The sequence below is a fragment of the Calliphora vicina genome, chromosome 4, assembly GCF_958450345.1.
Source record: "Calliphora vicina chromosome 4, idCalVici1.1, whole genome shotgun sequence".
NCBI classification, from domain to species: Eukaryota; Metazoa; Arthropoda; class Insecta; order Diptera; family Calliphoridae; genus Calliphora; species Calliphora vicina.
In genome coordinates, this window is record NC_088783.1 from 66,660,757 (window position 1) to 66,732,845 (window position 72,089).

Sequence of the window (72,089 nt, forward strand, 5' to 3'; positions counted from 1 at the left end):
CCTAATAGAAGTCGATTCATGATTATGTCTAATATTAAGGCTAGATTTGTAGTAAAAATAGACCCACTATTAAGGCTATAGATCCACGATCAAGGCTAAATTTTGAGTAAAAGTAGATCAACTATAAAGACTTAATTTGTATTAAAAAAAAGATCCACGATTAATTCTAAGTTTGGAGTCAAAATAGATCCACGACTAAGACTTAATTTGGAGTAAAAATAGATCCACGATTAAGGCTAAATTTCGAATAAGAATTGATTCACGATTAGAACCAAATTTGTAGCAAAAATAATTCCATTAATAAGGTCCGCTATTTAGATTAAATTTTAACTTAATATAGATCCACGATTAGTGATCTATATTTATACGATTTTCAGGAATACTTTTTTAGTGGACCCTCTCTTATTAGTGTGAGAACTAACGACATGTTGAAGGAAAATATGAAATATTTTGTTAAATAATGGGAGTCATATTGTGAGGAGGACTAGGTTTTTTTATATAAAAAATAATTAGCCTAATTATATATGCCATCTTTTCAACTTTGTTACCAGTTTGAAAATTGGGTCATTTGCATAAAAAGTAAAAACTCTTTTCGATTTTTTTTTTTTATTTTAATTTACATTTTATTTATAATAAATAATTAATTTATAATACAAATGAGTATGATTAACATAATATTTATAATAATGTTGGTTTTGTTTTTTTTATAATATTTGTTTATTTTTAATTTCATAAAAATATTCTACAAATTCCCTTAAGGATTAATATGTCTATTTATTATTAATTTATAACAATTATTTCATTAAATGTAAACTCGTGAGATTTACACAACTAATAAAGTATAAATTGGAAAATATTATACACACATCTATAAAAAAGGGAAATTTTTTAACGTTTGGATGGTTTCGTTAGAAGTTTTTTGTTTTTTCTTTATGGCAACTTTCAAATAGAAAAAAAGTACAAGTGCGGTTTCTTTCAAAATTTGAAACAAATATTGTAATTAAATACTAAAATAAAATGCTTTACTTAAATAATAACGACATAAAATGAGAAAATAAATAAAATTACTAGGTAGTTAATTTAAAATAATGAGCTTAAATTAGGGGCAAATTAAAATGGAATAAATAAGAAATGGTTTTGAAACGAAAATAATAGAATAATAACTAGAACAGCAAGTAAATAGTGACTGAAGAGAGTCTAATACTCTCTTTTGCTTGTTATTGTAATTACATTCTCTTTACCATTAACTTGACATTTAATGTCTAGCTTCGTTTTCCTCCTTGACCACTATGGGCTTAATTTCCTTCACATCGGCGGGTGTCTCTAATGTTTGCTCCTCATCCGGATGTACTTTTACTTCGACATGCTTAGATTCTTGGGCAGCTACACCAGGTTCGTTCTCATCCTCCGCCTCTATGGGATCTTCGTGAATATCAATATCTGATCTGCTTTCAGCTTTGTGGTTGGCAGGCAAAGGCTGATGTTGTTTCTGAGGTTGTTCTACAGCATTGAGAATGGTTTGTAAAAGACCAGCAGATAGAATTTCTTCATGGTTAGCTGATTGTTCGTTATTACCACCAAATTGTACTTGATAGGTATTGCCATTGCTGGTGGTTTCTTGAGAGCTAAAATGTATGGCCTGGGATTTCTGGGCGGAGAGTACATTGAGACCATCTAAACCGGGCAAACCCTCGGGGTTGGTGCCATCAGGCAAGGCAGTAACTTGAGATTTTTCCGAGGCATAACCAATATGATCAAGTTCATTGCCTCCTGATGGTGGTGGTCCATAGCTGGAGGCTGGTCCTGAAATGAATTGTGTATGTTGTTCAGCTACGGGTATGCTTTGGGCAATGGAAGTACTAGAGCCACTTGAGTATTGTTCTTGATGATGTTGTTGTTGGTGTTGCTGTTGTTGTTGGTAGTTAAAGCTTGCACCACCACCAACTAGATTGGGACCGTGACCGCAATCGTGGAAACGTGGTTGCTCTTGTTGCAAAGGTAAAGCCTGGGCATGTAAAACTTCATGATTGTATTGGGAGGCAGCAAAGGCTGAATTGTCAAAAGTAGCTGAGGCACTTGAGGTATATGAGGCACCACCATTAAATTGTTGTTGCTGAGGTCCAGTGGGTGGCAAGTATTGCTGTTGCAATTGTGCTGGTGGTGGGGGAGGTAGATATTGGGGTTGTTGAGGAGGTGGAGGCACGCCATATTCGGCATGAGCATTACCGAATTGTTGTTGTTGTTGCTGTTGGTGATGATGATGTTGTTGTTGCTGCTGTTGATGGTGTCGGTATTCTTGTTGCTGTTGGTTATGTTGTTGCTGTTGCTGTTCAATTTGTATGAAAACTTGAGCTGGCTGTTGTTGAGGCAATTGCTGTTCAATAATATTCTGAGGTATTTGTTGTTGCTGCTGTGGCACACCATATTCAATATTCAAATTTCCAGGGCCAGTTTGTGCAATTTCATTAGCTGCTGGAGGTATATACGTGGGTGCTTGTACATGAGGTTTAACACCAAACTGATCTAAATGCTGTACGGTGTTACCAATTGTTTCGAAAAGTCCTTGGGGCACAGGGGGTCTAAAGGACACAGGTTTGCTAGGTGGAGCACCGCCATGGGGAGGGAAAGGAGCCAAATTACCAGATTGTTTGCCATACTGAATACCTAAACCGGCTTCAGCATGATGATGAACAAAAGCGGCAGCATCTTGACCAGAAGATGGTGGAGGTCCATAGTTGCCAGTGGGTGGTGGTGGAGGAGGGCCATAGTTACCGCTGGGTGGTGGAGGTGGTCCATAGTTTCCTTTGGGTGGTGGAGGAGGTCCATAGTTACCGTTGGGTGGTGGTGGTGGAGGTCCATAGTTGCCATTGGGTGGTGGAGGAGGTCCGTATTTGTTATTGCGTGGTGGTGGAGGTCCAAAGTTACCACCGGGTCCGCTAATGCCAAAACTGCTGTGAGAACTGGACTGTTGACTGTTGAATTTGTGTGAGTACTTAGAACCAGGAGCATAAGAATCAGATGGGGGTTTGTTGTAGGAATCATCAATGGAACCCAAGGAAAGCTGAATTAAGAAATAATTAAATTCTGATAATTTATTAGAAAAAACTGATACCTACCTGCAAAGCTTCAGCTTCAATTGAATTCAAACCATGTTGATTAAAATCTCCAGCTGGTCCTGAGCCCGGCAAAACATCTTGTTGTTGCACTAAGTTGTCACCCTCAAAACTGCCCGATTGCAAAGCTACAGCTACCAATTGTTCATCAGTTAAACCATCAATGATATTGCTGCCGCCAGCACCAGAACCGCCAGAAAGCAAAATTGTAGAGCCAGAACCAGTAGCACCAATGCCAGTACTACCACCAGCACTGGCACCGCCACTGTATTGTGTGGTAGAGAAGGATGAAGCACTACCATGATGAGACCCTTGAGCAACTTGACTGTAACCAGATTGAGTTTCGATATGATTGTTTTCAATATAGGAACCGGCAGGAGCTGGTATGGGTTTCCAACCATCACAGGCAGTATGGAAAGGAGCTTGAGATCCAGCCACAGAATGTGTGTGTCCAGAGGCATCGATTTGTATTTGCACTTGTTGTTGTTGTTGGTTTTGATTTTGATGATGGTGACTTTGCTGATGATGATGCTGACCTTGGGAGTTTTGTCCCCCGGTCAATATAACAGTGGTTTCCGGAACACGATTGAAATTAGGCAATGGTGGAGGACCATAGTTTGGTGGTGGTGGGCCATAAATTTGCTTGGGTGGTATATTCAAGGGTCCCGAAGGTGGTGGTCCATAAGAGGTGGCCGGTTGATGTTGGGGCTTGAATTGTGGAGCAGGTTGGAACAAAGGCAAAGCTTGTGGTGGTGGTGGACCATACTGAGGCTTAGGTGGACCGTATGAGGGAGCTGGTTTGTGTTGCAACTTTTGTGGAGGTGGTCCATAATTGCCGCCTGGTTTTGGTGGTGGTGGACCATACTGTTGGGTGGGTGGAGGACCATATTGCTGTTGAGGCTTATGAGGAGGGCCATAGAAGGGCTTGGGGGCACCATAATGATTTTTAATTTGTTCATGTAGACCCGAAGAAGAGCCGCCACCGCCAATGAAGTTCAATTTGGGAGGTCCATATTTCAGAGCAGGAGGTCCATATTCACGAAAAGGCATTTGCTGGGGTACGCCATATTCACGATGGGGTAGACGTTGTGGTGGTGGTCCATAAGAAGGTTTGATTTGTATGGCATGCGTTGAGCACGCCAACAATACTGTTAGCAGCGAGAAGCGAAAGAACATCTAGAGAGAGAAAATAAAGAAAGCGAGAGAGATAGAGAAGAAAGTAAGTAAAGTAGGCTTTTTAAGGTAGAATAGTAAGGAGAGCATAAGGCATGACAAAGAATTATTAAAATTAAGTATAAGAAAGTAAAATTGTTAAAATCATAGAATTGGTATTAATAATAAAATATGAAGATACTTTAAGAATTTTAATTTGAAATAGCCATAATTGTGGAAACAAATTTTAATGCCGCAATCTATTTCAAGGAAATCGCTTTTCAAATTAATTTTAATATGAATGCTACAATTTGTTATTATTTCTTTAAATTTTTCAAGATTATTTTAATCCTTAAACTCGTTATGCAACATATTTCACATATTATGAAACCTTTACATGTACTGCTGTATATGTGTGTTTTATTTTTTAATATTTTTGTTCAATATTATTCTAACATGTCATGTTACCATTAAGCTGCTTGCCATGTTACTTAAACCAAACAATGTCAAACTGATATATTCACATACCCATAAACGGATGTAAATATATACATACGTGGATGTATGTATGTATGTATGTATATAATACGATGTAAAAACCTGCGGGCTTAAATTCATTTTCATACCTTAACACCCCTACAACTCCTACCATTTATGACATGTCTATGAAGGCATATTCCTAGACTGCACCATGCCACTACTATAACTATGGCTGCCAAAACAACTACTACTGCCACCACTCTTGTACCTCTTGTGGAACAACATTCTTGTATGGCAACTTGTTTAAACAAATAAGCCCGCATCTCATCAGTTTGTATCATCCATGGTTTTACACAGTGACATTGAGGAAGACAAGGCAGAATTTTATCTTTTATTAGTGTGTTTATTGCTTCAGAAATATTTTGTATAGTGATTTTATACCTTGTGTTTGTTATTTGACGGACTTATGGATCCGAGATATTTCAAAGTATATATATGATTTAGGGTATTAAAAAAAAAAAAAACCGCTAAACGTTTTGCTTGTCTGCAGATACACCCAGAGTCTGGGAATCGAAACCGCAACCTCAAGATTGATAGTCAACCACACTACCGCCTAGGTATCGGGGTACCCTGTATCTTTAGTGTCAATCGAAATCTAATTCGATTGAGCCATGTCCGTCTGTATGTCTCTGTAAAACAAGCTCACGTCCAAAATACGCAAACAAAATTGGTAGACTTGGAAAACATATGTTTATTGTTGTCCTAAGCAGTTTAGTATGGAAAATCAGCAAAATCGGTTTAGTAGAACCAGAGCTATGAACCAAAATGTGAGACAACCTAAAAAAAAAATTTACAATTTTCACATATTTTTGGTTATTTGTGTAAATATATTGCAGATAATACCATAAAACTTTTCACACGTTATTTTTATAATAAAAATACTAACTCTGGTGAAAATTATAAGAATCGGTTCATGATTTCTCCTAGCCCCCATACAAATTTCTTCCCGAAATATAGTTCTATGGTCTATAAATGCCTTCAGATTTGCAGTATCCATACAAAATTCAGCAAAAATAAGTTTCGTGATAAAAGTAATCACAACACTAATGAAAATTAGTCTTAAAGTTATTCTAAATATGTCGAGTAAATAAAACAGCACAATAGAAATTTATTATTTTAACAAAAATCTTTGTTTTGGCGTAAAAAATAGTAAAAAACAAAAATATTTAAGGGACAAAGTGATTTTGATTAGAGTACCTAGACACGTTCAGATTGCATTGATATGTTCACAAGAGTTGTTCAGATTTACCGTAGCTACAACTTTGCCAAATATTGTTAATGAAAAATTAGAAGTCCCTGGAAGTTATTCTGAAAAAAGTGAACAAAATTTTTTTCTTCCAAAATTTTTTCTACAAAAGTGCACGAAAAAGCTATTTTTTGGGAAAAAATTTTAACAAAATTTATTTGGCGGTTTCTTAGCTATATTATTGCTATATAAATTTAAGCCGTATCGCAAAGTCTGAATTAGCTGTTAGCCAAAAACTGATGACACCTTATTTAGAGGCCGCACTGATTTTCAGAAATATTGGGGGCCCATAAAAAAAAATTGGTCACCAAAATGGACAAACTGAGTATAAGGTTTTACTACCCTTTGGTAGTAGAGTCGAACCTATACTGTCATGATCTTGTGTTTTTCCAAAGGTCTTCATTTGTTGCATAGTGTAATTGGTTATATCTCCCATATATATCAACCTAAAAAATATGTATGCAGGTGGAGGGTATTTAAGATTCGGCAATGACGAATATACAGTTCTAACTTGTTTTTCTTCTGGCTCCTGTTATGGAGAACTCATACGATAATTATGGGTCTCCTAATTAATCTTATCGCTTTCCTCTTGGAATTTCCCTTTGATTGGCTGTCCAATAGAAACAGTATGGGTTGTCTCAAATAGATTTGTAAAATAAAAAAAAAACTTTTCGTCGCAGGAACGAAGGCTTTAAAACTGGGTCAAGTGTTCAACGACTATAGGAGAGACAGATAGGAAGACTATACCGCCAATGTACGGCATAAGCTAACAAGAAGTACAGCGTCAGATGTCTCTCAAAACTGGAAGTGTTATCGAGGATGAATCTCAGATCCATCTACCTATTCATATGAGAATCTACTTGATTTTATATGGAAATAACATGCATCAATTGATCGAGCCATTTTTTGCTGTTTTTATTTTGATTATACTATTAAGGGCCTTATTCGAAAACTCTATTTTGAAATTATAAAAATAACTCAGTTTCTAAAAATTTGGTGGATGTTTTTCATACTAAATTATAAAATAGGTTTTTGGTCGTGTTTCTTAATGAAGATGCCGAACTAAAATCGCAAAATGTAGCAGAAAGATTATTATCATATCACGGGAGTGAGTATTATATGAGATTGATACTCAAAAAATATAAAATTTTGAAGGGAAGGAAGAACAAATTAAGCGAATCTTACATGATTCAATAGGAATTATCATAGATAATAATACTACTCCTACATTCAACTGGATTACATTCTTTGTAGGAACAGGCTGATAGTGAGCTTGTAAATAAAATAAAAGCAAAATAATGTTTGCCTTTGAAAATCTAGAGGGAAGGGAACTGACATATTGAATGATTCTTCGGATCCTGGGACATAGTGATCCATTTTTTCTAACCTTAAACTTATACAATTCCGTCGTGAGAAAATAAGTCTAATTGCTTCTTTTATCACAGAACACTGCATAATTGGAACACATGCTAGAAGAATGGTCTTACTATTTAATGATTAATGCTGTCGAAACGAAAAAAAGGAGGAGGGAACGTATCCTTCCTCTCGTATTTAGATGAGTTATCAAGGATGAATCTGAGACGCATCCATTCATTCATCAGAGAATCTGGTTAGAATCAACGGAAGTACTACAAATATTCAGCTGTTTACTTATTAAGTATCACAATGGGATAAGTTTTGAATGGACCCAAAAGAGCTGCTTGATAAGTGGCTGCCCATCGAACCTAATCAAACCTACTGCCCAAATGATGGAAATATAAATTATCTATTCATTGGGTTTCAAATATTGTTATTATTCTTAATATAATATATTTCAATAATATGCACTTCCTCTATAAGTCCAGTAGCAATGGAAAAATGCTAATTTCTATTAAAATAAAAAAGAGAATGTTAGTAGCCACATTTGGAAAATTGAAGGCGTGGCATAAATTTGAGACTTTAGGTATATTTACAGAATATCCCTGCGGAAAATTTGAGTCAGTGATATCGTGACTTGTAATGTTTTCCAATAATATACAAAATAAAACAATTTCGGTAGGATTTTCATAATATTTCGGAATTTTCGTTAAAGAAATCTTTCTTAAACATTAAGAAAACTGTTTTGATACTGAGTTATTACAGTATTGTTAAATGAGTGCGATATGTTAAAATGATGGACATCCTTCATTTTGTTACGAAGTTGCTTTAATGATTTGAATTTAAAGACTGTAACAGCTGCTTACGACATTCAGCATGTTTATAAATATTTTCAGTGCTCGAAACTTCTACTAACCAACTATGTCGATAACACGCTGTCATTAACATTGTTTTTAAGTATACAAATATTATATCGTAAAAGCTGCTAACACTAACATAGCTGATAGAAAGCTCTAGAAATAGAACATTCTATTTTTGTTTGTTAGATGCTAATTCATGAAACTACTAGAAAATGACACTGCCTATATAAATAGTAACAGAAAATTGCAGTCAGTCAGTTTGTCACAGACGCATTACCAGTGTATTCTTATATATTTTAAAGTGTGTAAATTAAGTGTGTGTATTCGTGTGAATTATTAACGTGTATTTGTATAAAATCACAGAGTGACTGTTTAAACATTTGTTGTGTAAATTTGAATAATTAAAGAGTTGTCACAATTTTAAACTACTAAACTGCATTTGTTTGCAGTTTAAAGGAAATAAACCACCGTTTTTAATAGGTAAAAACCTAACAATATGAGAGCTACAATATATCACTACCACCCAAAAACTAATCACGTGACCAGTTTTGTTAGTTAGGCATTTAATTACACTGTCCAATAAATTGAGACTTTTTCATTGGAACAGAATATCGACCCTATAATTCTAAAAGGGAATGTTGAGTAGATCATTTTTCTAGAATTAACTTATAGTCCAGCTGGTCTGATTATAACCTACACCACCATAGTGGGGAGGGTATAATGCGTTTGTGCAGATGTCTGTAACGCCCAAAAATATTGGTCTAACCCCACCTAAAAGTATACCGATCGACTTAGAATCACTTTCTGAGTCGATTAAACGATGTCCGTCTGGCTGGCTGGACAGAGTACAGGTCGCAGTTTTGAAGATATTTCGATCAAATTTGGTACATAGTATTTTTTCGGCCCAAGGACAAAGCCTAGTGAAACTGGATGAAATCAGTCCAGTATTTCGCCTAGCCCCCATACAAATGTCCTCTCGAAATTGGACTTTATCGGTCATAAATGTTTAATTTATACATGTATCTACACAAGTTTCGCTCCAAATAAGTTTCATATATACAAAATTCATATCACCAAATTTTGTTACGATCGGTCCATAATTAGTCATAGCTCCCATATAGACCCGCTTCCGAAAATCACTTAAACGTGCATAAATCTCCTTAAAATGTTGGTATATACCCAAAATTCAACATAAATAACTTTCATTAAGACATAAATCACACTACCAAATTTCAAGGTGATCCGTCCATAATTGGTCATAGCTCCCGTATAAGGCCCACTTCCGAAAAAAAATGTAACTTAATGTCTGAGAGAATTCTTACTGTCAGAGACACATTGTGGAATCATTTTTGTGGAAGATCTTAACACTCTACCTCCACTCTTTAGGGGTAAATTTGACCCTTTTTTCGAGAAAATCAAAAAAGTCCTTTCAAAAAGGACATTTAAGGATTAAAATATTCTACCAAAATTTTTGCCTGAAAATTTCAGTGGGGGTCATAAAAGATACAAAAGTTGTGAATAAAGCTCTTTATGATTAATTAGCAAAATTACACATTACATGGGGCTCACATTTTTAAAAAAAAATCTCCAAAAATCCAATTATTATCCGAATGAGCTGAAATTTAAAATATAAATAATCCTTAAGGAGATCTACAAAAATATGCATACTTATGTAAGAGATTTCAAGTGATATTTATTGATTTAGTTTTTTAAATTCTGCTCGATCTTTTTTTGGTTTTTTAGATATGTGGTTTAAACAATCCCCCTTATTTCATTGGGCACAAAATATTCGTTAGAGCCGAATATATATTTGGAAACGTTTAGCATATGTTGCATGTACGTATGTGGAGTAGTCTTTATGATAAACTATACAGCAGGAGTATGTAACAAATACACGGTTTCGATTTTTTTTTCATAATTTTCGGTAAGGTTTTAAGTTGTCAAGCGTCACTCTTAACGCTTATGCAGAACAATTTGGTAATCAAACCGCACCCACTGAAACTCCCCCAAAAGAGGAACATGCCAGCAGACAAATAAACCCATATACATACATATCAGTCAAAGTATCTGTATATCACTAGAAATCATGTATAGTATAACAGTAATTCTTAATGTCACATAGTCAAAAAAATTCATATCAAACTCTTCTCATAATAACAGACAATAACAGCAAATATATATATTTGTACGCTACAATATTTTCTATAAAAACAAACATACAACAACAAAAAATGAAACAAATGACAACAATGACAATAACACCAGCTAAAAATACAAAAAAAAAAAAACAACAATAACATGAGCGTCGTAACTCATAGATACTTTAACAACTTTATTAAAATTCAAAATGTGTTCGCAAAATTCAACTCATAAGCTGTAACATAAGGTGTTTATATGTTAAGTTGCCCTCAGTGCGTTTCCGTTTAATGTGCCATAAACAAACACCCACATAACGTTGGAGATACTCGAAATACGTGAAGTACCCGTACAAATGTAACACCGTACAACAAAAACAATAAGTATCTATATAAGTAGTATAAATATATAAACAATGTTATGATATCTTGTCGCGTATATTAACCAAACGTAAACGAGTACATACGTACATACATATTTACTGTACAATATGTAGACGATAATTGTAGCATGTATCTTGTAACATGGCTAAAGGTGTCGAATACAAAATATGTTTTTATTTTTACATGTTTTTTATTAAATATTTGAGAATTGTTAAGACAAGTGCAACAAAAATATTAAAGTTGTCTTTTATAAAGGGTAAATTGTAAAAAAATAACACAAAAAAGTAAATTTTAATTAAAAAATCAATATATGACATTTACATTTGAAAATTATTTCGGGCATATGGCCGCGGTGGCTGTTCTGGACGAAGCGAATTCTGGGAGTTAAATTTTGGATCACATTTTCGAGCATTGCCGGCCGTATGTCACGAATACGACGAATAATCTTGGACTCCAAGGCGTCAATTGTTGCGGGATTATCATCATAAACCAGTGAATTCACGTCGCCCCACAGGGAATTTTTGAGAAGTGTCAATCGGTGGTTGTGGTCGCCATATGATATGTAGTGCTGAAACCAAATATCGCCAGGATCAATGTCATATATTTATTAGGGTGGGTCAATTTGTTCGGGTGAGAAAAAACGTGACTGGCGTATAGCAAAATTGGAATCTAAACAAAATTCTAATAAAATTACCAAAAGAAAGTATGGGTCTTAAATTAAAACCAAGCTCCCGCCGAGAGACATAAAGATTTAATTTTGTAACTGTGTATTTTGAGTTTCTCAGCGGGAGCTTTGTTTTGATTTAAGACCTATAGATTCTCCGTGAAATTTTCTTAGAATTGTTCATAGAATACGTTTTCGCTACACGTCTGTTGACCAAAAAAATGTACATACCCTAATATTTATACTTTATACTCGCGAATGGGAAATGAAATTCACGGTGAGGGGTATAATTATTAATGGATTTACCAATAGTGATACCATTGCTTTACAAACATTATAAATTTCTAAAATTTTTGCACACATATTTTCCATTTTATCAAACTGAAGCAAGTGTGATACAATTTGTTTTGTAAACCATTTCTAATATTGCTACATTTTAGTCACCTGTTTCTTTGCTTAAAAATATTAATTCGAACGTGTTCCTACAATCTAAACTTTGTGAACATTTTTAATTTTAAACTAAAAACAAATTTATGGTATTTCTTTCCTGGAATAATGTGCATAGATATAAATTAAAATCTCACCTTTTTGAAAATGTTTGATTTTTAAATTAGAAATATAATTATACTTCTTTGCTAGTAGTATATACGTGTCAAATAACCAATTTATTAGGAAATTACAGTGGCATGGCATAATGTCCATAGATATGGCATAGTATCTATAAACGATGTTCACGAGCAGAGTATCAAAAAGTCCTATTTTCGATTACTATCTCCAGCATTTCTGACCGAATATCGCGAATTATGCGAGTAATGATCGTCTGCACTTTCACTCTCCATTACATCCACAATATTCTGCTCAATACATGCTGTTTGTAGTATAATTGGTCACGTATCATTCAATAACGTACACTGAAACCAAAGATATATACAGACGGTTGTCAGATCTTACAATATTGTCAGAAACATTTTCAGAAAATATCTAACGAACGAATGCATTGTCAGTACATTGTAAGACAATAATATTGTCAGGCATCTAAAAATCTTGTGAACACATTAAGTTCCTATTGTCAGATTATTGTAAAATAATTGTTAGGCACTTTTTATTGTCAGATATGCAAAGTTTATGCATCTTGCAATGACACCTTTATCAGATCATTTAAAAAGAAATAAAAAATTGTATTAACCCTCTAATGCTTAAGCATGCCTCAAGGTACTCATCGAAAAATGCCAATAACTAAATGCAAATATTACTGATATTTCATTTCAAAAACTTTGAAAACTTTTTAAAATAATTTAAGTGCGTTTTTCGGCAACTGTTACATGAGTTTTTAAAATGCAAAAGCAGTTATATTTGCATATTATGCAAAAATGGATAGCGACATTTCAATTACTGAAACCTGCATTATAGATTGCAGCGTAAAAAATCAAGGCCCAAAAAAAAATACTACCGAAAATTATTACTATTATTAAACTTATCGAGAAAGGTGAATCAGGGCGATGTTTATGATATGGAATGTTTTATGGCAGCTCAATTGCAATTTGGAAAAATTCAGAAGTAACAATATCCTACACTAAGTAAATGAGCAAAAATATTGTTTGCTTTTCAAAATTTCAGTAATTTATTTTAGTGAATAATTTTCGGAAGAGGGTCTTATATGGGGGCTATGATTAATTATGAACCGATTATCATAAAATTAGGTGACATGAATTCCGTATATATAGAACTTATTTGGAGCGAAATTTGTGTAGATACCTATATGAATTAATAATTTATCACAGATAAAGTCGGGAGGACATTTGTATGGGAGCTAGGTGAAATAATGAACCGATGTCAGCTACGTCTGTAGGCGGAAATAATTGTTTGTACCAATTTTTATCGAAATATCTGCAAAATTGCGACCTGTATTTTGCGCACAACGGTTTACAAGGACAGCCAGCCAGACGGACATCGTTTAATAGATTCAGAGTGTGATTCTGAGTCGATCGGTAAGGTGGGTGTTATTATTTTAATAATAACAATATTTTTTGGCGTTACAAACATCTGCACAACCGCATAATACCCTTCCCAATATTGTGGTGTAGTTTATAAATAGGCCAAAAATCGAGGTTGTCCCGGTTTTGCCTTATATATTAGCAATTTGTAGGCAGATTTTCTCGACTTTCAATAACAACAGAGCCGGAAGAATTCCCGGTATATTGATGTATCAATCATGTTTTTAAAATATTTGGGGGCTACGGAAAGTTGGTTTTAATATACAGACGGACATGTCTATATCAACTTCGCTATCTATAACGATCCAGAATATATATACTTTGTGGGGTCGCACTCCCTGCCACATGAATAGGATCCCCTAACACAATTTTTTCAAAAGGTTATAGCTTCTACAAAAAAAATGTTACGAACTTAATTTTTATTTCTGTTTAAAGGTAATTTAGATGTTATTGAGCACGACAAAAATTGGTTCAATATATGCACTGGTTTTGTTTTTATAAAAAGTTTTGTAAACCAAGTAAAACAAATGCCATCAAATTTTGCGTCACATAGGATTCTACTATAAAAAAATAGTTTATGCATAGTTTACTATAAAAATTTTTAATTTTATGAAACTTTGTACCGTAGGTTAACATAGAGACGAGACGTAATTGTCAAAAACCTAAGTCTGTTGTCAAAAACCTAACTCTTGCAACAACAAAATACATGCTAGTCAATGTATTTTGTTGTTGTCTCAAACATATGATTTGTTGCATTTTTGTTTGACAAATCGGAGTGTCTCGTCTCTATGTTTTATTCTCTATGGTTTGTACATTTTAAAGCCTTTTCAATAATGCGTAGAGCATCAATTTTTACAGGTTGTTTCGTAAATTCTATTGGGTATAGAATCATACAATGATTTTATGTAATCGAGCGAAATGATCGACCAAACCCTTTTTAGTTCCTCTTTGGTAATATACTGCTTTCCAGAAGCATACACTTTACGAGCTAGCCATCCCAAAACATTTTCATTTTAAGGTCCGGCGAGTAAGGGGGTCAATCGAGCACATTAACATTTTGATCGCGTAGCCAATACTTTAACACCCCGGTAGTATGAATTGGGGCATTGTCATGCAGGAATGTCCACTGTAAGCTTCCAAAAATGTTCTGAAAGTGAGAAAACGCTTCTTGCAGCACTCCAATATAACACTTAGCGTTCATAGTGCTGGTCAAAAATTTCAGCTCTCAGGTACCATAATAGGATATGACTCCCCACACCATAAACCCTTCCCACTCTGCCATCAGGGCCTTTAAAATTAAATTTTTTCATTTGAAAAAGGACACGGTGCCACTCGTTATTCCACGTCATGAGAGTTCGACAAAAACCCAAGCGCATATTTTTTCGAGCATCGTTAAGTGGTGGTTTTTTCTTATGTTTTAATCACTTCAGATGTTCAGCCGACACCAGTTTTAGCTGTAATTTGTGCAGACGAGTCGTCAGAATTTGATGATGCTTTGAGAATATCATGTTTATCAGTTGCCGAAAGTACACTTTTAGTGCGGCTTTTCATATTTATCAAGTAGTTTGACTCATTCCGTTAAAAATTAGATACCACATATCAGCTTCTTTTGATTCGTTCAGCAATTTTGGGGATGTAATATGGACAATCATATTACTTTTAAATTTTAATTTTTTCAGCGTCTGTTAAGGTTTTCATCCACCCATTTAAAAATGTTGTTTATTAAAATAACACTGAACACTTGTTCACTTGGTTACGAAAACTGTAGGTAATACGGGGGGGGGGGGGTGGGTTTTGTGTGTCCTAATAAAGTGACGCAAAAAATATAGACAATTTTGGTCAATCCAAAAACAAAATATAAAAAAAAAATTATAACGAGACTTTTCCAGAACACACCATTGATCTCAGAGCAAGTAAACATAGACACCTTTAAAACACAAAACAAACCACCGATACATGTTTGCAAATATCGGAAAAAATTGCAGTTGCACAAAGTACAAGGGGGGGTCCTATTCATGTGGCAGGGAGTGTATATAGAAATTACAAATGGAATGACAAATTTATTTATAACCTTGCCACTCATGGTGAAGGGTATCAAAAAGACCCTTGAGTGGTTTACAAACAATAATGTCAATTTTGTACCAACGGGATGTGGAAAGCTATTGGGCTCTTGTAAAAAAAGGATTAAAGAACATAGGAAAGGTATCTCAGGACATGTATGATTTTAAGCGTAGGTCGAAAACCTCTTTAATGGGAGGATTTCCGGACAAAGTGGATAAATTTATAAATACTTTAATATTATTTATAAATACTTTTATGAATTTGTAAAATAGTTAAATAAATTTACGTATTCTTGAGAACTTTTATCTTGAATGGTTTAAGTTTTATTCAAATTAATACAAGTATAAGTTTTTTCTGGTTCACCCTTTACATATTGTGCAGTTTATATTTATAAAACTGTCTCTGTGGTTTCTGATCTGTAATGAAACCAATACTTTGAAATAATAACTTTGTAAGTAAGTAGGTTTTTGCATTGGTCTTTATGCCATTTCTACGAATTTTTCTATTAAATTCTCTACACAAATATAATTTGTTACAATTTCAAAATGTGTGTCAAACTTGTGCACAAATCTATATATATGTATATATAGTTCATTATACATATAAATGTACTTCATAATGTATTTATGTGTACTTGCCTATACATGTATTTTGTGGTTTACTTATACATATCAAACTTTCACTTGTGGTTTTTATTTCAAATTTAATTAATTATTTTTAATTAGTAACTAATTTTACATTTGTTGTTACCTTTCAATTTCATTTTCATTTCATTGTACTCCTATTGTTTGTAATAAAGAGAGGTCATGCAACTTGTTTTATGCTGTACATACAAGTTGCTGGTGTTTTACCCTTTCCCTGGCATAAGTCGTATGTTGCACAAAAAATATGTAAGTTTTTTTTTATATTATTGCTGTTGTTTGTTTGTAGTTATTTTATGGATGTACTTTAATATGCCCGCATTATAAATATGCAAAAGGTACCCTGAGAAAATGTAGGTGAACAGGTGGAGAGAAAAATAGACAGACATAGATAGTTGTACATATGTAAAAGGTAAATTGAAATTTAAGAAGAAAATGTTTATTAGTTTATTAGTTTTTGGAAAATTACATATTTACATATTAATGCTGGAGTTTACTACAATATTAGCAAGCAGTTTAGGTTTGAAAATAGTAGGCCAGCATTTAATGAACTAAATTGACTCTTTACTTTTGTGAATCATTTTAAGGGGCATTTTCAAATGCAAATTACACAATGAAGTAAGTAATTTATATTCAATCACCATAGTTTGGCATATTTTTAGTCATTTAATTAATTTCTCCAAGTGCATTTGTATAAATGCTGTTTTGTATGCTGGAGTAAGAGGAGTATGTATTTTGCATCTGTCGTATTAAGTAACTTGACATTATTAAACTGCTGCTGCTGTGGTATGCAAAACACGAACGCCCCTATTTTTGATGTGCCACACTTACATAAATTTCTCATTTTAAATGTTTAAAATACACATATCTTTAAATTAAACATAAAAGCTAAACAAAAAACCTTTTGTGTGTAAGCAATAAATGGCAATACAAAACAACTAATACGGAAACATTCACAATAAGCCAATTTTTATCTATAAAATAGCTTTAATTGTTTTCCTCAAAAAAACAAAAACGGTTTTTGAATAATTTTACAAAAAATGGGTGGCTTAAAAAAGTTTATAAATAATTTATGTTTTTTTTTTATTTTTGTTCGTGATTGTTTAAAAATTTAAAAATAGCTATTTGTTTATTTAGCCTATAAATTATGTAATAATATAATAAATAACCAAAATAAATATCTATTGATAAACAATTGATGTTTTGTTTAAAATTTTAAATCATTTGTTTAAACAAAATTTACATATTTATTTAATAATTTATTAACTTAAAACAAATATGCATGGCTTTGGCAGGGTTTAAATTAATAATAATTTACTATGAGGTGAAAACAAAAATACTAATGTGAAGACTAGGGTGATCATTAATTTGGATCCTACCGAGGTCTAAAGAAAATTGTTTTCCGTCATCTAAAAACCAAATGCTAAAAATGTTTGCAAAATTGGATAACGTTTAAATGGTGCAAAATTTTTTTTTAAGTTTCCAGATTTGCGTTGGACCCAAATCTTTTTTCAAAATATTTAAAAAAAAATTAAATATTGAACCAGAAACAGTGTGTTTTCGGCTTAGCCGAAACTTATATATCCACTACCAATATATTGGTGTATGACATAAAAATGTGGGATTTGCAATAGATGGCGTATCTGTTGAACACGGTTTTTATTTTTAATAACTTATATGTCATAATAAAGGCTAGATATCTGTCATTTATTATCACTTAGTTATTAAACATTATAGTGTAAACAACAAAGTTTTTTTTCTGCTTCGAAAATGTCGAATTTTATGCCAACAAGGCGTCATATACGATTCTTTAATTTGTAAAAAAAAGTCTCGTTGAAGCATACTGATTGCTCACCGAAGCTCATGGTGAATGTGTTTCATCGGTTTCAATGATGATTTGAGCGAGAGATGATTCGTGTGATTCTGAAATTGTGATTTTGACACGAAAAACAAAGATCACCCAGGCCAACCTAAAAATTTTGAAGATCAAGACTTGGAGGCACTATTCCTTGAAAATTGTTGCCAAACTCAACATGAATCATTGGAAGCTACTCAATCAGCTATTTCAAAACATTTGTGAGCATCATTGAGTACCATGAGAATTGAAATAGCCATTGCACAGTGGGGCAGAATCGAAATTGTTTGGAAATAAATCTGTCATTTCTAAACGCCTGGTCCGATCGGGATAAAATTTTGGGCGTAGCACACTGTGGTAAATCACAAATCTAGCTGGACAAAATTAAAAAGTAAATGTCTGGCAACATTCCTTCTGATCATTTAATGAGCTTCTCAATACAATAGGAAACTATAATTCATGTTTTGTTTTTTTGGTTTTTAGCTCCGATTAGGAAAAACTAAGCTTTAAAGTCAGTTGTTGTCAACAGGTACATTAAGATTTCAAAGAGAAGTGTATTTTTTGTGTGACTTTGGTTTATGATTAAAAAGGCTACGGTGATTTTATTGGCATAATTTTTTTATATTATTATTAAGCTCTATTTTAAGGAAATATGCAACAATTTTCATTTAATTATTTCCATTGTAACTATTAAAAAAAACTATTTTTTGTGAGAAGATCAGAAATTGGAAAAAATAAAATATTTCCTTTTTTCAAGTAGAGTTAAAGCTGTTTATTCCGCATAGTTCCGCTGTAAAACTACATTTGGGTTAATCTGTCAAGTGTTCACTTTAAGGTAAATCAAAAACATCTTGCGCATTTTTGCTACCGCCCTACATTTTTTTCACTTTTCCAGTATGACCTACACAAAGAAAAAATAAAATATTTCCTTTTTTCAAGTAGAGTTAAAGCTGTTTATTCCGGATAGTTCCGGTGTAAAACTATATTTGAGTTAATATTTCAAGTGTTCACTTCAAGATAAATCAAAAACATCTTATATTTTTGGAAAGCGCTCGGATAGATCTTGAAAAAACATGCTAGTTATAGGCATTTCAAAATTGAAATTTTAAAATTTTGTCATACCTTGGTCCGCTTTTTTAAAAATATAGGGCGCACTTTTGGACCGAATGGACTCGAGTTTTTTTTGTTAATTAGACAACTAAATTACCAACAACATACAAAAGATTTCAGAGCAATGTCAATTACGAATCCAAAAATAAGATTTTCAATTTAAAAATTCAAAAAATATTATATTTTTGCTGTTTTTTGGACAAAAAGGTGACTTAACTCTTTTTTTATTAAAAAACAACTTTCTTTAAGAACGTATAACAATTTTATGTTTTTCTATAAAGTTTCTTTATGGAGAATATTTTGGTATAAAAAACATGTCCTATTTTTAGAACATGTCGGCCCTACGCCCTTTAGAAATTGACCAATTTTTTATCAAAATTTCAACTTTGGGCCACATGTTCTAAAATCCCAAAGCTGGGATCAGAAAATGGAAAGCAGCTTTGGAAACCCTGATGTGTTCCCTATTTAACCTTAAAGTATTTTCCCAGCCCCGAAGGAAATGTGGACCCTATAGGCAAAATTGTAGAAAATACAATTTCTGGGATATTTGCTCCAATTTTTAGGAATTGCGGGATTCCCTTTGACCTTTTGACAAGTTTTTATACACTTTGTTATTTAGAATGACAAACTTAAAAAACTCTGATAATTTCATTGAGTTTCGTTAATAAATAAAGATTTTATTATATATTACATATTCATTGAGTTTCTGAAACTAAAATTTATATCAAATTTTTAATAGGATTGCAAATATTAGGAACAATTTGATCCACATTCATTCCGAGCTATATTTTTTTGTTTAGATAAGTTAATTTTTGGTCTTACAAAAAAAAATTAAAGTCAATATCTCAATTAGATTCAAAAATATGCCACTTTAAAACTCCGTCCTTCAAAAAAATTGCACTTTTTCATACTAAAAAATTTTTATAAATTTTCTTAATTCAAGTCACTGGTTCTGACTCAGTCACATTAAGAAAATTTATACATCAAAACAATTTAGAATGAAGTGGTTGGGAACTTTTGCCTCACGCGCCTTATAGTCCACAGCTTACCCCGACCAACTACTATTTGTTTCGATCGATGCACAACGCTGTCTCTAGGATACGCTTCACTTCATAACATAGTATTCTAAATTGGCTTGATTTTGGTTCGCACTGAGAGAAATAATATAGTATGTTTACCATAACCATTTCAAAATTTTGTTAACAATATTATGGTCAATGCAATTATATAAATGATTCATCATGAACATGATTGCCATAAACATATGCATAAATATTTACCACAACCATATATATTATATTATGGTTACCGCAATCATATACATAATTACAGTGACCATAATATTGTTAAAAACTTTTAAAACATTTTAAATGGTTATGGTAAACATGTACAACCATTATTTTTCTCTGCGTGCGGAATCCATATTGCCATGGTTAGAATGATGGAAATACGTTATAGATAACAATAGCCAATACTATGAATACATTTATATTGTACAAATGTTTCAAAATAAAGGCTAAACATCTTAGAAAAATTTTTAGATGCTTTCAGAGCTTTTGAAATCTAAAATAAGCATATTTTCAGAAACTACAAGACTTGAACTGCTAATGAGCATAAATTCTTACTTACATTAGATGTAATCTTTGTAAAATAACTTTTTGAACATACCTGTAAATAAAGAAAGAAATATTTTTTATTAGACAAAAGTTTTGAAAAATAATACTTGTTAAATAGAATATAATTTAAGAGTTAAACAACAAAATATTAATTTAGTTTGAAATTGCATTTCCCATTAATGCAAATTAAGACTGATGAAATATTTTGTTTAATTAACAAGTGATAATTTATACATATATCTGAATTTTTGGTAACACAAGTTCGGAAAAGCACTGGGTTTAGGTTATATGGAAAAGCGAGGATCTATTGTAAGATTTGTTAAATTTTTCTCTGACAAATTTACACCAGGAGAATTTGAGAACTATACACAGACAATACCTAAGTAGTTTAAGCTTCGATTTAAAGATTTTCAATACCATCCGTTGAATGATATATCAAAACCCTTTACATATCAATAACTACCATATCTAGTTTAAACAGTCTCAGCTAAAACCTGGAAATTACTAGCAATTACTGAATATTTCAATGACTACTGCAAAACGTCTTCATTACTTAAAATAAGTGTAATAATATCTTATTTATACCCTACACCACCATAGTGGGGAGGGTATAATGCGTTTATGCAGATGTTTGTAACGCCCAAAAATATTAGTATAACAGCCACCTTAAAGTATACGGATCGACTTAGAATCAGTTTCTGAGTCGATTAAACGATGTCCGTCCGTCCGTCTGGTTGGCTGACTGGCTGTCCATGTAAACATTGTGCGCAGAGTACAGGTCGCAATTTTGAAGATATTTCGATCGAATTTGGTACATATTATTTTTTCGGCCCAAGGACCAAGCCTATTGAAACTGGGTCCATTATTTCACCTAGCCCCCATATAAATGTCCTTCCGAAATTGGACTTTATCGGTCATAAATGTTTAATTTATAAATGTATTTTCTTCTTTTTTTTTAAATGAAAGAGAAGTAAGACTCAGGCAATTAATATGCCTATATATAATTGTGTTACTTTCTTTGGAAAGGGATAGAGAGTAGAAGAAAAGGTGGTGAAAGGAGAAGAAAAGCTTTTTTAATTGACAACGCTGCAATTGCGCGTTATGTTTGTTATTAGTGCAGGTTGCAGCGCCTGTGGTGGTGAGATGGCGCATTAGTCAAGCCAACAACCTTTGTTTAATTATTTTACTTCGGTGGCGTTTTAGTGTTAGGGCGCTGTGATAAATATTAGTTATTAGTAAACTAATAATTATTATAAACTGATGTTGTTGATTGTTGAGCGGCTGGGAATCGAACCCAGGTCACAAATACCATATCATGCTTAATGATCAAACGCGCTAACCAATTAAGCCACAGCACCCTCAACTCTCCACAAATTGCGCTCTGAATAAGTTTTATATATACGAAATTCATGTCACCAAATTTTGTTATGATCGGTTCATAATTAGTCATAGCTCCCATATAGACCCGCTTCCGAAAATCACTTTAATGTGCATAAATCGCTTAAAAATGTTGGTATACTCACAAAATTCAACATAGTAAAAAATTCATATAGACATTAATCACACGACCTAATTTCATGGTGATCGGTCCATAACTGGTCATAGCTCCCATATAAGGCCCACTTGCGAAAATCACTCACGAATATAAATGATTGAAATTTTAAAAGAAAAATGTTTTTGCTCTTTTACATAGTGTAGGGTATTATATGGTCGGGCTTGACCGACCATACTTTCTTACTTGTTGGGTGATACAGGAGTAATAATTTAACACGTTTCATAATAGAAATCAATATAATTCTCATTTAGTAAAATATATTTTATGTAAACTTCTAACCCCCAGTAACACGATGTCTGGTTATGAATTAACTAATTGTTAAACAGACAGTTTTCATACAAAAATATTTTTAACCGACAGTATAACTATTAGTTAGGCCATAACCAGGCTTCGTGTTAATGGGGGTTATAGTGACTTCCGAACTTTAACAGTTGATAGCAGGCATATAGTTGAAGCTAAATTAGTCGAGTTGGCTGTCATTTATTTAGTTTGATTTGCAAAATAACCATGGACGTATATAGCGTTCAACTACACGTACACGTATGACAACAAGCAAAATTGTAGAATTTGGAACGATATCAATCCACATTAGATCGAAGAGCTCCAAGGCATCCCAATAAAGTCCCTGTATGGTGTGGATTCTGGGCTGGTGGCATCATCGCTTCATATTTCTTTGAGAACAACGTTGGTCAGACTCAACCGCGAGCGCTATAGGTCGAAGATTACCAAATTATTTTGGCCTGAATTATATATCAATAAGATGAGCAAGGTACCCTCACTGCTCCTGCCACATTGGACATTTTACACGTGCGATTTTGCACCGAGATTGTGCAATTTGACCCTGTTAGACTTTAACTTGTATAGTTTTTTTTATGTCGCAGATCTATACGATTAAGCCACAAACCACAGCAACCCTCAAAGCCAACATAACCCATGCCATCTGTCTAATTCATGATGATTTATGTACTAGAGTCATACAAAATTGGACATTTTGGATGCGCGGGACTCTCCACACATACATAATGGCATCTACATGCCTTTCCAACAAATAAAAAACATACACTTGTTTGATTTACATTTAAAGATAGGGAGCGCTTAATGAAAACCACTTTACAAGTACTTCGGTTTTTGACAAAGATGAGAGAGCAGTTTCCAATTGTTATTATTATTTCATTCCACTTCACTATATTTTGTCCAACCATAACGTTCCTCACTATACTAACATTCCGTTTTTACAGATAGCGTAACTATTTATTTATGTGATGCCAAGTAATGACTTATTTATTCTCAAATTTGACCTTACAGAATCCATTATATCCAGAAAATGTACAGTTTGGTGCAGTTTACACGCTGGTGGCATCATTGGGAATAATTCATTGAAAATAGAAGTCGTTACCGGTTTCAACAAGATGGCGATAGGTGCCAAAGGGCGACCGCATTCAACAGAAATAAGTTCCATATAGAAAAAAATCACACGGCCTGATTTTATTGATTTTATGGCGATCGGTCCATAATTGCTTATAGCTCCCATATAATTTCCACTTCCGACAATCTCTCACGAAAATAATTTATTGAAATTTTTTAAAAAAATAACATGTTTTTACTCAGTGTAGGGTATAATATTTTCGGACTTAATCGACCTTACTCCCTTAAATGTTTTATATGTATGTACAGTGAGCCTCAAAAGTGAGTATACAAATAAAAATATTTGATTTTATTTAAGATAATGAAAATTCTAAAATTTAATTCGGGCTATAATGATTTTCATGATCTTTAAAAAAATAAAAAATTCGCTGGTGTTTACTCACTTTTGAGGCTGTGTGTATATGTAGAACTCAATATTATATAACATTTTCATCATTTCCAACTAACTCTTATGTTAAACAAAATCACATTCATTTTATTAATCTACATGTTTATGCAAATATGTACTAACCAGAAATTAATTCCCTAATTAAGCTCTATTTCAATTTAATTGGCTGTTTTCTGAAATATTCAAATAAATCTTTTAAAATTGTTTTCAATGTTTTCTCATTTAATTTGACATGGCATGTTTAAAGTTTTATTCGTATTTGTCAAACAAACTTAACAGACAAAAAAATTGTATTAGTTGAAATATGTAGTTGTGAATTCATTCAGTTTATAGTTGCATTCACGTTTTTTTTATATTTTTTGTCATGCATTTGTAGGCTTCAGCTGAATTTGTGACGTGTTGTCTCTGACGTGTATGATGAGATTTAGTTTCTGTTTAAAGTTTTTTTTGTTTACTTTTTGTGATTTTTCCAAGATGATGAGTGAAAGTTTTTTTCTGGTGTTTTATTTGTTTTATTTTGCAGTGTGATTTGTTTATTTTAGTTTTCTATGCATTTAGGTTTAGTGTTTAAGTGTAGCTTTTTTTACGAGCACATATTTTTTATCTTTAATATTTTTAATGCGGGAATGTTGTTAAGTTTTCGTGAAGATATATTTTTTAATGACTTTATTTAAATACAAAATTTTGAAAAATGTGTTTGTTAAAAAAAATATATTATTAATAATTACCACGAATTGTAAGTAGTGGTTTAGGAAACTAGCAAAATAATATTCGTTGAAATGATAAGCATACAATAATCCTAAGAATCGTGAACTGAATCATGCTGCATGTTCCAACTGTCAAATATATCTCTAATGGTGCATCTGGTTTTAGTAGAGGTAGACAGAGAATATTTATTCGTTGTGGTACAAAATGTTGCCAATAGAACGATACGATTGTATGTAAATAATTTTTCAGTTATAGGGGCAGAGAATCAAAATTTAACTTCAACATTGCGACATTTGGGGTTCAGAGAACCTACATGTGATTGTCAAAAACGATAATATTTGAGAAATTTTAGTTTCCATCCAATTTAAATTGCATTTACAACATAGCACATAGGTCTACAAATACAAAATTTATGGCCAAAACTCAAATCTTGCGATGACATTTTTGGTACTGCAATGTTGAAGTAAACACTTGAAATATACTTATTTGAACTTCTGGTTTTTCAAAAACCTACTACACGTTAGACCACGATGAAACAAAAATGAAATATTTTTCGTAAATCAAAAAAAATATATATATTCCTATGATGACATTGAAGCAGAAACAGAAGAAATTAATCTAGTTTTAGAGTGTGAAATATTAGCACATTAATAATAAATTATTTAATTAAACATTTTTTTTCGAAATTTTTATAGGTCACAAAAGGGTTAAAAAGTGCTAAAATTTTTTTCAACCTCTCACTTATTAGGTCTTTTTTGTAGGTCACAAAAGGGTTAAAAAGTGCTAAAATTTATTTCAACCTCTCAATTATTAGTATTCAATTAATTTTCAACGTAAAAAATAAGCTATATGGTTTTGGCCAAAAAACCATACTCCAGACCAGGGGTGCCCACAAGTTCCTAATGGAAGATTAAACACCAATACATTTAAAGAAAAACTAATTTTTATTCAATATTTTTTGTTGTTAAAACCAAATTCATACAAAGAAAAAAAATATCATACGATAAACAAAAACAAAATCTACATCATTGGTAGGCGTTCATATTGTTGAGATTACGAACATTTTCGTTAATTTACACGTACACAACCCGAAAGTAAACAAAACACACAGCAAGAGCGTAAAAAATACAAATAAATCATTTAGTTGCTTGATGTTGTTGCGGATTTTTTATTTTTAACCCATACATGCACACAAAATACAATTTTTCTTTTTGCGCTTCCCTGATCTACATTGATGATCGCAGTCGTCAATGTTTACCAGCAAAGTATACGAAAGTGTTGTTGCTTTGAAGAACGACAAAAAAAATAATAAGACAAAGTTTGTGTATTTGGTATTGCTAGTGCTCTAGTGAGTATACAAAACACACAGCCTATAGCTAAGAGCATTTACAAAACCAAATGAGCACCAAGAGTATAGGGCTTGGGCATGACTGCTCCAGACCTATGTGCATAGGTTCAAATTTGATTTCGAATTTTAAAAATTTTGGAATTTTATTTTATTCGGTTTGGGAATGTTTAAAACTTTTTTAATTATAAAAGCTTTTTAAAAATGATTTTAAATAAATAAACTTTGTTTAACGCTTATTTTAATAAAAAAAGCTTTCATTAAAAAATAGTTATTTCATGTAAAAATAATAATAACAAAAAAAGCTTTTTAGAATGTTAATAATCAAAAGCTATTTTGAAAGCTTTTTATTAGATTCTGTTTAAACACTTTAATTATAAAAGCTTTTTAAAATGGTTTTGAATAAAAAATCGTTTTCTTAATGTGGGTTTAATAACAAAAGCTTTAAGTTAAAAATTGCTTTTTCGTAAAGAAGTTTAAAAAAAAGATTTTTAGAATGCTATTCTGAAAGCTTTTTATTAAATGCTATTTTAAACAGTTTAATTATAAAAGCTTTTTAAAACAGTTTTAAAGAAAAAAATCGTTTTTTAAATCTGAGTTTAATAAAAAAAGCCTTCAGTTAAAATTAGCTTTTTCTTGAAAAAGTTTAAAAAAGAAATTTAGAATGTAACACCCACCCAAAGTATATATATATTTCGATGAAATTTGGTACATATTATTTTTTCAGCTCAAACTGGCTGAAATCGGTCCATTATTTCACCTAGCCCCAATACAAATGTCCTCCCGAAATTTGACTATATCTGTCATAAATGTTTAATTTATATATTTATCTCCACAAATTCCACTCCATAAGTTTTCTATACACAAAATTCATGTCACCAAATTTTTTTACGATCGGTCCATAATAGCTCCATAGCTCCCATATAGACCAGCTTCCGAAAATCACTTTAACGTGCATAAATCGCTTAAAAATGTTTGTATACTCACAAAATTGAACATAGTAAACTTTCACGTAGACATAAATCACACGACCTAATTTCATGGTGATCGGTCTATAATTGGTCATATAAATTATTGAAATTTTAAAAGAAAAATGTTTTTGCTCTTTTACTTAGTGTAGGGTATTATATGGTCAGGCTTGACCGACCACACTTTCTTACTTGTTTTTTATTAAAATATACTTTAAAAAGTTTTTCTGTTATTTGCCTGCATTATAAAAGCTTTTTTATATAGAATCACTTTCTGAGTCGATTTACTTTTGGTTAAAAAGCTTTTTATATGTTATATATTTAAAGTTTTTTGTTAAATGTTATTTCAAGCAGCTTTATATTAGAAAAGAGATTATTTTAGTTAAAAGGTTTTATTTTAAGAAAAGTCAATAATCATAAAAGGTGAATAAAAAAAATTTCAAGCAGCTTTATATTAGAAAAGAGATTATTTTAGTTAAAAGGTTTTATTTTAAGAAAAGTCAATAATCATAAAAGGTGAATAAAAAAAATATTTTTAGAAAAATCTATTTTAAAAACGTTTTCTTTTGTATTATTAAAATATGTTTTTATTCAAAGCTAAAAAAGCTTTAAGTTTTTTATTAAATGTTATTTTAAAACGTTTTTTTTTTTTTTTGAAGGAGATAATTTAAGTTTAGTGTTCTTATTAGCTTTTAAAATAAAACTTTTTTAAAAACTTTAAAAGCTTTTTTTTTACAATTATGCTTGTTTTCACACAAATACTATGAAAATCATAAAAATTCACTATAATCCAACAATAACGCCATTTTATGCATAATAATAAATGATTTCTGAATAAATTAAACCTTTATTAAATTTGTATCTATCCAATACCTAAAGGTCATTAAAAAGCAACTCAGTAGAATTATAAGCAAATTTAATAAATATTTAATTTACATTTCCTTGTAATTATATCATAATACCCCCTTAATTATCCACAAAACTGGCCAGCCAGCCAGCCATCATCCAATGTCGTAATTATGTTGTAATATTTTCTTTAAAAATCTTTCATAATTTAATTGCTTCATCTTTATTTTCAAAATTATTTAACATTTATGTGTTTTCCTCAACATTATATAATTTAATGGAAATTTATCATTATTACACCAAAAAAAAAAAATAAAAAAAGAAATGAAAAAGTGTAATAATAAAAAACGCCTATAACAAATTAAACAGTAGCTTGAGTCGGACACACGCCTTAATGCTTTTAGGCCATGTTTATTAGTTAAAAGCCAATAAGCTGATAAAAAAAAATAAAACCAGACATGATACTCGTACGTTGCAACGTTCACAACATAACTTACATATTTTAAAAGTAAAAAGAGCTCAATAAAAACCAGATCAATTCATTTGAGACATTTTAAGTGTGAGTGCAGCAAATGCTGCATATAAAATGCACTTATTACATACCGCACTTAACGTATTACTAGCCAGCAAGCAACATTTACATTTTGTTTGTTCGTTTTTTTTTTCTTTCGGATTTAATGCGGTTTTGTGGTGGCTCATGAAAAATTCATTTTTATTTCATGGATTTTATAGTCAGTCGTCTGCTGCTACATGGTTTATTTACTTCTATTTCTTATTTTATTTTTTTTTTTATCATTTTTTGTCTACAATTCAATGTCAAAATCTTGTTAACTGAAATGACCAAAAAAAGTCATTGCGTTTTTTTTTTAACTTATTTCAAATGAAACATTGCCAGCCGGCTAGTTAAACCACTTTTTGGCTTGTGTTATAAATTTCACAGTCATGAAATGGTGTTAAAGACAAAAAATTTCTTAAAAAAAATGGTTAAATTTGTAATTGAATTTATTGCTATTTTATTAGACTACAATTTTCTACAATTTGTTGTTTTGTAGCTCTGTGGTATTCTTCTTTTTCTTGAAAAACAAAAATTAAAATTTATTGCTTTAAAACGTAACAAATGGATATTGGTTTAGGGATGTTGAGTAAGAATTAGAATTTATTGATTGTTTGTAAGATTTGTTTGTTAAAAGAAGTAATTTTTGATTTAGATTGGTTTAAGAAGATTAAAACATTCGATTGAAATGAATGATGTTTTGTTGAAGGGAATTTTAAAGACATTTGTTTTCAAAATACAAATTTATTATAATTTATTACAAAAGCCCCTACTTATTTAAAATAGAATAATTTATGTTGTTCTATTTAGATCTAATCAACTTTGTTTCTTTCTAACTATTATCATGTTCCTTAAATTCCTTCATTTTACAGTCCATTTTTTATCTTAAATTTTATCACATCTTTTTAACACAATTTTGTTTGCCTCATCTTTAATTGACTACGTGCTATTATTTGCCACATTTTTTAATATTAAATAACTTTCAAATTAATTTATGTTTTGCCTTTATCACAAGTAAAAAGCAAAACGAGCTGGAATTATAGAAAAACCCTTTTCAATTAGTCAATGTTTTATTAATGAACCTCAAAGTCTTTAACAGTTTATTATAAAAAATAAACAATTTGTTGTTTTTCTTTCATATATTCCTAAGATTTTATAATTTAATAAGTTGTACAAAATCTGGGTGTTAATAGGTATTGATTGTGAAAACAGCAATATTTACGAAGCTGAAAATATGGTCACTGGAAATATGGTCAATTGATTGACGATCGATTTTCCTATAGAAAATTAGGAGTCAATGGCTTGACGGTGGATTTTCCTATAGAAACTCTGGAGTGAATTGCTTGACGATGATTTTTCTGAAGTCAATTTATTGACAATGAATAGAAAATCTAGAATCAACTGATTAAAAATAGATTTTCATATAGAAGAAATGTAGTCAATTGATTGACGACAGAATCAAGAGTCAATTGATTGACAGATTTTCTTATAGAAAATCTAGAGTCAATTGATTGTCGACAGATTTTCCTATAGAAAATCTAGAGTCAATTGATTGACGACAGATTTTCCTATAGAAAATCTAGAGTCAATTGATTGACGACAGATTTTCCTATAGAAAATCTAGAGTCAATTGATTGACGACAGATTTTCCTATAGAAAATCTAGAGTCAATTGATTGACGACAGATTTTCCTATAGAAAATCTAGAGTCAATTGATTGACGACAGATTTTCCTATAGAAAATCTAGAGTCAATTGATTGCCGACAGATTTTCCTATAGAAAATCTAGAGTCAATTGATTGACGACAGATTTTCCTATAGAAAATCTAGAGTCAATTGATTGACGACAGATTTTCCTATAGAAAATCTAGAGTCAATTGATTGACGACAGATTTTCCTATAGAAAATCTAGAGTCAATTGATTGACGACAGATTTTCCTATAGAAAATCTAGAGTCAATTGATTGACGACAGATTTTCCTATAGAAAATCTAGAGTCAATTGATTGACGACAGATTTTTCTATAGGAAAATCTAGAGTCAATTGATTAACGACAGATTCTCCTATAGACAAACTAGAGTCAATTGATTGACGACAGATTTTTCTATAGGAAAATCTAGAGTCAATTGATTAACGACAGATTCTCCTATAGACAAACTAGAGTCAATTGATTGACGACAGATTTTCCTATAGAAAATCTAGAGTCAATTGATTGACGACAGATTTTCCTATAGAAAATCTAGAGTCAATTGATTGACGACAGATTTTCCTATAGAAAATCTAGAGTCAATTGATTGACGACAGATTTTCCTATAGAAAATCTAGAGTCAATTGATTGACGACAGATTTTCCTATAGAAAATCTAGAGTCAATTGATTGACGACACATTTTCCTATAGAAAATCTAGAGTCAATTGATTGACGACAGATTTTCCTATAGAAAATCTAGAGTCAATTGATTGACGACAGATTTTCCTATAGAAAATCTAGAGTCAATTGATTGACGACAGATTTTCCTATAGAAAATCTAGAGTCAATTGATTGACGACAGATTTTCCTATAGAAAATCTAGAGTCAATTGATTGACGACAGATTTTCCTATAGAAAATCTAGAGTCAATTGATTGACGACAGATTTTCCTATAGAAAATCTAGAGTCAATTGATTGACGACAGATTTTCCTATAGAAAATCTAGAGTCAATTGATTGACGACAGATTTTCCTATAGAAAATCTAGAGTCAATTGATTGACGACAGATTTTCCTATAGAAAATCTAGAATCAATTAATTCCACCTATAACTCAAGATTTCTTATATTAAATCCTTGGTCTATAGACTCCAGATTTCCTACAGAAGAACCATGGTTCATTTGTAAGCAAGCCGCTCAAGATTTCCGATAAAAAATTCGTCATCAATTAACTGAATCAATATTTCTTATAGAAAAACCTTGTAAAATAAATTGTCTCAAAATTTCTTAGGTCAATTGAACTAAGATTTGCTATTGGAAATCTTGAGTCAATTGGGATTTTCTGTAGAAAATCTTTCAGTCTTTTGACTATCGATTTTCTATAGAAAATCTTTAGTCTTTTGACTATAGATTTTCTATTGAAAATATTTAGTCTTTTGACTATAGATTTTCTATTGAAAATATTTAGTCTTTTGACTATCGATTTTCTACTGACAATCTTTAGTCTTTTGACTATCGATTTTCTGCTGAAAATCTTTAGCCTTTTGACTATCGATTTTCTGCTGAAAATCTTTAGCCTTTTGACTATCGATTTTCTACTGAAAATCTTTAGTCTTTTGACTATCGATTTTCTACTGAAAATCTTTAGTCTTTTGACTATCGATTTTCTACTGAAAATCTTTAGTCTTTTGACTATCGATTTTCTACTGAAAATCTTTAGTCTTTTGACTATCGATTTTCTACTGAAAATCTTTAGTCTTTTGACCATCTATATTCTATTGAAAATCGTTAGTCCTTTGACTATAGATTTTTTATTGAAAATCTTTAATCTTTTGACACTATGCGTAAACTTTGGATTACTGACGATGGATTTGAGTCTATAGGAAATCTTGAGGATAGATTATCTGAAGGAATTCTTGGGTCTATCGTTCACCTTGGAATCGATTCCGGAGTTGACATTGCGATATCTGTCACTCCGTCCATCTGGTTATTTGTAGTCAAAGTCCGGTTCTCAATTTTGAAAAAATTATATCGGTTTTTCATAAATCGTATGAATCTGCTTAGTAAAATCTATCATGCTACTTATTGAATGTGTTCTTTTATTTTGAATGCTATGTTAGTGGTTTATTAGTGTTTGCATAAAAAGGATATTAATATTCGTCCATAGGGTCTGTGATTTGCTTTCAACGATTTGCACCCATTTATAACCAGCAACAACATTTGAAAATATATCTAGATATTAAATAACTACTTCATTAACTATAATATAGGATCATTACTGCTGTTCAGTGCAAGTGTTTAGCAACATTGTTTATAAACATTAGTATAAATTCACTTATTTATGAATACATGAAGTTTGGGCTCCACCTTTCATCATGAAATGTTGCTAGCAACATAGTTTTCCAACCAGTTATTGTTGTTAAACATTTCTTCTCAACTTCGAACAGACTAACCAGCTTTATGAGGAAAATGTTTATCGAAATTAGAAAAAATCTGTTTATTTTTCATTTCTTTTTTGTTTTGTTATTTATTTGTAAAAACCTCGTTTATATTTAAATTGTGTATGTAAATATTTACAACAAATGAGAAAACTATATGAGTGGCAAAATGTTTATGGCATTTCATTGTCAAAGAAAGAGTACAAACATTTCTTAAATTTGTTAAAAAATGTCACAAATTGATGTTTTCATATAAAATCAACTAGAGTGGGTTTCAATGCAAACTACACAATTTAGAGACAAGAATATTGACTTTTCTTAGATGCATACTTTAAGCAACATTATTCAACATGTTTATAAACATTAACTCATTTAAAACCTAATATTTACTGCCAGCAAATATTGCAGTTTATTGAAAAGCCCTCCCTAACAAAATTGTGAGCACAACAACAGTCAGGCCATAAAAGTAATCAAAAACTCAATTTAAGTTAATTTCACCTGTGTGAAATATTAAAGGAATTTTGAACTTTTATGTTGTAGCAAGCCAACGAATGAAAGTAAAGTGAACAAAAAAAAATTAACTAAAAAAGAAGGTGATAAAAATATATTGTATATACAATATTAAATTACTTTTAACCTACATAAAGGCAAAAAATAAAAGAAAAAATAACTTTATGTTTTTTTTTTTGAACGCGACAATGACAAAAAGTAAAGAAGCAGCAAAAAATAACTGAATATTAAAAGAGACACAAGCTCATCTTAAAATCAAGAGGAAAAACTAAAATAAAGTATATTGAAAGTAAAAGTTTTGCTGTGTCTGGCTGTGATGTTGCGGTATGGACTCTGACGTTTGGTGTGTGAATATTGCTTAACGAATTCATAATCAACAAAACCAGTCAGTCGCCCAGGCAGACACACAAGTTGCAACGACAGTCAGCCAGCAACTTGAGATGGCACTACTTACAGTAGCCAAGTGTAGTGAGTGTGGTTGCTACAACATCGAGCAGTTATACATTTGACTTAAGAGTAGTGGCTGCAGTAAAATGTATATTTTGGGTGAAAGAGAGTATAAAATTTATTATACTGCCGAGTGTGTTTTTTGTATTTATTTGTATGCAGTACCTGCTTGCTCTTCTGCTTTTCCTTTCATTTTTTGTGTATTGCTGTCTTAGCCACATCTTCAGTTTATTACCGCATTCTTTTTTAACGTTTTGTTTTTTTCTTTCTTTGGCAGTCAGTTTTTTGTTAACGCTTTGTATGAAATAATAATGTTTAAAAAAAGACTAAAACCATAAATTGCTTTTGGCGACTTTGGGTCTGTATTACAAACAACAATTGTGGTTAAAGGTGTTTTCAATGGTTTATGGATCATCTTTTATTTCTTCGATTTGTTTTTTTAACTTTTTATTGATTTTTTCTTGTTATGGAGATTATGTGTTGGTTATACGATATTTTTTATTCAGTGGAATTTTTGTTTATATTTCTTTTGCTTCAGCTTAGTGTTTTTGTGCAAGTCAAGTTATTGAAAAACATTTTTTTTGTTTTGGTTATTTTTTATTTTTGTTTGTAAATATTATGTAACCTGTTGAATTAAACTGGTAAGTTTGTTTGGTAGCCACATTTTGGTGAAAGAAGTGGAGTTTTTTTTTTGTTGGTTAAAGATGACAAGGAAAAGAAATTTCGTAAGGCCACTTAAATGTTGTGCTTACTAGTATACATTTTTTTTTTCAAAAAACATTAAACAAAATTTAATTGATTTTACTTTTACTTTAACAATTTTCCTTTGCAAAACTTTTAGGTTGGGGATTTTATACAAAACGAAGAGGAGTTACCACATGTCGTTTAAAATTGCATGAAGTAATGTGGTGAAAATAATGACACATTATTTTTGCACACAATGTTGCTAGCAACATGCAAAGGTTTATAATAACGACTCCTAATTAAAGATCATTATTTTTCCAAAATGTAACATGAAATTAGATATAAATTTAGTTAATATTTGATCCAGGGTTATGTATGACTGACTGATAATCATCGCACAGCCAAATCTTGTAAAGACTGAATTGAAAAGGGATGTTTGCAAATTCGAGTTTTTAGGGCATAAAAATGTGTAAAATTTTATGTATAAAATCGACCGTCAATATAAACAATGTACACAAGATCGTTAATAGGCTCATGATTTTCTATAGAATATCAACGATTTTCTGTAGAAAATCTTGAGTCTATTGACGATCGATTTTCTATAGAAAATCTTGAGTCTATTGACGATCGATTTTCTATAGAAAATCTTGAGTCTATTGACGATCGATTTTCTATAGAAAATCTTGAGTCTATTGACGATCGATTTTCTATAGAAAATCTTGAGTCTATTGACGATCGATTTTCTATAGAAAATCTTGAGTCTATTGACGATCGATTTTCTATAGAAAATCTTGAGTCTATTGACGATCGATTTTCTATAGAAAATCTTGAGTCTATTGACGATCGATTTTCTATAGAAAATCTTGAGTCTGTTGACGATCGATTTTCTATAGAAAATCTTGAGTCTATTGACGATCGATTTTCTATAGAAAATCATGAGTCAAATGACGATCGATTTTCTATAGAAAATCATGAGTCAAATGACGATCGATTTTCTATAGAAAATCTTGAGTCTATTGACGATCGACTTTCTATAGAAAATCATGAGTCAAATGACGATCGATTTTCTATAGAAAATCATGAGTCAAATGACGATCGATTTTCTATAGAAAATCTTGAGTCTATTGACGATCGACTTTCTATAGAAAATCTTGAGTCTATTGACGATCGACTTTCTATAGAAAATCTTGAGTCTATTGACGATCGATTTTCTATAGAAAATCTTGAGTCTATTGACGATTGATTTTCTATAGAAAATCTTTAGTCTATTGACGATTGATTTTCTATAGAAAATCTTGAGTCTATTGACAATTGATTTTCTATAGAAAATCTTGAGTCTATTGACGATTGATTTTCTATAGAAAATCTTGAGTCTATTGACGATTGATTTTCTATAGAAAATCTTGAGTCTATTGACGATTGATTTTCTATAGAAAATCTTGAGTCTATTGACGATTGATTTTCTATAGAAAATCTTGAGTCTATTGACGATTGATTTTCTATAGAAAATCTTGAGTCTATTGACGATTGATTTTCTATAGAAAATCTTGAGTCTATTGACGATTGATTTTCTATAGAAAATGTTGAGTCTATTGACGATTGATTTTCTATAGAAAATCTTGAGTCTATTGACGATTGATTTTCTATAGAAAATCTTGAGTCTATTGACGATTGATTTTCTATAGAAAATCTTGAGTCTATTGACGATTGATTTTCTATAGAAAATCTTGAGTCTATTGACGATTGATTTTCTATAGAAAATCTTGAGTCTATTGACGATTGATTTTCTATAGAAAATCTTGAGTCTATTGACGATTGATTTTCTATAGAAAATCTTGAGTCTATTGACGATTGATTTTCTATAGAAAATCTTGAGTCTATTGACGATTGATTTTCTATAGAAAATCTTGAGTCTATTGACGATTGATTTTCTATAGAAAATCTTGAGTCTATTGACGATTGATTTTCTATAGAAAATCTTGAGTCTATTGACGATTGATTTTCTATAGAAAATCTTGAGTCTATTGACGATTGATTTTCTATAGAAAATCTTGAGTCTATTGACGATTGATTTTCTATAGAAAATCTTGAGTCTATTGACGATTGATTTTCTATAGAAAATCTTGAGTCTATTGACGATTGATTTTCTATAGAAAATCTTGAGTCTATTGACGATTGATTTTCTATAGAAAATCTTGAGTCTATTGACGATTGATTTTCTATAGAAAATCTTGAGTCTATTGACTATCGATTATCTAAAATATTCTATATTTTCCTAACTTTATTGTGTTTTTTTTTTTGAAAACTAGTGCCCTTATATTTTGAATTACACTTTAATTTAATGGCTTGGTTTACTTACTTATTACTCAAAGATTTAAGTAAAGAAAGAATTGTACGTACCTGCAAATAAAAAAAAAGTCTATTAATATATCATTTCAAATTGAAAATAATAAATAAAATAAATGTTATTTACAGATCTTTAACAATTATAGATCGATCACTGCCATTAAAATGTCAATAATTTTTTTCGTGAGTGCTTTTCGGAGTTAGGTCTTATTTGAGAGCTATGATTAATCATGGACCGATCTTCATGAAATCAAGGTACTCGATTTCCATAGATACAAAACTCGTTAAAGTGAGCTATGGCTAATTATGGACTGATCATCATAAAATTTGGTGACATTAAAAATTAAAAATGTTGATTTAAAATTTAACTTTTATTGTGAATTGTAGTTGTGCGTAAAAAACCGAAGAGCTTTAAGAAACTCTGTTTGAGTTTTGGTGCTTGAAGCTTTTAATACTATTTGCATTTGTTTAAAGTTTAGAAATATTTTTTTCTATTTTCTTTTAAATTGTGGGTATTTCAAAATAAAATTTCCATTTTTCTAAAATTATGATATATAAAACTGATGATATAATAACTGGTTTTAGTTTTAAAATGTTGCCTAAACAATTTTTTTCAGAAAAAACAAAACCTTAACTAATGAGCAGCTTAATCATAATATTTGATTACAACACATATTAATTTCGAATTTTTATTAAACACTCTTTCACCATTAACTTTCAATAACATTAAGAAAACCTTTATAAAACTATTTCAAAATCAATTAACATCTTATTAAACATTTTTTAAATCAATATTTGCTGGAAACATTAAAAAAACATTTCTTTTTTTTGTAATTTCTTTCTCAACGTTTTACGAATATTTTTAAATTGAAATAAGAGGGTGAGAAGCATAAACTAAATAAAGTTTATACTAAATAATTTATGCGTGTAGGCTGGTTTTATTTTAACAGACTTTCATTGATAAACCTCAGCAGTAAACAGCCAATAGCAGCAGCAATGAAGTACTGATACTAGCAGTACTTGCTAGCAACACTTGTTTTGTTTACTTGCCTTGATTGTAGATTTTTTTATAATATTTTTAAAAAAATGTTTTAAATTTTTTAACTTTCTTTTAGGGCGCGTTGTGTATCACTTATTGTACGAATATATATTTGTTAATTATTGAAAAAATATAAAGAAATACACATTAAACTTGTACACCTATGGTTTGAATACTTTAAGTAGAAGATGTTTGGGTGGATTTTTTGTTTACTTTTGTTTGTTTTTTTGAAAACAAAATTTCACTTTTTATGTCATCATATGATGCTAATGACGCCTCATGATTATAAGTGTCACTTTTATTTTGGTAAATAAAATTTTGCAATATTTTATTGGATTTGAGTTGTGTTATTTTTAGAGAAACTTCAATTGTTTAATGTTAGTAAATATTAATATTGATTGCATAAACTTTAATTATAAACTAGACTTGACTTTGGTGTTTAATAATATTTGGGCGACATATCATACAGCCCATGAAACATTTTAGGTAAATAGACTAGACCCAAAATAGCAAAGCAATGTACAATGGGGCACAATAAAAATTTTATTTTAAAAAATATGGCATTTCTAAACGGCTATTCCGATCGGGATAAAATTTGACCGATCGACTTGTACATAATCACTTTCTGAGTCGATTAAACGATGTCCGTCCTATCGTCCGTCTGGCTGGCTGGTTGTGTGTCCATGTAAACCTTGTGCGCAAAGTACAGGTCGCAATTTTGAAGTTATTTCGAAAAGATTTGGTACATATAATTTTTACGGCCCACGGACATTGAAACTGGCTGAAATCGGGCCATTATTTCACCTAGCCACCATACAAATGTCCTCCCGATATTGGACTTTATCGGTCATAAATGTTTCATTATATAGATATCTACACAAATTTCACTCCAAATAAATCTTATGTATCTTATGGTCCATAATTAGTCATAGCTGCCATATAGACCCTCTTCCGAAAATCAATTAAACGTGCATAAATCTCTTAAAAATGTTGGTATACACACAAAATTCAACACAAATAACTTTCTTATAGACATAAATCATACGACCTAATTTCATGGTGATCGGTCCATAATTGGTCATAGCTCCCATATAAGGCCCACTTCCGAAAATCACTCAAAAATATAAATTATTGAAATTTTAAAAGAAAAATGTTTTTGCTCTTTTATTTAGTGTAGGGTATTATATGATCGGGTTTGACCGACCAGACTTTCTTACTTGTTTCTAGTTGTCATACTAAATAACAAAGTGTAAAAAAACTTGTCAAAAGATCAAAGGGAATCCCGAAATTCCTAAAAATTGGAGCGAAAATCCCAATAAAGGTATTTTTTATAATTTTGTTTATAGGGTCCGCATTTCCGTCCGATCTGGAAAAATCCTTTGAGGATAAATAGAGAACACATCCAGGTTTCCAAAGCTGCTTTCCGTTATCTGATCCCAGTTTTGGGATTTTAGAACAAGTGGATTTTAGAAAGGTGAAATTTGGATAAGAATAGGTCAAATCCCAAAGGACATATTCCAAAAATAGGACATGTTTTTTATACCAAAATGTTTTCCGTAAAGATGTCTTACAGAAGAATATACAATTGTTGTATGTTCTTAAGGTAAGGTTTTTTTTAATAAAAAAAGAGTTAAGTCATAAAAAAAATCAAAAATCTACTATTTTTGAATTTCTTAATTGAAACTCGCTTATTTTTGAACTCATAATTGATATTGCTCTGAAATCTTTTGTATATTATTGATAATTTAGATGTCGAACTAACAAAACAATTCGAGTTCATTCGGTCAAAAACTCCGATCTATATTTTTTAAAAAGCTGACCAAGGTATGGCAAAATTTTTAGATTTCAATTTTGAAATGCATATAACTGGGAAATTATAAGAGATAAATAGCACACGCAAGCATGTTTTTTCAAGAGCCAGGCGAGTGCTATAAAAAACTTTTATGGGAAACCTCGGATGGGAAACAAAAAAATGGCACGCGTTTAAAAATTGTATATGTCGAAGGTACCATAATTTTAGCCCCCATAGCGCCGCCCATGGATCATTTGTAGAGTCCATTTTCATAACTTAAACTGGAGTAGTCCTTGTCTATACCCACGTCAAATATTATCAAATATCGGACCAGCCGGTTAGAAATGCCAGATTTATTTCCAAAAAAAGTTTGATTCTGCCCCACTGTGCAATGCTGGACTTCAACCTTATGGCACAAAATTTTAAATTTTCAAAACAAAAGAAAACTTTGTTGTTTAGACTACAATGATCAATAACTAAGTGAGAACAAATGACAGACAAATGTACCCTTCAAAATGACATATGTTGCAAAAATGGAAATAATCAATATCTATTAAACTTTGCTAAATATTGTGAATTATATTTGAGGAGTACAGAACAATGATGTTCCTTATTTCCGGTATAGAACACTTCATGTTCTACAATTTACCTTTAAACCAAAGTGTGCAACTTTTTCTAATGAAATTTCTTCGACAACAATTTTAAAAAGCATAAAAGTACAACTATCTTGGAAATTATATTGAAAACCGGATACCCGTAGTATGTGTGTTGTTATATGTGAGTAAATATTAAGGCCACCAACATCAAGACTACAACTAGATAGTATGTTTGTAAATATAATTTTATTATAACTAAACTTGTGTACTTACAGCAGACATTATGCGTCTACATTCATTATCCTTGTAATCCTTGGCAAATACTGTGCTAAGTACTTAAGCAAACTACTACAATGAGTTAGTAAAACAGATACATACACACAATTTATACTATACATCCCAGCGTAACGCACTATTTCTTAGCTACTATTTAAAGGCAAACAAACAAAAACTGAATACGGCAAATATTGTTTCACATCACAAGTAATTTTTTCCAACTTCCGTTTTACCCTCAAACCATTGTAACCTTTAGTTATAATTTTTGCTTAATTTTTTTTTTGTTCTTTATTGTTTTTAATGCTTGAAGTCGTGTAGCAACAAAAGTTTAGCAGCACATATTTCTGCACTAATTGCAGTAAATGAAAAATAATTTCTTCTTAGAGTTTTGTTCTAAGAAGAGCACAAAAAAATAATGAATTAAATAAAAAAAAGTTTTGCTAAGAAATTTTTCTTGTGTTTTGCAGCAAAAAATAAAGAAAAACTAAAATAAATTTTTTAAAACAAAGTTATGAAAACAAGCTTGAAATGCAGCAAAGAAATTTTATGACAATAACATTTTTTTTTCTTCTTGTATGCATACATTTTTTTTTTTAATTAATGCTATTAGAGATATTAGAAACAATAATAACTATAAATTAAGAAGAAAAAGGTTTAAGGGGTAAAGAAATGTGTCCTTGTAGAAGTTAAGGTTTTTATAAGAATGAGATAAAAACGGAATTAAAAAAGAAAATGCCTTTAAAAAAGTCGCTATTATATGTACGACAAGTAGAAAATCTTCTGTTAAAGCCATTAAATAAACTTTGATTATTTTACTACTAGCAACATGTTGCTAACATTTGTGTAAATGTTTCTCTCAACATGCTGATGTTCACATAATAAATATTTATTAATTGGAAACCTATTGCTAATGTATTTAAGTAGAAATTTAAGTGACATTAATAATGTTTAGTATATTTTTCAATAACTTGTATTAGCTAGCAACATGTTGCTAATAAGTATATATGACTTGTGGCAAATCTATCAGAAAATGATTTCTAGCAAATTCACAATCACTTGTTTTAACAAAGAAATATATATCTAGTTTTTTTCACTTCTTGCAACATGTTGCTAAAATATTATTAGAAAGTGGAAATTTGAAAATATTTTTTTCTAAATATGGTGATGATCACCAATTCTCCAGAAGACATAAGCTTGATTACATTACTCTTCTGAAGCTGAACGGAATCTGTCTTAAAATTATGATTAGTGCAAAATATCTTAGTATTATATTGGACAGAACAATATCCTGCAATCTCAATATCAAGAATATTATAAATACGACCAAAGTGACTTTTATATAAAAGGGAATCGTTGAATAGTTTATTTCAAAAACCAGTTAAGCAACAAAAAATCCAAAATTGAGTTATTGGGCGATTACTGTTGTGTAAAGGTAAATGAATCGTTTAATACAAAAATATAAATACAGCCCGCATATTATGGTGAAGCAAAGCCGACAAATCCGTGTTTAATGCAGAAAGAAGTCACTTGACTGGTTTCTACCTATGTAATACTAGGCTCTTATTACGAACGATGAATAGTTATTACCGAATAAATCTGTATATATGAATATGATGTTAAACTCTTTAAAAATGTTCACTTGTTATTTTACTTTTGAAGTTCCTAGTAAAATTAGAATAATTCTTATTAAATTTAAAATAGTAAAAATGTAATAAACATAACAAAGTTTAATGTTTATCACACAGTTAAATAAATGGATAATCTTGATAGGAAAAAAAATAAATTTTGTAAAAGTAATTTTTAAGTAGCTAGGAAGTTTTCTTTGATTTACTCAAAATCAATAATATATTGCTTGGCTAGTTTTTACACCACCATAGTGGGGAGGGTATAATGCGTTTGTGCAGATGTTTGTAACGCCCAAAAATACTAGTCTAACATCCACCTTAAAGTACACCGTTCGACTTAGAAGCACTTTCTGAGTCGATTAAACGATGTCCGTTCATCCGTCTGGCTTGTCGGCTGGCTGGCTGTCCATGTAAAACTTGTGCACAGAGTACAGGTCGCAATTTTGAAGATATTTCGATCAAATTTTGCATGTATAATTTTTTCGATCTAAGGACGAAGCCTGTTGAAACTGGCTGGAATCGGTTCATTATTTCACCTAGCCCCCATACAAATGTCCTCTCGAAATTTGACTTTATCGGTCATAAATATTTAATTTATATATGTATCTGCACAAATTTCGCTTCAAATAAGTTTTATATATACAAAATTCATTTCACCAAATTTTGTTACGATCGGTCCATAATTAGTCATAGCTCCCATATAGACCCGCTTCCGAAAATCACTCAAAAATATAAATTATTGAAATTTTAAAAGAAAAATGTTTTTGATCTTTTACTTAGTGTAGGGTACCATACTTTCTTACTTGTTTTATGGAGTAATGTATTTTAAGAACATTTGCCTTTCCTATAACAGGTGAGGTAGAGTCCATGTTGCTGAAAGAACTGTTTACCATGTTGAATTATTTATCAATGGCTTTTATTGCAACATAATTGGCTATCAACTTTGCAGAAAAGTGTTGTGATCTAAATGGCAGTTAATCATGTTACCATTCTGTTAACAGAAGCAGTAAAGTTCACAACATAGAACGCCTTGTTTACCACATTAAATTGTTTGTCAGTGGCTTTGAGTTCGATACAATCCGCTTTGAAATTTTGCAAAAACTTGTAGTGATCAGTTTATACACAGGAATATCCACTTCTGCATTTCTTTGATATCCAATTCTCCCCGCTGATCTGGGATAAAGATAGACCCCTGCAGGTGTCATGAGGGTTCATACTGATGGTTCCAAAAAGGGAGGGCTTCGCCATAACAGTCAACCTGACTTTTATAGTGATCATTTTAAAATACTGCTAATTGGCTAAGGTATTACCAAATATCTGGTGATATTTACTGATCAAACTTGGTTAAACAAAGACTGCGGTGCAGTGAATGAGATTGCAAAAAAGTTTAGAATAACGAAAATATGACTCCCTGACTATAGTAACAGCCGTAGTAACTATACATGGGCATAGATGACCTTCCTGCACTATTGAAAGGTCGACATGGCACAAATATGATGCTGTCAAATTGAGTCTATCGAGAGCACGCTTGCTACTGATTACATGATACTACGTTACCGGAACATAGTCTGCCGTTAAATGACTACTACAGAAGTCGCCATAATAAGGATGATATATTATCTCAACCAATTATGTCAATATTCTCAATGAGCTACTGTTAGGGGGAGTATTTGGTGCCATAAACCAATCATGCTTAAAGAAGCTGTCGAGAAGGACATATTCATTCATAAGATAAACTAGTGGGTTCAGCAAAACACGAGTCGATTGAGAACCTTGCTGTTGGGTATCACAATGTAATCAGTTTGAAAAAGAGTTCATCTTACTTGTTGATTTCATATCAACATGTTGAAAGTTAACAAAATAACATAGTACTCGATTATTTTTAAATGAAAAGTTGCATCAAAATATGTATAAAAAATATTCAGGGAAATTCTCGTGAATTTTTCATCAAATTCAATCATCAAATTATATAAACATGTTGCCAGCAACATAGTTTTTAATATTGGTTTAATTGTATAGACAATTTATTTTCTTAATTTGTTTTTCAGGTTCGCCCAATGTTCTCGGTTGTCTCAGAGAATAATAATAAATGTTGAGAAGCATTTTTTTACATTTATTTTGAAACTTTGTTTAAAATGGGAAAACATGTTTATCAATATTAATAAATTTTAGGGGAAACACATTATGAATAGAAAACTTAAAAAGTATTAATTTGTGATCTTCTTTTTTTGTTATGTTTGTCAATATTTCACACAAATCTAAATTGTCTGAAACAAAATAAATGGGAAAATGTTGCAGCAACATGTTTATGAGATTTTATGATTTAAATCTAACTAAGTCCTAACTTTGTTGAAAATGAATAATTTTCATATTGGATTTTTACACACTATTCCACATAAGAACAAATCGAGTACTATTTTTACAACATATTTTGTTAAACTTGAACATGTTGCTATGAATTCGAGGAGACCCAGAAGATTTTCACAAGTTTTGGTTACTTTTTATATGGATTTTGACACACTTTTCCCAATAAGAACTAACCGAGTACTATGTTTGCAACATATTTTGTTCGCCATAAGGCTTTGCAACATGTTGACAATATACAAAATATGTTGACCAAATAAAGGAGCATTTCTAATTATAAAGAACCTGAAAGCTGTCTTAAATTGTATAGTATATACTTAAAAACTATAACATATTGGTAATTTGTTTGTATTTTGAGTTATCATCTCAAATTGCAATGCAACATTGATGCAACGTATTGCAAAAAAGCAGAGATCAATTGACTCCAACATGTCGGGAATAATATAAAAAAAGAATAAGTTAAAAGTCAAACAATTTGTTTATTATCTATTAAATATTAGATAATTTCTATGTAAGGAATTTAGTTTAAATTTTGGTTCATAATAATCTGAAGCAAAATTTAAGCTGCAGAAGTTGTACCCATAACAATTAAAATATTTTTCAAAAAGTCCTTTCGTAGTATTAAATTATAATATTCTTTAAAGCACTTTTTGCTGAATTTAAATAGTAACAATATAAACGCCTGATTAAACAAGGGTTTAATTAAATATCCATAAAAAAATTATTGTCACTTCAAAGAAATCACTCCAAAAATAATAAAAAAAATCATCAACAAATAAACAATAGCAAACTAGTACTTCTTTTAATCCTGTTTATTTGTTTAATCATCTATTTTTTTTGGGGGATTTAAAACTTGTCCCTTTTATTAATTAGATTCCCGTTTATTTTTTCATTCGTCTACATTTTTAAACGTTAATATTCTATTGTTTGGCATTTTTTGTTGATGTTTATTTTCTTTGCTCTTTTTTTTGCTTTGTTTTGTTTAATCCTTTATTGTTTCAGTTAAAATTTGTATGCAAAAATAATTTGTGTTTTCATTAAGGATAACGAACAACAATGAAAACAAAAAATAAATAAAACTTTAAGGACATTAACAATCTACTTTAAAGTGTTTTGTTTTGGGATATTGTTTTATGGAAAAGAAATAATAATGAATAAATTTTAAACAATAAAATATGAAAATTTAAATGTTCTTAGAACTGAAGAAATAAACAAGTACTTTTATTAAGTACTATTAACTTTAACTATTTTTTCTATATTAATGATTTTGTCAAAATTTTTCTTAAATTTTTTTTCTTAAACTATTTTGAACACTTTAATTTCTATCAAAACTTTCTTTGAATACAATTATAGACGTTAACTATTGCATGTTTTTTTTTATCACTTTGTAAATTTTTAACTGAAATTATGATTTCATCTTAAGACAATCAATAGCACGTTCCAATTTTATAGGTTTATTTTTTTAATGTTTTCTTTGCTAAATTTCACTAACTCAAATAAAACTCAATTAGATAAATTATTAAACGTTAAATAAAAATAACACTTGTGGTTATTGTCTCTCATAAATAATTATCAAAAATAGTCGTTAAAATAAATGTGTAAATATCGTTATTTATTTTAGCATGCTGTTTGGAAAGTGATTAAGTTTTCACTGAAGCTAAAACGCTTTAAGAGTTAGGCTCAGTTTTTCAGTGTTAGGTTAAATGTTAATTAAATGGAGTTATTGAAAAGTGTAAATATTTATGGAACATAAAACAGAAATGTTGTATGGCATAAAAAAACACTTTTCAAAGAAAATGTTAAAATAGTTATAAAATACCAACTATGGTAAAAAACAATATTTAGACTGTCTGTGTCATATAATAGGATCAGTTAATTGTGATAGCAACCACTGAAGACCTCGACATCTAATAAATAAAATTTACAGTCTGCCAGTACTCATAGGATATAGCTGGTTCACACACGTGAAGTTTATTTGAGAAAGTCTTGAGTTTATAGAAGAGAGAGGAAGACAAAGAGGAACATCTTTCTAATCTACTCTCCTCTCTTATCTACAAACTCAAGTCTTGCGCAAGTAAACTTGACGTGTGTAAAACAGCACTTACTTGATCATTACCAAGTTATTAAGGGTAAAGAACGGTAAATATAAAACAGACGTTCATTTAGTCATTCTTCTCCACATTGAAGTAAACAAGTTTTCACTAGGGTAGCCCTTTTTTTGGACTTTGTGAATTTTCGATGCTTCCAACATCTAAATTTATTCTCCGTTTTGTAAAACTGAAATACTGAAAATTCTAAAAAATACTGGAAAACGTTTTGAGGTGAATAACCACCATTTTATTTTAAGTTTCGAATTTTGGTCAAAGTAGAAATATTACAAAAAAAAAATTAAATTAAAAATAGTTTTTGTATTTCATTTACTCTTTAATCTGTAAATATAAAATATAAAAATGTTCATCTTTCGTTAACATCCCAGCTAAAGCATGACTAGCAATTACTGAGTAACTAAATTTTCAATGCCTACTTCATACCATCTGCATTACTTAGAAGTAGTTTGGTAATAAGTGTTTAGATTTTTGTTAATTCAAACCTAATACAAACTGATTTAAAATAGTTTTTCTTTATTGAATTTGTTTTTTGTTTAATCTCATAAGGTCTTATTCTGAATAAAGAAAAAAATTATTTTTAAATAAAATTTGACCATAAAATTTGAACTTCAAATAAAATGTACAACCTACCCGATTTTGATAAAATTTTTAGCATTTAGTTTTTAGATGACGGAAACTTTTTTAGACATTGAGAGCATTGACAATCCAAAAAGTGCTAAATATGGGCTAGTCGAATATTTATTGGGGGATTTTATGTCAAGTGAACCAACTTCAAAAAGATCACTCGAGAATTCTCTTAGTTAGAGTGGGTCAAAATTTTACATTTTGGCCAAACAGGTAACTCATCCACGTAACTTATTATCCATTGTTCTTAGCAAAATGTGTCCCAAATAGTTTAGACAGCCATTTCTTCAATCTTTCGAAAGAAAACTATTTAAAAAAAAAAATAAGAAAATTTTAATATTTTTTCTCCGAAATCAAAAACTTTTTTGACTTTTTTTTCAAATGTTTTTATTTCACTTGACATGAAATCCCCTATATATAAATATAATACAAATAAAAATGTATGGTCGGTCAAGCCCGACCCTACACTGAGAAAATTATCAAAAAAATTTCTCTTTTAAAATTTCAATAATTTATTTTCGTGAATAATTTTTGGAAGCGATGGTTATACGGGAGGTATGAGCAATTACGGACCGATCGCCATAAATTAAATCGTGTGATTTATATATGTATATGGGAGATTTCATGTCAAGTGAACCAACTTTTGAAATCGATGTCTTCCGATCGGGATGAACTTTGCACCAAGACTAGTTCTATTTGATATTTATATTCAGACACCATTTTTCAACAAGATCGCTCGAGAACTGTTTGAGTTAGAGTGGGTCAAAATTTGACATTTTGCCCATACAAGTGTTTTTTCTCATCCAAGTAACTTATTACCTATTGTTCTTAGCAAAATGTGTCCCAAATAGTTAAGACAGCAAATTCTTCAATCATCGAAAAAAAAAATGTGAAAATCTTTTTCCAAAATTTTTGGATTTTTTTTCAAAATGGGCCTTATCTCAAAAGAAAGCTTAGATATTTTCCATGAAGACCCCTTAGTGAGTTGATTTTTATGCAAAATCTAAAATTTTGTTGACTTTTTTTTATCAAAATAGACCCTTTTTAAAATTTTTTTGCTCAAAAGAAAGCTTATGTCTTTTCCTTTAAGAGCATTTTTTTCGCTGAGTATAATACTTGTGGCATATCTATCAAAATAAATATTTTGTAACTCAAGACATACAATTTTTGATTTTTTTTAGGCAAAACAAAAAACATTTTTTTTCAAAATGGGCTGTTTTTTTAATTATTTTTTTTTGCTTCAAAGAAAGCTTAGGTCTATTCCTTTTTGGTCGCTTAGTTGGGATGCGAGTGGTATATATGAGGAGCCGCAGAACAAAAGGTTTTTTTTCGAAATTTTTTACAAATTGATTTTTTGGTATTTTTATATTTCGGTTGAAATCTTCTAGAAAAAAACCAATTTCCCAAAATTCTTATATTTTCAAAAAACTACCTTTTGTTCTGGGGCTCCTCATATATAAAAATTCGTGTTTTGTAACTAACAACATAAAATTTTTAATTTTTTTTTTGGCAAAATCAATAACTTTTTTTGTTTATTTTAAAAAATGGGCAATTTTTTAAATTTTTTTGCTCATAAGAAGCTTAGTTCTATTGTTAATAGCTTTTTGGTCTTATAGTGGGATGCGAGTGGGATATAGTTTCAAAATAAATGTTTTAACTCAAATAAGATTTAAACCGCACCTTGAGAAGTGATTTTTTATTTAATATGTATGACATTGATCCGACACAGAAAAATTATCTTTCAATTCAAATATTTATCCCGTATTGAACTGGTTTCAATTATTTCATAATTAAATCAAGTATTCATTTGCTCAAAAACAAAATTCTTGATATTTTCTATTGAATTTTTAGTTTTGAATTTGATTATTTTGACAATTGAATATACAATTTTTGTTATTGGTTGAATTTCAAATACTAAAATTATTGAATAGATAATTTTCGTAATTGAAACACAAAAAATAACAAAAATGTGTTTTCAATTACGAAAATTATGTATTCAATAATTTTTGTATTTGAAATTCAACCAATAACGAAAATTGTATATTCAATTGTCAAAATAATGAAATTAAAACTCAAAATTCAATAGAAAATATCAAGAAATTTTGTTTTTGAGCAAATGAATACTTGATTTAATTATGAAATAATTGAAACCAGTTCAATATATGACAAATATTTGAATTGAAACGGTTTAAGAAATAGTTTTTTCTGTGGAGTGAGCAACCATAGATTTACTGAAATCAAAATTTTGCAATGAATTATTTTCTGTGAAGTCACTGGTTCATACAGATAAACCAGCAGCAATTCACGCCTTGGAGGCCAAAATCGTTTGTGTTATTCGTTACAATGTTCGAAAAAGTGGGACAAAATTTAAGTGGCCCAAAATTGATAATTGACCCCGTGCAGGCCAAAATTGTTCATATTTTTATTGACATATGGCCAGAAATGCTATAAAAATTGCCAAAATTGGACGTCCAAATTGCGCGTCTTCAAGAAAAACCGCGGTGGACATATGGCCGAAATCGTTTTCAAATGTTAATGCACTGATGTATTGATCTTTCAAATAAAATTTTTTTTAATTAAAATTTTTACAATAGTTTCAAGTTCTATCGGGTTTAAAAACCCTTTATTTGCATTCAAGTCAAATTCCAACCAAATTTTCAAGTGCTTAAATTTTTAAGACTGGATTCAATAAAAAATGTATAACCTATATTCAAAACATGCCAACTGGAATTTTGATCAAAATAAGTTTTTGATGGCAAATAGTTCATCTTGATTTGGTCTTGCTGAGATTTGACAAAATAAATAAAAAAACATTAGGTAAAACACGTTGATATTCAACAGATTATTTACATTGTTACTTCCTAAAATTGTTCTATTAAATGGCCTTAGATTGTCTGTATAAATACTAATTAGATTTTTACATTATCCAGAATATTGTATATTTGTGGCAATGGAATCTGTTGGTACTCACAAGGTTTTGTTATGCTAAAGACATTTTTTTTATTATAGTAACAGAAATTTTACTGAGCAATCCAAAAATTAATCATTCGATGAAAATCCAATATTTATTACTTAAAGTCATTTTAAATGAATAGAAAAACCTTCACTTTTCATATCCTTTTAAAAACGTATAATATTTATATTCGTAATTCTTTAAAGTTTAATTGTGTGTGTTAAAGACGACATTTTTTCCTCTTGTCACATAAATTTCTAAAAAACATTCACTTTTCTTTTAAATTTCTCATTGTTTTTTTTTTTTGTTATGGGTATGAATATAATTAATTTAGCTTTTCTTTTACTTTACTCTAAGTCGCATAAGGATACGATTTAGCAAATCCTTTGTGTTTTCTATTAACATTTTTTTAAAATAAATTTTTAGTTTTTATACCATTCTCCTTTGTTTTAAATAGTTTGACACAATACTTTAATCCCATTTTATTTGCATGGTACACTGTCAGATTTATATAAACCTCTTTGTCAAACAAATATTTTAGAAACAGGACGAACACAAAAAAAAAATACCAAAGAATACAATTATTTTTTATATGATGCCTACCATTTGTTACGGAGAGAGTGCAGTTTTGGTTAAATGAAAAATAAAATTCACAAAATATTTATGCCACACAAAACACTGTTAATCCTTAAAGTTGTTGATTGGCTGGCTGGTTGGTTGGTTGGTTGGATTTATGCTGATGACAATATTAATGATGTTGATGACGACGGCAACGTTGGTGATGATGATGATGGCAAGGATATTGTTGCCACTAAAAAGTTCACGATGTTTGTTTGTTGCTGCTTTAGCGTATAAACTTCCGGTTTTAAGTTTCAAACAGAAAAGGAATTACTACAAACAAACGGAAACGGATACAAGAATGTTTGAAAAATTTATTTTTCGTTTTATTTTATTTTCTTATTAACTTGTATCTAACACACACAAAAACAATTTCAAGGGTTTTTCGTTATAAAACTTGTCAGTTTTATTTGTATTTTTTTATCACTTTTTTTATTATTATTTTAGTTAGAGACAAGTTTTTATTTGACTTGTCTTCTGTTTTCCAAAAAAATTACAAAAAAGAAGCTTGTTGAACAAGCTTTACTTTTTTTGGTTAATAAATAAAGGTTTTTTCAAAAAAAAACCGACGCGACAATTTCTTTAAAAAACAACCGGCCTTCGAACACGACCCGTTGCTTGCCACTTGTGAATATTAAATGCTGGTTGTAAGATATTAACGGTTACTATTATAACAACCAAAAGCCAAAAATGAATTTTCAGTTATTTTCGTCTGGCTAACGGAAGATCGCACATGTAATACATGAAATTCGGTTAACACAGATGATGTTTGTAGTTGCGGCTTTTTTTTGCTGCTGCTTGGCCAGAAGAGAGTAAGTCTATATGTATGTACACTATACAAACATAAAATTGTGAGTGAGTGTAATGAAATAATGCAAATAAAACCGAAAGTGTTTTGTTATTTTTGTTGTACTGCCATGACAATGACTTATCTACCAAAGTATGTATGAATTTTTAGACTACCATGATCTTGTGCATACGAATTCCACTCCCTAAAGAGTTTTGAATATACGATTACAAAAGAGCAGACCAGAGATGATGATCTCTCCACATTCACACTTGTAATGTAAACAACCTGTTTGTTGGTTAAAAGACACACTTTTTTTATAAAATGCAAATTTTCCAATGCTCATTTACACTTAAATGTTAAGTAGTTGATACTCGTACTTGTATTCAGGGGATTATTTGATCAGTTGATGCTTGATAATATTTTAGGGCCCCATTAATCATAAGTTAATGTCGTTAATAGTTATCTGTTACTAGTTATCAACTGAGAAAGGATTTCTATAGTCCGTTAGCAAATGCTGATTACAAATACCCTGATAATTCCATTCAAATCCGGCACAGAGGTGTCGGTGGGAAAAATCTGTCAATTCTAAACTACTGGTCCGTTTGCAAAATAATGTACAAACAAATTGTACAGGAGGACAAAATCATCCAGAAAATAAAATTTGTGACCACTCTGCTAGAATTCAAGATGGGATACAAGCTCGTAACTTGCACAAATACGGGTAGCAATTGGGAAGATCCATGTGAAAGCGGACAGCAGTCGGATTCACCATATCCGGAAGCTCATTCCGATGTAAAAATATCGCGATTTAAAAATTGAAAAATGTGTTAAAATAGTCTAAAATTATATACACATAATTGTCCATAACTTTGATTCTACTCTAATACTTAAAGATATTGTCCTTAAAATGGTGTGAATAAAATTGTTTACTTCCAAAAGGTTAAAGGTCAATAGTCGAAGTATATATTTCAATGTAAAAAATATCAAAGATCGCGGTGTTAGAAATTCAAAAAGAACATGGCATGAGGACACCTTAGCTCTCTACTATATTCGTGCAAAAAATATTCGATTGAAACTTGATTAGTTCAGGAGTTATAAAGAAAAACGTTATTAAAAGTACGTTTTTTCATATTAATGTATATTAAAATTTAAGCACCTGTGTTTTTTTAGCAAAAAAATTGAAAAATTGATTTGTTCTATTTTCTATTTGCTTAAATTTTAATTTGTATGCAAAAACGTACTTTTAATAACGTTTTTCTTTATAACTCCTGAACTAATCGAGGCTCCATCGAAATTTTTTTTGCACGAATATAATAGAGAGTATTGGTGTGATATTTTTCAGATTGAAATATATACTTCGAAAATTGAACCTTTTAGAAGTAAACAATTTTATTCCTTAGATATTCCAAAGATATTGTCCTTAAAATGGACAATATCTTTGCCTTTAAAATGGAATCAAAAATTATGTTGGACTTTGAGTAGTTTCAATGTTATGGCCAATTATGTGTATCCAATTTTTGGGAATTTTAGCAAATTTTTCAATTTTCAAATCGCGATATTTTTGAAATGGAAAGGGTTTCCGATGAAAAAGTCATTGATTTGAGGAACCCTTTGGAACCGTAATATGTGTGGTAAATTTCATTAAAATCGAAGATGTCAAATCCGAAAATTGCAGTTTTCTGTCCGTTTTGATATGGATCCTCCCAATTGAATATTAATTATAAAATTATTAGTATGTACAAAAATAATGTTTAATTCACTAAGTTTTTCAATGTTGAACTTTTCGATTTTTACCTAAACTTTTGTTTTTCTCAAATATCTTTCGTAACAAAGAGTGTTCTAAAAAAACTTAAACCCTTCAATATAAAAATTCTATAAAATACGTAAATTTATTCAAATATTGTACATATTCATTAAACATTAAAATATTTCCGGATATCCTCCCATTAAAGATTTTATTGTTCCTTCCGTTAGCTTTTTGGGCAAGGTGCTCCACATGTCCCTGGAATACCTTTTCTTTAATTCTTTTTTTACAAGAGCCAAATACCTTTCCACAGGCCGAAGTTCTGGACAGTTGGGTGGATTTGCCTGAAATATGAAGTCACTCTATGCTGTTAAAGGCGTTTTTATAGACACTCCGTAATATATATTTCTGTGTTTATCGTGCCAGAAGTCACAAATGATTGACTACTTTTGCCACAACTGCAAATGACTTGCCACACAAGAAACTTCTTGGGGAAACTTCTATGCGTCCATCGGCAACATACAAATCTTGACCGGGATGTTGTGAAAAGTTTGCCAGTACATAATTTTTATCATCCATCACACAACTGGCGTATTTATACCCTATATCACCATAGTGAGGAGGGTATAATGCGTTTGTGATGATGTTTGTAACGCCCACAAATATTAGTCTAACACCTACCTTAGAGTATACCGATCGACTAAGAATCACTATCTGAGTTGATTAAACGATGTCCGTCCTTCCGTGTGGCTGGCTAGCTGGCTATAAAATTCTATAAAATTTGGTACATATAATTTTTTCGGCCCATTATTTCTATTATTTCACTATAATTTAAATGTTTAATATTTTGTTTCGAAAGATTGAAGAAAGAGCTATCTAAACTATTTGGAACACATTTTGCTAAGAAAAATAGGTAATAAGTTACATGGATAAGAAAAAACACACGCTTGGCCAAAATGTCCAATTTTGACCCCCACTAACTCAGAGAGTTCTCGACCGATCTTGTTGAAAAATTGTGTCTGAATTACTATCCAATAAAACTAACTTTGGTGCAAATTTTTTGCTCATTTACTTAGTGAAGGGTATTAAATGGTCGGGCTTGACCGACCATACTTTTTTACTTGTTTTATCAATTTATTCGATCGTTAGAGCTTTTTTTCTCCCTAATCCATTTTTTCTTTCAAAGTTCAAGTCTTCCTCATACTATTTAAATGTTTTTTTGTGTAGATATTAATCAAAGTTTGTTTATTATAAAAAAGTAAGAAAAAATAAATCAAAACATATAAAAATTACCCCAATGGTTTTTGTGTAGGGAAGTGGTTAGTTTACTAACCATCGCACAGTGTCAGATCTTTCTAATTTGGGGGGACTAAACTCAACAATTTGTTTGTGTTTTTTTGCTTCAGTTTCAATTCAGTATGAGAGACAATTGTCCAAATAATAAACTAATGCATATCAAAGTGAAGAAATGTGAACCAAAACAAGGTAATGATACTCCGAATGTCGTGTTTTTTGCAGAAAATAAAAATTTAATTTCTACCCGCTGCATTTTCACTAAATTTGAACAATTATAACTTTTGGTTTTTTAAATGTTTTTATTTTATTTAATAATAACAATAATGGCTTTTTAAGAAATAAGAGAGAATAAGTTTCCGGGCGGTTCATATAAAGCGTTTTATTGTAAGTATATCTGGAAAGTGAGAAAGAAATCTTTCATGAACTCAAAAATATAGAATTCCATTTCATTCCAGGGTTCTTTTGTCAGCACATGATATAGATATATGGCCTATTGGGATTACAAAATATGTTTTGTACCTTTTTGCATGCACATCTTTCAAAAGTTAAGCAATATAGTTTTTAGGGTTAAAGTTGTTTAAGGTTTATGTTTAAGGGTTAACGTTTTTCGATTTTAGTAAAACTTTCAGACTATATTAAAAATTATATCGACTATAATATTATGAATAAGTTTTACATAAAATACATAACAGTAAGGAAATTGGCGTCATTCGCAAAAATATGCCCAAATAATTAATTTTTCTCGAAAATCGTAAAATATAAATCGCAGGTACGGAAAACCTATAGAAGACATTTTCACATTTTTATTCCCTATTATGTTGACAATAAATCCCCAAGTAATGATCAAAAAATTCTAAAATTTGATTAACACAATTTTTAAAAATTTGAAAATGGAGTTTTGAAACTGTCGTTAAAAAAATTAATTTTTTTTTGTCATACCTGCGAATAGGTTAACGATATCCTACGAAGACAAAAACTCATATACAAGTAAATATGGATATATTTTAAGTAAAAATTGGCTTCAATTTTAATATTTCTTGAAATATGTTAATTTTGTTCCTACATTTCTTATTCTAGTGGCCTGAGACACGTTAATGGCCTGGGGAATTTTTAATAACTTTAAAATTTTTTAACCAATTTTAGTCTGTTTTATCTCATTAGAACGATAATTCCGGGTACATGTCTATTCTTTTAAACTAAATTGCCAAAGTAATTTCTTAATGGCAAAATTTTTACAAAAGCTGAAAAAATTGCATTTTCCACCCTTTAAATTTTAGTTTCGTGTTCGGTTTTCTTCGGTTTTTACTTTTAAACTATTTTCAGTAGAAAAATTTAAAATTAAGAAATTTTTTGCGGTGACTCTAGTCCAGATGTTAGTAACGAATAAAAATATTATTCTAACACCCACCTTAAGTATATCCATCGACGTAGAATCACTTTCCCTATCCTATCCAAACTTGGGACAATTGCGGATATCAAGAAATTTCAAGTCGATCGGAATATCAAATTCAGAGATACAGCATTTTATATACCCAGGTATGATGCCGTTGACACAAAGGTTAAAATCCGATTTTTTTTTTGTTATACATTTTTTTTCACTTATAAATTTCAAAATTTTATTTTTTAAAAAATTAAAAAAAAAATAAAGAAATTCAAAAAATAGTTTTGCCATAAAATCCCTTTCCTATTAAGTTAAAAAAAAATTTAAAATTTTTTTTTAAATTTTGAAATATATTTTCAACACAGCTGAATATAGCTCACTTACCTGTTTAATTTGATATTTTTATTTATTGTTTTACTAAGAGGAGAAACTTGAATAAAATCGGTCATAAAGTTAGTCCGATATTTTGAAAAAGACCAGAGGGCTGTGCAATTTTTTGATTCTTTGGAATAAAAATTGTCAGTCTTTTATTAATACAACACCTACAACATTTTAAAATATCTTTTTCGAATGTTGTATGAAAGCTTTAGTATTACCAAAAGTTTATACATAAACAAACAAAATTAGCTCATTATTGTGCAAATCAGTTTATGAAAAACGATAATTTGTTTTAATTAAATGTCAATTGTAATCATTTTTTACACAAATATTATAATTTTTTATTTATTTTTATTCACATTTTTTTACCGCTAAAATAACCAGAATCATTTTAGAGTCAAGTCTCTTCAATATTCCCCCAACAATTGCTTGGAATTCAAACCCCATCAACACCATCATCTTGATCAGCAGCAATAACCTTACACAACATTTCTTCAATTTCATACGTTAAAGTTACGGTCAAGTTAAAACTCATTACTAAGAAATCATTCCCACACTCACACTCTTCCTACAATTTACTCTTTTACACACTTTTCTCTTCAATAAACACAAAAATCTAAAACAACAACAATAAGACCCACAAAAAGCCATAAAAATAATCAAAATAATTTCGCTTTCATTTGCATCATCAACAAACAAACAACATCACAAGAAAAACATAAATAAATACAACAACAACTACACACCAACAACATACTTATGTTGGCCAAAAAAATGTTTTACCTAAATACCAATACCAGATATGTATTGAGACTTTGGTCTCTTATACACATAACAAAACCGGTTTAATTTCAGTTTACAAGAAATATAGAGAGAGACTTTGTACCTTTAAAACGTGCTCTCAGTTGATCTTTAAAATTCACACGCAACATTATTTACTTATACATTGTTGTTGTTGTTGTTATTGTTATAATCATAAAGCCGCCAATGATCGTAATGACGATGATGTTAATGGTTGTGGTCTTGGTCTTGGCCTGTCAAGACTCTCCTTACCCACCACCATCACTTTTGCTTTCATGCACTCACCATTGTGTTTGGGTGCATACGTGCATAATGATGGTAAGTGAGTGAATAGTTACTGGAAAAACACTTCGTCTCTACGTCTTCTTCGTTTTAGTCTTAATAACTGCATTTTGAAGTTTAATAGTTTTTCCAGTTTTTCTCCATGGCTGTTGGCTGAAATGAAATAACATTTGAAAATAATTTTTTTTATTCATTTTTGAAGTTAGTAACCATTATGACCCCTTATTAAACCAGTATTAAAATTATATTTGGTTTTCGTTTCGTTTCATCTGCTTGTGACCGGTGGGTGGTAAAAGACAAAGAGCCTGTTTTTTTCTAATACTTTTAGTAACATTGGGTTGGTATGAAAGTAATTTCCTTATTGTTGTTTACCTTTATAAAAAGTCAGCATGGAATGTTAGTTTTGGGCCATTCATCAGTTTCTTTAAACAAATGAATCAAACAACGTATCTTCCTTGAACAAAGTACGAATATTGTAACCAAAACATAGTATGAAAGCCGATGTAACAGGTCAAGTCGATCAAAGCAAGCTATGATTCATTCTGTGTACAAAAGCAGAAATTAAAAAAAGAAAAAAATATTTTGAGGACAAATACTAATTTGATTCAAATGAATAAGAAAATACCCAAATAGGGTTTCTTAGAAATTGAAACAACTATGGTAATTTTTTAAGAAATCATTTTGTATCAATCTAAAATAATATTTGTTTATCTTCCGTTTTTATAAAGTATACCAATAGATAAAAGTATTCCAAATAATTAATCACCATAAATAATAAATCAAATAAATATGCTCAGGATCACTTTTTGAGTCGATTTAGCGATGTCCGCCCGTCTGTCCGTCCATATAAAACTTGTAATCAAATTACAGGCCGCAATTTGAAAGATAATTCGATAAAATTTAGAACAAGCTCTTCCATTACCCCAAGGACGAAGACTATTGAATTTGGTAATAATCGGTCCATTATTTCTCCTAGCCCCCATACGATTGCCCTATCTGAAAATAGTTAAGCTCTCATAAATACCTTAGTTATACAGATTCCAAACCAAACTCTGCAAAAATAAGTTTTGTATAAGTCAAACTGATCCGTCCACTATTAGTCATAGCTGCCATATAGGCCCACTTCTGAAAATCACTTTAAGTGGCATAAATCTCTTAAAAATGTTGGTATTCCAATAAAATTCAATACAAACAATTTATATATATACAAAAGTCATGTCACCAAATTTTATAACGATCGGTCCATAATTAGTCATAGCTCCCATATAATGCCCACTTCCGAAAATCATTTTCGGAATTATATTGGTGTAGGGTATCATATGGTAGGGCTTGACCGACTATACTTTCTCACTTGTTATTATTGATGTTATTTTTACATAGTTATTACCTCAAATTACAAGATCCTTAACATTATTTTATATTTTTAAAATTATAAGATGCTATCATCATTGAGCAAAATCATTTTTTATTTTCTTGTCAGATTTTCCCATTGAGTTTATATGTAAATATTAATCGTATCATTACATATGGTAGTTTAACTTTCATACCACTTTAATATTTCGAAACAGTTTATAATGTGAAAAAAAACAAGTAAGAGTACTATATTCGGCTATGCCGAATCTTATATACCCTCCACCTAAATATGATGGTATAACAACTGAATAATATACATAACAATTGTTAGAAATACTAGTTTACGCAGACAATATTTTATTTCAAAAGTACATAATATAATTGAAATTCGTATTGGAACGTATGAAATTTAACAATTTATATACTTAATATTTATTTAATACGTTTGGTCAACATTTTTCCTTTTTTACCAGATTATAAAAAAGGGTATACAAATATATTTAGACAAATTTCAAGCTATTGGGTTGTGGGACTTATATGGGAGCTATGACCTATTATGAGTCGATTGTCATAAAATATTTTAACGTGATTTTTATGTATTTATATTGGAGTTGTTGCGAAATATGGACCAATATTCACAAAATTCAGTAGTATGATTTTAAAAATTACTGATCGGTGTACTATTTTGGTTCAATATATGGAGGCTATGACCAATTGTGGGCCTATCATCGTAACATTTGGTACATCGATTTTTGTGTACATATATTGAACAAATTTGTTTCGAATTTTAACCTGATAACTATATTTGTAAGAAATTTATGAGGAGCTATGGTTAAATATGGACCGATATTCACAAAATCCAGAAGTATGATTACTGGATTCAAATTACTGGATCTGTGCGTAATTTCATTTTGATATCGATATGTTTTTAATTCTTTTTAAGGTTAATATCTTTTTTCGGAAATCGTCCTTATAGGGGAGCTATGACCAATTATAGGCCAATCTGCATACAATTTGGTACAGTGATATCTATATATATGAGTATTATTTTTGTCGAATTTTAGCATGTTAAATGTATTTATAAGAGATTTATGAGTACTTAACTGATTTTTGGAAGTGGACCTTATATGGGAGCTATGGTCAAATATGGACCGATATTCACAAAATCCAGTAGTATGATTTCTAAATATAAACTATGGATGTGTGTGAAATTTTGTTTTGATATTGATATTTTTTAGATATTTATGTAGGTTATTGTGTTTTTCGGAAGTGGTCCTTATATGGGAGCTATAACCAATTATCGGCCGATCTTCATAGAATTAGGTACAGCGATTCTGGTATATATGGGGATTATTCATGTCGAATTTCAACTTGATAGCGATATTTATAAGACATTTATGCTTATTTAAGAGATTTTCGGAAGTGTACTTTATATGGGGGCTATGGTCAAATATGGGCCGATCCATGAAAAATTTTGTAATATAATTTCTTTTACCACGAAACTTATTTTTGCTGAATTTCATGTGGATATTCCTATTCTGTAGGCATTTATAGACCATAGAACCATATTTCGGGAAGAAATTTGTATGGGGGCTAGGAGAAATCATGGACCGATTCTTATAATTTTCACCAGAGTTACTCCTTTTATCATAAAAGTAACGAGTGCAAAATTTTATGATATTAGCTGCAATAAATTTACAAAAAATTTCCAAAAATATGTGAAAATTATCAATTTTTTTTGAGGTTGTCTCACATTTTCATTCATAACTTTGGTTCCACTGTACCGATTTCGCTGATTTTCAATACCAAACTGCTTAGGACAATAATAAACATTTTTCATGCAACTATACTAAGTTTGTTTGCGTATTTTGGACGTGAGCGTGTTTTACACAGACAGACAGACGGACAGACGGACAGACAGACGGACATGGCTCAATCGACTTAGAATTTCATAAGGATCAATAATATATATACTTTGTTGGGTCTCAGATGAATATTTCTCAATGTTACACACGGAATGGCAAACTTATATATACCCTCATTCACCACTTATGGTGGTGGAGGGTATAATAATTTTATATAGACGCCCATCTATAAAACAGGAATTTTATTGGGTGTTTTACTTAAATGCGGTGTTTGTTTTTAATAACTTATATGTCATTTGGAAGGGTACATATCTGTCATTTATGCTCATTTAGTTATAGAAAATTATAGTGTAAGCAACATAGTTTTTTTTTGCTATCCGTCATATGCAGGAAGTTTTGCTTAACTTCCTTAATTTGGAAAAAAAAGTGAAGCTGAAGCACACCGATTGGTCACCGAAGTTTATGGTGAATGCGATTTATCGGTTTCAACATGCGAGAGATTGTTTGTGCGGTTCAAAAGTGGTGATTTTGACACGGAATCTAGAAGACCTAGAATTGGAGTTATTATTCCATGAAGATTGTTGTTAAACTCAACAAGAGCTTGCAAAATCACTAAAGGCTACTCAAGTAGCAATTTCAAAACTTTTCAAAGCAGAAGGTTTCATCCAAAAGCAAGGAAATTGGGTAACATACGAACTGAAGACGAGAGACTTTGAAAGACGATTTTGCATGTCAAAAATGCTGCTTGAACGGAAATAAGGGAAATAAATCTTTAACTTCTAAACGCTTAGTCAAATTTAAATTTTACATGCGCAAAGAAGAAGTGTTGTCGAGTTTAAGTTTTGAGTTTGAATCTCATGGGTCTACTATGGACCAGGGGGTCTCCAAAGCAAGACATCTTTGGTATGTTACATTTTTAAAACGATCCTATATCTTCGTTCGTGTTCCGATTGCCAAAAATTGCTTATGAGCCAATCGTTATAAAAAACCTTGTCGTAGCTATCAATTATCTCTTAAAGCATAGGAGATATTCGTATTTTAAAATTAAATTTTCAACATTTTTACCCACCCTACTCCAGTTTTTTATAATAGCTGGTCCACATATCTCCCGATTTTTTAGATTTTTATTTTATTAAACTAACAACAAATGTGTATATTAAACAGAAAAAGAATTGTTTAAAAATCATGACCGACTTCAAAGTTACATGCATTTTAATTTAAAAAATGGGTTTTTGGGAAAAAAAAGTATTTTTTTTCTTTTTAAGTTATCTAAAAAACTTCTAATAACATGTATAAGGAATTTATATTTTCTAAAATGCTAACATTACATGAAATATTTGAAATAAAAAGTAATTTGAAAATTTTGTGAGTCCGAGGTCCATCCAAATAATGCCTATTTTTAATGTAAAATTCAAATTTAGGATAAAAATTCTCAAATCACGTAGTCGATATCAAAATATAATAACCTTAGATGACCTAATATGTTCTTAATTATTTTGTAAAGGGTTTCGATGTGGATATTATAGACAAAAAACTAAAAAAATCACATTTTGGTAATTTTTCAACACTTTTTTGGAAAATGCAGGATTCTTGATTATAAATTTAAAAAATGGTTTCTAGTTTTTGTTTTTAAATAGAAAAATCTATATAACTGTAAAATTACATTAAAACTATTCATAAATAAAAATTTAATTTCAATATGAAAAATTTGTGTCTTTGCAAAAACTCAATAAAAAGCATTTTTTGTCATATTTTTCAAAAAAGTATTCCATGAATTTTTTAATTGTTAAAAGTTATAATTTTTTTTGATTTTTTTAGGATCATAAAAATCATTATATCCGACTTGAATCTTTTTTTTCACAACCGAATCAACTCAATCTCCAACAAATCGAAACATTAAAATTTTAATCGATGAATAAATTTTAGGATTTTCATAATCTTAAAAAAAAATCAAATATTTTTTGGTGTTTACTCACTTTTGAGGCTCACTGTATATATTTTTGAAAACTGGACAAAATCCCCTATCCATTGATATATAACAGGTCTACGTTATGTTTTTGACGTGCCAAATTAATTAGGGAAAACTTAACAACTCGCACAGAATTTACCTAATTGTTAGCAACTAGGTTTTTTATAGTGCTCTACCAGGAGATTCTTTATATTTTATTTTATAGAAATTGGAAGCCAAACGAAGAAATATGATCGTTTTAAAAATAAAGCATACCCGAGGTGTCCTACTTTGGTGACCCCTGGCCGCGAATCTTGTGGGCCTAAAAATATTTATGAGAATCCATATGTTGCCAGAAAGATGATAAAATGTCAAAGCTAACAATGGTAAATACTTTGAATAAATTTATATTGTACAAATGTTGCAAAATAAAAGCTAAAAAAAATCCTGCATTTTTAAGCCATACACATAAACGCGTGTAAAATTAAAAGTTGATCATTTACTGGATCCAAACTTGGCTTGAACCAAAATTGGCCAAACAATAAAAGAAAAATAACTTAACGATTATAAATAGCAATATCGATATAAAACTTAATACAAATTTATTTAAAGTATATATAAATCATATTAATGGATTTCGTGACTTATACGTAGCTGCTTTATAAGAATCACTTCCTTAAAATACATCAAATGCGAATAAGGTGGATGTAAAAATGATAAGGTCACATATAGTAGCGCTCGGCGAGAAGAAAGTTTTTCTAGCTCAAAAAACAGAATCTACTATTTTTGGAATTTTTATATTGAAAATCGTTTATTTTTGGAACTAAGTATAATTGTCGATGGTACCCTACTTTGAACCCCATAGCGCCGCCCTTGGAGCATTTGTAGGGCCGGTTTTAATAACTTAAACTCAAGTACTCCTGGGCTACGTCCGCGTCAAAATTTATCCGGATTGGACCAGCCATTTAGAAATCCCAAATTTATTTCCAAAAAAATTGTATTCTGCCCCACTCACAGTGTGAGGTTTTAACAATTTAGCTTATCAATATACAATTCTTTGTTTGTTTTTTTAAAGAATTTTAAATAGATTTGATTGATATCATTCCCAACAAAGAATAGCATTTTAATGTAAAGAAATTTACAGTTTTATAAAGTAACGGCACCTGAAACTTCACTGTAATGGCAGGCTTTTATAAGAAATAAGCAGTTAAGGTGCGTGGCTCAATTTTAAATGTGTGAAATTTTTTCTAGTTTGTAGTTTCATACTTTGTTTATTAAAAAAAATAATAAATTGTAAAACGCGTGAGCAGCAAAAAAGTTTGAAGGTTTTAAAATATACCACTTTTTTGTACTTATTTTGAAATTTTGCATTTTTTAATTGGACATAAAAATATATAGGAAAGCAAGGAAAAGTTGTCGCATCATTTACTATAGATAATCCTATCTGTCTGCTTATAGAATCAATCAAAAAAATCTGCTCCAATTTGCCTCTCCAAAATTTCCGATCCAAAAACTCATCATGGGTTCAGGTATTTCGTGACAACAACTACAGGTCGCAATTTTAAAGCTAATTCGACAAAATTCTGAAAATAGTTAAGCTATCATAAATATCTTAATTATAAACATAACCAAACCAAATTCAGCATACATAAGTTTTATATATACGCAAATCGGTCCACAATTAGTCATAGCTCCCATATAAGCACCATTTTAAAAATTAAGAAAATAAGATTCAATACAAATAAGTTTCATATCAAAAGAAAACTGTTTATAATCACTCGGTGTAGGGTTTACTTGATTTTTAATGATTATAATGTAAAAAAATTAATTTTATATGGGAAGTGGGCGTGGCAGTTGTCCAATGACGTGCATTTTTCTACAGAAGTTGTGAAGTTAGTCATATATTACTTGTACCAAAATGCATGACTGTACCTTTATTTATTACCAAGTTATGAATTTTAATATTAAGCAGTTATTACCAAACTGCTTCTAAGTAATGTAATTTATACATAACAGTCATTATAATGGTAGGCTTTTACTGGAATATTTCTTAATTATGACTTTTTTATACTTTTTATGTGCAAATCTTGTTTAATCTTAAAATCTTTTAACTTATCTTAATTATTTAATATTTTCATTTAGACATTTAGTTACACAATGAACATACGCATAATAGTTTTTAAAGCTACTGGAACTACATGTTGATAAACAACGATTGTTAGTTTTTGTACCCTGCAGCAAAATGTGGCATAGTAAAGCTGTTTGTTTTATATTTACAAGTTAGCAGCATACGTGACCTTTTACATATTTACGTGCTGTTATTGATTAAAGCTAAATTCGTGCAAGTAAATAAATAGTAGAAAATTAAGTTCTAAATAGTAATAGGCATTTTTTTTAATTTTTTAAAAAAAATATTTAATTTTAATTTAAACCTTGTTGTCATTCTAAAAAATGCAAAATTTTTCTATAATAAAAAAAAACTTATAATGACACAATTTATATGAAAAATAATCGTTTTTGTAAGTATGAACTGAATTGTTTTTAAAAAGGAAAGTTATTAAGTTTTAAAAATTATATATATTTTTTAGTATGTCTCAAGTACAAATTTTATACTCGCATGGCCGTGTATGTAACACGTATAATTTTTATTAAAAAAAATTATTTTTGAATTAAAAAAATAATTTATTTTCCATAATACAACATTATACGCAGAAAAAAGTTAATCTCCATAACGAATTTGCAACAAAATACAATGAATATAAATAAATGCTGAATAAAAGTCAAAATGAAATATTAAAGTTAAAAAAATATAAAACAACAGCTACGAAAAAATTGTAGACAATAAACAAAAAATGTTAAGTATGTACTAGGGATAAACAAATATGTAAATATGTAAGTATGAGAGAGTATTTTCGATATATGGGCGCCTGCAAATATTTACGCATTATATAATAGGTCTATACAGATATACATATTCAGATATTTGTGTATATTAGGGTAGCCCTTATATTAGATATTTTTTGATACCTTCAAGATCCAAAATTGTTATAAAACCCAATGCTGAAAACTTGAGCAAAATCGACTACAGTTTATTTAAATTTTCAAGTAAAAAAAAATAAATATTGAACAAAATATTAATAAAAATTGTTTTTGTATTTCTTTTATGAATAAGATGTTTAAATATAAAATTCTAAAAAATCTTAAAATTTCGTATATATTTCAAATCCCAAATTTTATATTTCAAAATTTTTTTAAAATGAATAAAAATTGTATCCGACCAAGAGTTTCGATCTGAAAAATGGATGTTTAGTATTTATGACTTCCATAGCCATCGAAAATTTACAGTTCTCCAGAATCTTGAAATTCGCTTTAGTTTTGTTTTTATGTATGTATATTAGAGTGACAGCCGATTTTTTTTAGATTTCAAAGAGTGCCGGGTGGAATATTGTGACGCTGAAAATTTTATCGGACAACGATTTCTGGACGCGCATCGATGTCAAAATTCAGATATATGCAAAATTTTACTATTTATATGAAATAAATAGGTGAAAATCGTTAACTTTCTGCATTGTTTTCTAGAATTATTTATATTAATGAAAATTTATTTATATAATTATTTATATAATTAATTTTTTTTTTTGTAAATTAACCCCGTATCTCCTCACTTTGACCCAAAAACTGTATTATCGCCAAAAATAAATAACATTTCGTTATCTTTTCATTAGAAATTCCAAATATTGAAAAATTTGACCTTTGATCTTCACGTTTTAAGGGTTAAACTCTTCTGATTGCAGTAAAAGTTTCAGAATATATTTAGAATTACCCGGACTATAATATTCTGAACAGGTTTTACTTAAAATTAATAACAGTAATGAAATTAGGCTCATTCGCGAAAATATGGTCAAAAAAATAGTTTTTCTTGAAAATCGCAAAATTTAAATCGCAAGTACGAAAAAACTGTAAAAGGTATTGACATAATTTTTTCATATGTGGGTTGAATGGTACACAAAGTGGCGATTAAATCATAGAAGCCGTAGTTTTAAAAAAAATGTTTAACCCTTTAAGCGCATTATTGTTTTTTGGAAAAAAATACCTTTTTTCACAATTTATGCTGTAACTTTGGAATGGAAAGCGATAAATTATTGAATAAAATTGGAAATTAAAGCATACTTAATGTGCTATTAAAAAATTCAAAATATAAATTTATTGTATGTACTTATATTAGTATAAATTTAATTTAAAATCCAATTTTTGTTTTACACAAAATTGTATAAATTTACAAATTTTTTCAAAAAAGTCATAAAAGAGAATATTATAATTTTTTATAAATACATAAAAACACAGCATTTTAGAAAAAAAAAATGAAAAAAATTTTTTTAACCCGTTAAGTGCATTATTGTTTTTTTGAAAAAAAAGACCTTAGGTCACAATATATGCTGTAACTTAATGAATAAAATTGGAAATTAAAGCATACTTAATTTGCTATTAAAAAATTCAAATAATAAATTTAAAAAAAAATAAATATATATTAGTATAAATTTAATTTAAAATCCAATTTTTGTTTTACACAAAATTTTATAAAAATACAAATTTTTTTCAAAAAAGTCACAAAAGAGAATGTTATAATTTTTTAGTAATGAATAATCATAAATCCATAAAAACACAGCACTTTAGAAAAAAAGTAAAAAAAATAAATTGTTTTAACCCGTTTAGAGCATTATTGTTTTTTGGAAATAAAGACCTTAGCTCACAATTTATGATATAACTTTGGAACGCAAAGTGATCAATTAATGAATAAAATTTGAAATTAAAGCATACTTAATGTGCTATTAAAAAATTCAAATAATAAATTTATTATACCAATTTATATTAGTATAAAATTAATTTCAATTTTATTTTTGTTTTTCACAAAATTTTATAAATATAAAATTTTTTTAAAAAAAGTCACAAAACAGAATATTGTAAATTTTTGTAATGAATAATCATAAATACATAAAAACAGCTTTAAAAAAAATGGAAAAAAAAATGTTTAACCTGTTAGCCGTTTCTTTGGTTTCGTTTTACCTTTTTAATAAAAAAATTATTAAAATATTTGTATTATTCTGCATTCTCAAATTCTCCACAAATATCCCAATTATCATAAGCTTCATTATATTCATTATCTTCATCATCATAATCTTCTTCATCATTACTATCTTCATCGTTGTTATCATTTACTGGTCTGGTTAAATAAATGACACCAGAGTTTTTACACAAAAATGAAAATAAAAAAAATTGCTGGGCATTGTCTGTACTTTTTTTCTTCTTAAATATAAGCTGATATCCTATACTATTCTAAAATCTATAAAACTAATTTCAACTATTACTAACTTCTTACTTGTGGCCCATTAAATGCGGAAATTATCCCAACTTTGGACCTTTTTTAAAAAAATAATTAAAAATATATACACAGAATTTTTATAAAAAAAAATGATTATATACTTTAATACCTGATGTTGAAGGATCCATTATAAAAGATTTACTTTTAATAGATTTAATACTAACAATAATCGCTTGAATTGTAAAAATTTCCAATTTTTTCACTTCTTTAAAAACAGCAATAATTTGCCAACTTTGACCGCTCACTGAAAAGAAAGTAAACAACTTAGTTGAATTATTTTTACAGCTAATGATCTAGAATTTTATCTACTTTTACCCTATACCAAAATTTATTATAAAAACTTTATTTCTAAATTTCAATTAATCGCTACTTTTATACAATTTGAAGCCAACGTGCGTCGTTGCAAAGGTCTTTGAAATATCTGTCATTAGATATCCATATTGTCTATATTAATGATTTAGTAATCCAGATACATATAGGTTAAAAATCGAGGTTGTCCTGGTTTTTTTCCTTATATTTCAGCCATTTGTGGACCGATTTCTCGATTTTAAATAGCAACCGAGCTGGAAGAATTCCGAAGACGTTGATGTATGTATCGTGTATATAAGTTATTTGGGGGCTTCGGAAAGTTGATTTTAACAGACAGACGGACAGACGGACATGTCTAAATCGACTCCGGTTTCTATAAGGATCCAGAATATATATACTTTATAAGGTCGGAAAGTTACATTGTGGAAATTACAAACGGAATGACAAACTTATATATACCCTTCTCAAGAAGGTGAAGGGTATAAACATCGATAAGCCATGAATCGGTTTACTCAGCAATTCGTCGGTTGTGTTGGCGCAGAATGAATTTGTCGAAGATGTCGAAGATGATCCCGGAACATCGACTAGACGACGTGGCAAGCAATACGGCGGTCCCTATGCTGAATTTTGGTGAAAGATTTGAAGATTTTTCCTTACAAAGTGCAGACAGTGCATCAGCTGTTAGCTCCTGACCGCCAAACACGTCTAACCTACTTTCAAGTTATCCTGTATCTCAACGTATAGGTGGACGATTTTTCATCGAAAATTAGCATGAGCTCTAAGGCTCATTTTCATCTTAGTGGTTACATGATTAAACAAAATAATCGTTTCTGGGGCACCAAAAATCCATTTATCACCCATGAAGAGTCATTACACCCGCTCAAAGTTACTGCGTGGTGTACTGTTTACTGTGGAGGAGTCATCGGGCCATTATTTTAGAAAATACCGCGTGCCAAACGATGACTATGGATGGCGCGTGCTACAGAGTCATGATTAGCTATATTCTGAACGAAGCATTTCCGGGTCGCTTAATCTCTCGTTTTGGTGATTTGCACTGGTCGGCCAGATCACTCGATTTAAACGTTCCAGACTTATTTATATAGAGTTTTTGAAGTCGCGGTTTTACGCCAACTCATGAAGAACCTGCGATAACCTGTTGCCCGAACGAGCGCGTATGGTCACCAACTCTGGCGGCGTCCACTTGGCCGATATTATTTTCTCAACATGATGGAATAAATTTTAATGGATTAAGTTAAAAAATTTCAAAAGCAGAACTAACGTTTTTTATTAAAAAAAAAATTACAGCAAAAGAATTCATTTTGCATAAAATCGGGCTACTTTGATGAATAAAATGTGCCACCTCTAGATGACCGACAACAATGTTAGACCGTGTGCTACCCTAGTGTGTATATACAAACATTTCTTGGGAAACTAAATATGACAAAGTGTTATTAAAAGCTGAAATTCATATGAAAGGTGCCAAATGAAGACTACACTGAGATAAAGTTTTAGGCAAAATATGTTGCATTGAAAAGTGAAATTTATATACACCCTCAAACAATTACCTTAGGGGTTGCGCCCCTAAAGCCAACTAACATTCCTAAATTGATCAATTATATAAACGTAATCCGACTGCCTTAAGCATTAATATTGTATATTATAAAATTTCATTGTAACCATTGACTCTAGGTATATCATGCCTTTCATGAAAATTAAATAAATTCTTATATTTTATTCTCAGTGTCTAAACAATGAACAAAAAATTAAGGTTAGAAATATGTTATGAAGTTAATAAAAAAAAGGACCCCAACATATAGCAGTTATTATACCTCACCTTCTAGGAAAGCTAGAGATAAACTCTTTTCAAACACCCAGCACCCATCAACACTCCTTTACATTACATAAGGGGGGTTTTTGCTTAGAAGACAACAGAAATAAACACGGTGTAATAAATATAAGCCTGGTTATGTACGCACGAATAAATTTCGATTTAAAACAGATGTGTTACGCAGCAGCTCAACCCAGGAGTATGTGGATGAACAAATGGATAAATAAGTGAGTGAATGAATGAGTGAGTGAAAGAACTCCTTTTTTGGATAAAGCAATTTTGTGGAGTAACATGCGTGACATACTTTTTGGATTTCTTGCATTGTGTTTTTTTTTTCCTCTTAAACATTCCTCTACACTACAAAATCAGAAATGGGTAAGATAATGCTGAATGTTGGGAATGACATACAGACGAGTACAGAGGTGTGTTTGTGAATGTTTTAGGATGAGCCTTATGAAAAGTTTTTTTTATAAGATTTCTCATATCAGTGGTTTTCAATGAATACAAGAACTTATATTAAGTTCCTTTAAATACACAGTACAAAACCAAACAAAATTACAAGGTCCGACGAATAAATTTTGATAGAGGAGACAAAAAAAAGATACATGTATCGGCGTTTTGAAAGTTTACATCTGAATTTCATTTGAGGGGATGTTGAAGTTTCCCTTATTGTCAATCGGCATAATAAACCATTTGATCCTTACATTTTAGGTATAAAATAAGTTCATCAAATTTATGTAAAATGTTACGGAGAAAATTTTCATAGAATATGTTAACCCTCTAAATCCTCAAGGCATGGGTCTTTTTTGTCCTTCTTTTAGAAAAGAGCAACAAACGCCATTGAAACAGGGACTTAAGGGGTTAAAATGTTCCGCAAAAATATTATACGTGAAATTTTACGATAAGTCCCTAAATACACCAAAACGGAAAATACAACCAGAAAGTCAGAAATAAACTTTCAAAACGCCAATTTTTTTTGTCTCCTCTATCAAAATTTATTGGTCGGACCTTGTGATTTTAGAACAGATTTGGTTTTGTTGTATAGTGTTACACTGAGGGAAAAACGACGTTGCAAAATCGACAACACCATACGGTGTCACTTTTTTTCGACACCGTACGTTTACAATTTGTAAACAAACAGGTACGAATCGACAACGCAATGTTGTTAAATTATTCGCGACGCATTTTTATAAGTGTGTTTAAATTTTTTTTACATTAAAAAATTTAAAATATTTTAATAAATAATAAAGCGTAATAGTGATGCAAATAAGTTTAAAAACCAAAATATAAAAGAAAGTGTAATTGTGTTTGATAGCGAATTTGCGATTTTAAAATCTCGATGTGAATTTTTTTATGTAACGATGAACTTAGAATTTTGTTTCAAAAATTTTCGATCGTTGCCAGAATTAATGTACACTTTTAAAAATTAATAATTATTAATTCGTATAGCTAGTTCTAATCAATAGTAAAAATCTTAGAGAAAAATTCAAAAAAAAATTGTATTTAATTTTTGTCAAAATATATGAATTTTTCATACTCATTTCAAAATTTTGAGTTTGAATATTTTTCGCCACTGGCCGATTGAGATTTAAAAAAATTGACTGTGGCTGAAATTTCAGCGAAATTGTCGGGTTTTTAGGGACCAAAATATAGTTGGAATATCGTCAAAATATTTATAAAAAAATAACTCTATTAATTTGTATACCTACCCTCAGAAAATATGGGGCGTATATTAAGTTTGTCTTTCCGTTTGTAACATACTGACATATTGGTGGTAGAACCAAAAAGTTCATATAAATTTTGGGTCCTAATAAGATTCTAAGACGATATAGTTATGTCCGTCCATCTATCTGTTGAAAAGGCGGTAGGGCCCAAAGGAGGTAACTAGCTGAAATTTTTCATAAATACTCTCTGTTGATTTGTTTGGCATTGAATATAGACAATATCGGTCAATGATATTTTCACCCCGGGATACTGGTTCGTGATAAAATTTTACACAATTTAGTTCTAAGTACTCTGAAGTTATATATAGAAAATGCCATGAACATTCATAATTACATTGAATGATTTAATAATTCGGGATTTTTTCAAATTTTTAGCTTTTGTTTTGAAACAT

General features: G+C 30.2%; 1 protein-coding gene across 1 annotated transcript; it reads right to left on the minus strand.

Annotated features, from left to right (window-relative positions):
- Window positions 1-1,255: 1,255 nt before the first annotated feature.
- LOC135958470 (trithorax group protein osa) lies at window positions 1,256-56,742 on the minus strand. Its single transcript, XM_065509377.1, has 3 exons — window positions 56,650-56,742; window positions 3,117-4,289; window positions 1,256-3,061 (listed from the first exon to the last, which is right to left on the minus strand). Exons 1-3 carry the CDS (start codon window positions 56,740-56,742, stop codon window positions 1,256-1,258), a joined length of 3,072 nt encoding a protein of 1,023 aa, XP_065365449.1.
- Between the last annotated feature and the right edge of the window lie 15,347 nt (window positions 56,743-72,089).

Coding starts and splice junctions, on each gene's coding strand:
- LOC135958470 (XM_065509377.1), bottom strand. CDS start 56,742: ATGAGTTTTAACTTGACCGTAACTTTAACGTATGAAATTGAAGAAATG. Junction 4,290..56,649: donor AAGATGATGGTGTTGATGGG/GTTTGAATTCCA, acceptor TTCTCTCTCTAG/ATGTTCTTTCGCTTCTCGCT. Junction 3,062..3,116: donor TTGAAGCTGAAGCTTTGCAG/GTAGGTATCAGT, acceptor TTCTTAATTCAG/CTTTCCTTGGGTTCCATTGA.